The following is a 72,089-nucleotide window of genomic DNA, read 5'->3' as shown; positions in this document are numbered from 1 at the left end:
TATTATGGGTCTCTCCCCGTGTATTGTTATTACGGGTCTCTCCCCGTGTATTGTTATTACGGGTCTCGTCCCGTGTATTGTTATTACGGGTCTCTCCCCGTGTATTGTTATTATGGGTCTAGTCCCGTGTATTGTTATTACGGGTCTCTCCCCGTGTATTGTTATTACGGGTCTCGTCCCGTGTATTGTCATTACGGGTCTCGTCCCGTGTATTGTTATTACGGGTCTCTCCCCGTGTATTGTTATTATGGGTCTCGTCCCGTGTATTGTTATTATGGGTCTCTCCCCGTGTATTGTTATTATGGGTCTCTCCCCGTGTATTGTTATTACGGGTCTAGTCCCGTGTATTGTTATTACTGGTCTCTCCCCGTGTATTGTTATTACGGGTCTAGTCCCGTGTATTGTTATTACTGGTCTCTCCCCGTGTATTGTTATTACGGGTCTCTCCCCGTGTATTGTTATTACGGGTCTCATACCGTGTATTGTTATTATGGGTCTCGTCCCGTGTATTGTCATTACGGGTCTCGTCCCGTGTATTGTTATTATGGGTCTCTCCCCGTGTATTGTTATTATGGGTCTCGTCCCGTGTATTGTTATTATGGGTCTCTCCCCGTGTATTGTTATTATGGGTCTCTCCCCGTGTATTGTTATTACGGGTCTAGTCCCGTGTATTGTTATTACTGGTCTCTCCCCGTGTATTGTTATTACGGGTCTAGTCCCGTGTATTGTTATTATGGGTCTCGTCCCGTGTATTGTTATTATGGGTCTCTCCCCGTGTATTGTTATTATGGGTCTCGTCCCGTGTATTGTTATTATGGGTCTAGTCCCGTGTATTGTCATTACGGGTCTCGTCCCGTGTATTGTTATTATGGGTCTCTCCCCGTGTATTGTTATTATGGGTCTAGTCCCGTGTATTGTCATTACGGGTCTCGTCCCGTGTATTGTTATTATGGGTCTCTCCCCGTGTATTGTTATTATGGGTCTCTCCCCGTGTATTGTTATTACGGGTCTCTCCCCGTGTATTGTTATTATGGGTCTCGTCCCGTGTATTGTTATTACGGGTCTCGTCCCGTGTATTGTTATTACGGGTCTCGTCCCGTGTATTGTTATTATGGGTCTCTCCCCGTGTATTGTTATTACGGGTCTCGTCCCGTGTATTGTCATTACGGGTCTCGTCCCGTGTATTGTTATTATGGGTCTCTCCCCGTGTATTGTTATTACGGGTCTAGTCCCGTGTATTGTTACTACGGGTCTCGTCCCGTGTATTGTTATTATGGGTCTCGTCCCGTTTATTGTTATTACTGGTCTCGTCCCGTTTATTGTTATTACGGGTAAACACACACACAGAAACTAACACACACACACACAGAAACTAACACACACACACACAGAAACTAAACACACACACACATAAACTAAACACACACACACACACACACACAGAAACTAACACACACACACACACACACACACAGAAACTAAACACACAGAAACTAACACACACACAGAAACTAACACACACACACACACACACAGAAACTAAACACACACACACACAGAAACTAAACACACACACACACAGAAACTAAACACACACACACAGAAACTAAACACACACACACACACACAGAAACTAAACACACACACACAGAAGATAAAATCACACACACATAAACTAACACACACCCACACAGAAACTAACACACACACACACACGCAGAAACTAAACACACACACACACAGAAACTAAACACACACACACACACACACACATAAACTAACACACACACACACACACAGAGAGAAACTAACATACACACAGAGAGAAACTAAACACACACACACAGTAACTAAACACACACACACACACACACAGAAACGAAACACACACACACACACACACAGTAACTAAACACACACACACAAACTTACAACTATCTAACAACCGTCCTCACAACCGCAGACCACATGTAACCATGCCAGCCCAGGACCTCCACATCCGGCTTCTTCACCTCTGGGATCGTTTGAGACCAGCCACCAGGACAAAGAATACAACAATGGGTTTGCAAAAACAAAGAACCGACTTCAGTGTGCAATTGATCCCCTTCGATGGCCACTGGCACGCTGGAGAAGTGTGAATCCCAGTTTCAATTGTTCCGGGCAGATGGCAGACGCATGTATGGTGTTGTGTGAGTGAGCGGTTTGCACTAATATATAGAGTGCCCCGTGGTGGCGGTGGAGTTATGGTATGAGCAGGCATAAACTACAGACAATGAACACAATTGCATTTTATCGATGGCAATTTGAATGCACAGAGATACCGTGACAACATCCTGAGGCCCATTGTCGTGCCATTCATCAGCCTCCATCACCTCATGTTTCAGCATGATAACGCACGGACACATGTCGCAAGGATCTGTACACAATTCCTGGAAGCTGAAAATGTCCCAGTTCTTCCATGGCCTGCATACTCACCAGACATGTCATCCATTGAGCATGTTTGGGATGCTCTGGACCGATGTGTACGACAGCGTGTTTCAATTCCAGCCAATATCCAGAAACTTCACACAGCCATTGAAGAGGAGTGGGACAACATTCCACAGGCTACAACCAACAACCTGATCAACTCTATGTGAAGGAGATGTGTCACGCTGCATGAGGCAAATGGTGGTCACACCAGATACTGACTGGTTTTCTGATCCACACCCCTACCTGGTGCATCGGTACCACTTGCCGTGCGGTACCAGAGACAACAGTCTTTAACTTGTGTGGCTGGAGTCTTTGACCATTTTTAGGGCCTTCCACTGACACCGCCTGGTACAGAGGTCCTGGATGGCAGGGAGCTTGGCCCCAGTGATGTACTGGGCCGTACGCACTACCCTCTGTAGTGCTTTGCACTCAGATGATAAGCAGTTGCCATACCAAGCGGTGATGCAACCAATCAAAATGCTCTCAATGGTGCAGCTGTAGAACTTTGAGGATCTGAGGGCCCATGTCAAATATGTTCAGCCTCCTGAGGGGGGAGAGGTGGTGTCGTGCCCTCTTCATGACCGTGTTGGTGTGTGTGGACCATGACAGATCTTTAGTAATGTGTAGGCCAGGAACTTGAAGGTCTCCACTAAAGCCCTCTTATATGTGTGTGTGTGTGTGTGTGTGTGTGTGTGTGTGTGTGTGTGTGTGTGTGTGTGTGTGTGTGTGTGTGTGTGTGTGTGTGTGTGTGTGTGTGTGTGTGTGTGTGTGTGTGTGTGTGTGTGTATTCTACAGCCCTGCTGTGGGGATGGATCCTCAGTAGAGGAAATGTGATTTCCCACTAAAAGCTACAATAAACTATCAGTCAACTCATGAATTGTTAGGGCACTACTTCTGACCAGGATTCATAGGGCTGTGGTCAGAGATAGGGCACTACCTCTGACCAGGATTCATAGGGCTGTGGTCAGATATAGGGAACTACTTCTGACCAGGATTCATAGGGCTGTGGTCAGATATAGGGCACTACTTCTGACCAGGATTCATAGGGCTGTGGTCAGATATAGGGCACTACTTCTGACCAGTGTTCACAGGGCTGTGGTCAGATATAGGGCACTACTTCTGACCAGGATTCATAGGGCTGTGGTCAGATATAGGGCACTACTTCTGACCAGGATTCATAGGGCTGTGATCAGATATAGGGCACTACTTCTTACCAGGATTCATAGGGCTGTGGTCAGATATAGGGCACTACTTCTGACCAGGATTCATAGGGCTGTGGTCAGAGATAGGGCACTACCTCTGACCAGGATTCATAGGGCTGTGGTCAGATATAGGGCACTACTTCTGACCAGGGTTCACAGGGCTGTGGTCAGATATAGGGCAGTACTTCTGACCAGGGTTCACAGGGCTATGGTCAGATATAGGGCACTACTTCTGACCAGGATTCATAGGGCTGTGGTCAGGCCTTACTGAATTCTTGCAGCGGGGCAGGAATAGTCTGCTGACTAGGGAGGCACGACGGAAAAAACATTGTATCTTATTTTGTTTCATGTATCCTGTAGTTAGGCTATACACTGAGTGTACAAAACATTAAGAACGCATGCTCATTCCATGACTTAGATTGACCAGGTGAATCCAGGAGAAAGCTATGATCCCTTATTGATGCCACTTGTTAAATCCACTTCAATCAGTGTAGATGAAGGGGAGGAGACAGGTTAAAGAAGGATGTTTAAGCCTTGAGACAAATGAGACATGGATCGTGTATGTCATTCAGAGGGTGAATGGGCAAGACATGAAATGTAAGTGACATTGAACAGGGTATGGTAGTAGGTGCCAGGAGCACCGGTTTGTGTCAAGACCTGCAACTCTGCTGGGATTTTCATGCTCAACTGTTTCCCGTGTGTACCAGAATGGACCATGCGAAGGACATCCAGCCAACTTGACACAACTGTAGGAAGCATCGCAGTCAACATGGGCCAGCATCCGTGTGAAACGCTTTTGAGTCCATGCCTGGACAAATTGAGGCTGTTCTGATGCTAGCCTGGCCTACTGGTGTGACAAATGGATAATGTCTTTGTTTATTCGTTTGCCAACTTAAAAGAAATGCGTTTAGGACATGGAAATAGGCTAGCAGACCAGTAATTTCGTGTTTATTATATGACCCAGCCCGGAATTACTATTTTGTCGTCACACTGACAGAATACGTTTCACGGTATGTTAGGCTGTAAAATAATATGCACACTAGGCTACTTTTAGAGCCTAATATTCTAAACTGTTGTCTGTTGTCTGTCTCTCGCCTGGTCAGTTCGTGATTCATTCCGACCTTACTTACCGGTTACCGTTAACCCCTGTCTAATCCGGTGTCTTGCGCTCAGGGCGGGCCGTCCCAACTCCCAACCGTCTTTGACAACACGAAATTTCCATTTCCACCACAAACCAAAACAGGGTAAAGAAAAATAAACACTCACCTCCGACATGGGAAAGGGGCGTTCTTAGATCTCTAATCCATTCCGTTAATCCAGATATAGCGAGACGCGCAAGGTTTCCAGTTCAAACGCGAGGCAGCTCTGGTGGAGTCTAGTCCCAAGGCAGGTGCGTGCACGGGATGCTGACGGCAAAAGCGCACGACATTAATCTTCACTCACTCAACAAGGCTACCTCCCTCCCTTTTTCTCTCTTTCTTTCTTTCTCTCTCTCTCCCTCCCTCTCTCTCTCTCGCTCCTCTCTCTCTCTCTCTCTCTCTCTCTGTCTCTCTCTTTATCTGTCTCTCTGTCTTTCTCTCTCACACACAATAACAAACAAACAGAAAGAGAAAAGATAAGACATCAATTTAGTTATTTTGCCTCCAAATAGACTATGCTCTAGTCTTGTCCGTGTGTGTGGTGATTGATGGTGATAGGTGGGTTTTCTGTGAGTGTAAATGCAGAGCCAACTACTCCATGTCTGGTCAGGGTCCAGCAGTCACCCACCAACCCTGGAGAGATACAATCACCCACCAACCCTGGAGAGATACAGTCACCCACCAACCCTGGAGAGATACAGTCACCCACCAACCCTGGAGAGATACAGTCACCCACCAACCCTGGAGAGATACAGTCACCCACCAACCCTGGAGAGATACAGTCACCCACCAACCCTGGAGGGCTACAGTCACCCACCAACCCTGGAGAGATACAGTCACCCACCAACCCTGGAGAGATACAGTCACCCACCAACCCTGGAGAGATACAGTCACCCACCAACCCTGGAGAGATACAGTCACCCACCAACCCTGGAGAGATACAGGCCTTGCAGGATTTTGTTCCAGACCACCACTGAAATGCCTGAAGTAAAATTGGCTAATCATAAAGCATTTGATTATATATTGATTGATTGGTATTTGTTGAAGTGGTACTGGGCTGGGGAAACGTCTGCATACCTGGGCTGTGCCCCAATAATCTCTCCTTCCTCCCAAAGTGTGCACTTGTTCTCTTCCCTTCATGGACAGGATTTGACAGGAATTGATTAGTATGGAAACTCATGCTATAACCTACTCCTACACCAATCCAATGCTTTTACACTTTATGGGGAGTAGTGAACGAGTGCACACTTCAGGAAGCAGGAAAGACTTTTGGGACACACCCCTTGGCCCAGGCTGGAGGATCTCCAAATTGACCACCTGGCAAAGGGAGCCTATAAATTCTGTGGTGCTCTATTCTGGAATATTAACTGGCGTTTGTCGCCCCCTTGTGGAAATAACTTCTTATTGATCTGGCTCTCGATAGAGATCTCTGAAGTTTGTACCTCGCAGCACACTGTACAAATATTCTAGGTTAAATGCAATATTACCGTTCTGCTAGCAGCAGGATAATATGCAGGCAGCAAAAGTTCTGATTATTTTCTTCTAAATAAGAGTCCCCCTGCAAAGACGAGTTCAACTTTGAGAATATCACTTATTGTTGCACTGTAGTGCAGTACAACTGTTTTTCAAAGCATTGCAACCACTTTAGAAAAAAAATGTATAATTTGACATATTTTAATATTGTATTATTTATACCAGCATTTCTTTTGAAAGTTTCCAAACTAAATACTGGTATGTTGAAAGCTGTTGTGTCGGCCAGTGGTGTAGTGGTGCCTGGAGAAGTGGGTATACAGTACTCTAATTTAGCAAAACATTTTCCAAACGGCCCACCCAGTGAAGGAAAGGCCCCCTGTGTGAAAAATGATATGAGAAAAAGTGACATAAACTCTGAATGACCTAAAATGATGAATCCCATATTGGTCTTTCACAGTCAGACCAACCCAAGCTGTACTGTTCAGTAGGATAATAGTAGACCAACCCAAGCTGTACTGTTCAGTAGGATAATAGTAGACCTACCCAAGCTGTACTGTTCAGTAGGATAATAGTAGACCAACCCAAGCTGTACTGTTCAGTAGGATAATAGTAGACCAACCCAAGCTGTACTGTTCAGTAGGATAATAGTAGACCAACCCAAGCTGTACTGTTCAGTAGGATAATAGTGGACCAACCCAAGCTGTACTGTTCAGTAGGATAATAGTAGACCAACCCAAGCTGTACTGTTCAGTAGGATAATAGTAGACCAACCCAAGCTGTACTGGTCAGTAGGATAATAGTAGACCAACCCAAGCTGTACTGTTCAGTAGGATAATAGTAGACCAACCCAAGCTGTACTGTTCAGTAGGATAATAGTAGACCAACCCAAGCTGTACTGTTCAGTAGGATAATAGTAGACCAACCCAAGCTGTACTGTTCAGTAGGATAATAGTAGACCAACCCAAGCTGTACTGTTCAGTAGGATAATAGTAGAACCAACCAAGCTGTACTTTTCAGTAGGATAATAGTAGGATAATAGTAGGCCTTTTATTGAAACAGAGAAACTGAGTCAGAAATTCACAGGTTTCATGGGTGAATAGGGCCTCCGCGGTCTGTAGGGCCGTAGGAAGACCGGGCAACGGGAGCAGACGGCAGGACTTCGAGAACCGATCCACAACAACCAGGATCGTTGTGTTCCCCTGAGATGGCGGGAGATCCGTTAGGAAATCCACCGAGAGGTGAGACCAAGGCCGCTGTGGAACGGGGAGGGGCTGTAGTTTCCCTCGAGGCAGGTGCCTAGGAGCCTTGCACTGGGCGCACTCCGAACAGGAAGAGACATAGTGTCTTACATCCTCAGCCAAGGTGGGCCACCAGTACTTCCCCTTCAGGCCCCGCACTGTCCGTTCCACCCCAGGATGACCCGAGGAGGGTAACGTGTGGGCCCATCGGATCAGGCGATCGCGAACACCAAGCGGAACGAACCTCAGACCCGCGGGACATTGAGGCGGAATGGGTTCTGACTGAACCGCCCGCTCGATGTCCGCATCCACCTCCCATACTACCGGCGCCACTAGAAAGGACGCAGGGAGTATGGGAGTGGGATCGATGGTCCTCTCCTCGGTGTCATAGAGACGCGACAGTGCGTCGGCCTTCCGGTTCCGAGAACCCAGAATGTATGAAAGGGTGAACTGGAACCTAGTAAAGAACCTAGCCCACCTGGCTTGATGAGGATTCAGTCTCCTCGCTGCCCGGATGTACTCCAGGTTACGGTGGTTGGTCCAGATGAGAAAAGGGTGACGTGCCCCCTCAAGCCAATGTCTCCACACTGTCAAAGCCTTGACCATGGCTAACAACTCCCTGTCCCCCACATCGTAGTTGCGCTCCGCCGGGCTTAGCTTCCTAGAAAAGAAAGTGCAGGGGCGGAGCTTCAGAGGAGCGCCCGAACGTTGTGACAGAACTGCTCGTACCCCAGCTTCGGACGCGTCCACCTCCACTACGAATGGCAAAGAGGGATCCGGATGCGCCAGCACCGGAGCGTCAGTAAACAGAACCTTCAGATGACGGAAGGCCCTGTCTGCCTCCGCCGACCACCGCAGCCGCACCGGACCCCCCTTCAGCAGTGAGGTAATGGGAGCTGCCACCTGACCAAAACCCCAGATAAACCTCCGGTAATAATTGGCGAACGCCAAAAACCGTTGCACCTCCTTCACCGTGGTAGGGGTTGGCCAATTACACACAGCCGTAACGCGGTCACATTCCATCACCACCCCTGTGGTGGAAATGCGATATCCTAGGAAAGAGACGGCTCGTTTGGAGAACTCACATTTCTCAGCCTTGACGTATAGGTTATTCTCCAGCAGCCGCCCAAGCACTCTGCGCACCAAAGCCACATGCTCGGCGCGGGTGGCGGAGTAGATCAAGATGTCAAGATGTCTCGGAGAACCTTGTCCACAAAGGATTGGAAGACTGCGGGAGCATTTTTTAACCCATACGGCATGACGAGGTACTCATAATGGCCAGATGTGGTACTAAATGCGGTTTTCCACTCGTCTCCCATTCGCATACGCACCAGATTATACGCACTCCTGAGATCTAGTTTGGTGAAGAAGCGCCCCGTGGAATGACTCCACTGCCGTAGCAATGAGAGGTAGTGGGTAACTGAACCCCACTGTGATGGAATTTAGACCTCTATAGTCAATGCACGGGCTCAGGCCTCCCTCCTTCTTCTTCACAAAAAAGAAACTCGAGGAGACGGGTGATTTAGATGGCCGTATGCATCCCTGTCTCAAGGACTCCGCGACGTATGTCTCCATAGCCACCGTCTCCTCCTGAGACAGAGGATACACATGACTCCTAGGAAGGACCGCGTCAGCTTGGAGGTTTATCGCACAATCCCCCTGTCGATGGGGTGGTAATTGAGTCGCCTTCGTTTTACTGAAGGCGATAGCCAAATCGGCATATTCAGAAGGAATGTGCACGGTAGAGACTTGGTCTGGACTCTCCACCGTGGTTGCACCGATGGAAACTCCTACACACCTACCTTAGCACTCCCTCGACCACCCCTTAAGAGCCCTCTGTCTCCACGAAATCTGAGGGTTGTGAGTGGCTAGCTAGGGGAGTCCCAGTACCACCGAAAACGCAGGGGAGTCGATGAGGTATAGGCTGATACGTTCCACATGACCCCCCCATGTCGTCATAACCAGTGGCACAGTAACCTCCCCCACTTGGCCAGACCCTAGCGGTTGACTATCTAGGGCGTGCACAGGGAAGGGGTGGTCCAGCTGAACCAGGGGAATCCCTAACCTATTAGCGACCCCACAGTCCATAAAACTCCCAGCTGCACCTGAATCGACTAGTGCCTTATACTGGGAGTGAGGGGGAAAATCGGGAAAACAAACAGAAGTCTACATGTGGTCAACAGGGGGCTCTGGGTGTGTCTGGTGCTGACTCACCTGGGGGGTCGATGTAGTGCTCTGCCTGCCCTCCGGACTCCTGGGGGGACCCCTCCAGCACCGGTCCGCAGTGTGTCCTCTGCGTCCACAGTGGGTGCACGAGAGGCCCCCCCCTCCGGTCTTCCTCGGAGCAGCTCCTCCTATCTCCATGGGCAGTGGAGCAGGAGGGCTGGGAGGTGGAATGAACAGACCCCGACTAGAACGTCCCCGGGTAGCCAGTAGGTGGTCCAGCCTGATGGATAGATCCACCAGCTGGTCGAGGGTGATGGCGTGGTCCCTACAAGCCAGCTCCCGACGGACATCCTCATTTAGGCTGCAGCGATAGTGATCCATCAGGGCCCGCTCATTCCACCCCGATCCTGCGGCGAGAGTCCGGAACTCCAAGGCGAAGTCCTGAGCGCTCCTCGTCCCCTGTCTCAAATGAAACAGTCTCTCACCCGCCGCCTTGCCCTCCGGGGGATGATCAACTCCGGGTAGTCGCCCCGAGCCGAGTCTGGGCCCTCCCAAACCGCGTTGGCCCATTCCAGGGCTCTACCCGTAAGACAGGAGACGAGGACGCTCACTTTCTCCTCGTCGGAGGGAGAGGGGCGGACGGTCGCCAGGTACAGTTCGATCTGGAGTATGAACCCCTTACACCCAGCGGCCGTCCCATCAAATTCCCTCGGTAGCGTAATCCGAATCCCACTCGAGCCCACTTCAGGGGGGTGTCGGTAGGGGCGCCAGCTGAGCCACTGGAGCTGGTCTGGTGGAGGAGGTACCTCTCTCCCAGCTCTCCAGTCGGGTCAGTACTTGGTCCATCGCCGAGCCTAGGCGGTGGAGGAGGCTGGCGTGCTGCGACACCTGTTCAGCTACTGAAGTTGCTTCGGGTCCTGCTGACTCCATAATAATTTGTGGTGCGGGATTCTGTCACGGGCAGCCCGGCGAGAAAATAAATCCTCCAATATAAAAACGATAGAGAAGACACGGCCACAGCGTAAACCCGCTGACAAACAAACAATCCCGCACAACCCCAAAGGAACAAACTAAATACCCCCCCACTAATGACAGAAATGACAACAGGTGCGGACCTAGACAGACAAAACACAACGAACACAGAACATAGATCGGCGGCAGCTAGTAGACCGGCGACGACGACCGCCAAGCGCCGCCCGGCCGAGGAGGGGCACCATTTTCTGTGGATACTGTGACTTTCTCTGGCGTCCCGTTGGACATTGATGATCAATATCTGAGACATTAAATTCCAGGAGTAGTTAATGCACGTCTCTTGACCCGTATGGAGAATGGGGAAAAAGGAGCAAAGTGTATCTGTATTATTGACCCCTATGGAGAATGTAGCTGTTTATCTGTATTATTGACCCCTATGGAGAATGTAGCTGTTTATCTGTATTATTGACCCTTATGGAGAATATAGCTGTTTATCTGTAATATTGACCCCTATGGAGAATGGGGGAAAAGGAGCAGAGTTTGTCTGTATTATTGGTGTTTGATGAGTATTTACCACCCTATGTAAAGTTGGGATATATAAGATACGCTATAAGAACGTTTGTGTAAAAAGTGAAAGAAGATTGTCTGTGTCAAATGTTTTCAGACTGAAGGAATATGTTCTAGAAGAGTCTGTGAATATAAAATGTTGTAACTGTGGTAGGGATCATCTTTCTGAATTCCCAGAATGCCCTGTTAGGGTGAAAGAGGTTGAGGAGTCAAGGATCAGGGCTGCACAGCAAGTCTCCTATGTGGAGGTGGTGAAGAGAGTTGAAGGGAAAAGAGGCCACAGTTCTGAAGAAGATATGGAGGTGGATGTAACACAACCAGTTGTAAATGTTATACGTCAATCAAGTGATCTGGATACACTTATTGTGGAAAAGGTGGATTTTGTAGCATTTACAGCCACAGTTATTCATTGTACTGCACATTATTATAACTGCAGCTGAGAAGTTTTTGGGCCTCCAAGACTTACGGCAGAAGCACTTCAAGGACTACTGTCACCAGGAAATGTCCCTCCATCACAGGATCCCTCTGAGCCTGTGTAGGGACCTGATTAAAATAGAAAAGCAGGTTGATTTACTTTAATTAACATGATACTTTGCATTTTGTTATTTGTTATTTTATTTATATTATTAAATGTTGATCCTTTTTGGAGACTTGTTATCCACCTGAACAGTAGGTGGCGGAATGCACATATAATTGTTGCGAACGTAATTATACCATAGAAGAAGAAGCTCGCGTCCTTATTCCAGCAAACCCGGAAGTTACAGAGACGGAGAGGGACAGAAACAATCAAACAGCGCTACTCCACAACATTACTAAGTACAATATACATCACATGAATCAAACATGAATGCTTGTCTGCCTATTCCTTATACCATATTGTTACTGAAGGAAGGTAATAATAATGTGTGTATTGTATGAACTGAGATACTAAATGAACTGTGTCGACACATTGCTAACGGAGCTGAAAACGGAGCAGGGAGGAGGTGTGTTAGTTTACCAAATGCTGTCCGCGGCCAGTGACTGACTTCTCCGGCAGACGGTGACAGTCAGGTAAATAGCTTTTTTTGTCTTAAAGGGACAGTGTTGTATTTTGGGACACACTTGCGTAAGCTTGCATCAAACACAACAGCATTTTCAGTCACCTCCTTGCCTGAAGGAGAAGTGGATAAACAAGTTAATGTCAAGCCCTGCATGTTTCTTTCAGAAGTCTCATGGAATGTAGGCCTATATTAAACACCACACATTGGCTGCTACTGTAGGCTGAATGATAGAACAACTGTTTCCATGTTAAAATGTTATGGGAAGCATTTTCTCCATTGTTTTTGATGGTAGGTCACTCTGGTAGGCCTACATTATGATCAAATAGCCACAGTAGCCTACTTGTCCACTGTTAACTGTAACTTAAAGGGGGTACAGCCTCAGTGTTCACAGTAAACGCACACTGGAAGTTGCACAGAATTTTCACAATGTTCAAGTTTGCGCTCAGCACACCTGAAATCTGCTCAGTCCCGGAAAAAGTTAGAAGAACATTGGTGATGGTGTCATGCATCTGACGGTTGTATATTCAGTGTGTCAATGATTGATTGTATCTGTCTCTATGTAAATGAATGAGAGTATATTTGATGTATCTATTTAATATTGGTCTGATGTTAGAGCAGGAGAAGGGGGGAGTGTCGATGCCAGAGGTCTGTGACCTGAGTCCAGATCAACAGGCCTGATGCTACATGTCAGGAAGAGAGAGAGAACGAGAGAGAGAGGAAGGAGGGGGTGGGGAGGGTGAGAGATAAGGGGAGGAGATGGAGGGAGGTGTCAAAAAAGATGGACTGACATAGTAACAAACAGTCAACTGAATGTAGTCAACCAGTAACCTCTTCCACTATTGGCCCAGCTCAGCTTGACCCTGACCTATGGAACTGAATGATTGAGAAAACAAAAATAGATGAAAGCATCTAGCATCTAAATGTATTAAATTATATATAAACTCATGAGAGATGTTCACCTTTCCACATTGTGACTTTTGTGGTGAGGTCTTGTTGAGAAATGTCTCAGTGCTCAATGTGACTTTAGTTAAATACATTGATACACTGGATAAACATTATAACAGACTAATTAAATACATAGATACACTGGATAAACATTATTACAGACTAATTGCAGTAGGTTACAGTACAACATTACTAAATGATAACAACGTAGCCTTGTGACCAGCTAGTAGTTGGTTGATATGGTGCAGTAGGTTACAGTACAACATTACTAAATGATAACAACGTAGCCTTGTGACCAGATAGTAGTTGGTTGATATGGTGCAGTAGACTACAGTACAACATTACTAAATGATAACAACGTAGCCTTGTGACCAGATAGTAGTTGGTTGATATGGTGCAGTAGACTACAGTACAACATTACTAAATGATAACAACGTAGCTTTGTGACCAGATAGTAGTTGGTTGATATGGTGCAGTAGACTACAGTACAACATTACTAAATGATAACAACGTAGCCTTGTTACCAGCTAGTAGTTGGTGGATATGGGGTGCAGTTAACTAGCGTCGTTGTTATTCGTTGGGTCCCTTGACTAAATTATTATATACACTTGTGAATGTTACTGAGATATGTTTTGATATTGTAAGATATATTATAATTTGCAGGGTTAGTAAAATAACATGCAACTGGAAGCAGACAGTAAAAATGTGTCTCAAAGCAGGACAATGATGTGATGACCTGTAAATGTACTTTACTGTAGTCTAACTGTCCATCTGGGGACAGGCACTAATGTCAGTTAAGTTGTGATGGTGTCATGCATCTGACTGATATATATTCAGTGTGTCAATGATTGATTGTATCTGTCTCTATGTAAATGAATGAGAGTATATATTATGTATTATATTGGTGTTATGTTAGAGTAGGAGAAGGGAGGGCTGTAGAAGCTAGAGGTCTGTGATCTGAGTCAAGATCAACAGGTCCTCAACACTATATGTCAGGAAGAGAGAGAGAGAGAGAGAGAGGGAGATGGAAGAGAGAGAGATGAGCAGAGGGACAGGGAGGAGGGGTGGGGAGAGAGAGAGGAGGGGGTGGGGAGGGTGAGAGATAAAGGGAGGGAGGTGTCAAAAGAGATAGGGCTGACATAGTAACATACAGTCAACTGAATATAGTCAACCAGTAACGTCTTCCACTATTGGCCCAGCTCAGCTTGACCCTGACCTATGGAACTGAATGATTGAGAAAACAAAAATAGATGAAAGCAAATATATTAAATTATACACTGCTCAAAAAAATAAAGGGAACACTTAAACAACACATCCTAGATCTGAATGAAAGAAATAATCTTATTAAATACTTTTTTCTTTACATAGTTGAATGTGCTGACAACAAAATCACACAAAAATAATCAATGGAAATCCAATTTTTCAACCCATGGAGGTCTGGATTTGGAGTCACACTCAAAATTAAAGTGGAAAACCACACTACAGGCTGATCCAACTTTGATGTAATGTCCTTAAAACAAGTCAAAATGAGGCTCAGTAGTGTGTGTGGCCTCCACGTGCCTGTATGACCTCCCTACAACGCCTGGGCATGCTCCTGATGAGGTGGCGGATGGTCTCCTGAGGGATCTCCTGCCAGACCTGGACTAAAGCATCCGCCAACTCCTGGACAGTCTGTGGTGCAATGTGGCGTTGGTGGATGGAGCGAGAGATGATGTCCCAGATGTGCTCAATTGGATTCAGGTCTGGGGAACGGGCGGGCCAGTCCATAGCATCAATGCCTTCCTCTTGCAGGAACTGCTGACACACTCCAGCCACATGAGGTCTAGCATTGTCTTGCATTAGGAGGAACCCAGGGCCAACCGCACCAGCATATGGTCTCACAAGGGGTCTCTGAGGATCTCATCTCGGTACCTAATGGCAGTCAGGCTACCTCTGGCGAGCACATGGAGGGCTGTGCGGCCCCCCAAAGAAATGCCACCCCACACCATGACTGACCCACCGCCAAACCGGTCATGCTGGAGGATGTTGCAGGCAGCAGAATGTTCTCCACGGCGTCTCCAGACTCTGTCACATGTGCTCAGTGTGAACCTGCTTTCATCTGTGAAGAGTGGCGAATTTGCCAATCTTGGTGTTCTCTGGCAAATGCCAAACGTCCTGCACGGTGTTGGGCTGTAAGCACAACCCCCACCTGTGGACATCATACCACCCTCATGGAGTCTGTTTCTGACCGTTTGAGCAGACACATGCACATTTGTGGCCTGCTGGAGGTTATTTTGCAGGGCTCTGGCAGTGCTCCTCCTGCTCCTCCTTGCACAAAGGCAGAGGTAGCGGTCCTGCTGCTGGTTTGTTGCCCTCCTACAGCCTCCTCCACGTCTCCTGATGTACTGGCCTGTCTCCTGGTAGCGCCTCCATGCTCTGGACACTACGCTGACAGACACAGCAAACCTTCTTGCCACAGCTCGCATTGATGTGACATCCTGGATGAGCTGCACTACCTGAGCTACTTGTGTGGGTTGTAGACTCCGTCTCATGCTACCACTAGAGTGAAAGCACCGCCAGCATTCAAAAGTGACCAAAACATCAGCCAGGAAGCATAGGAACTGAGAAGTGGTCTTTGGTCCCCACCTGCAGAACCACTCCTTTATTGGGGGTGTCTTGCTAATTGCCTATAATTTCCACCTGTTGTCTATTCCATTTGTACAACAGCATGTGAAATTTATTGTCAATCAGTGTTGCTTCCTAAGTGGACAGTTTGATTTCACAGAAGTGTGATTGACTTGGAGTTACATTGTGTTGTTTAAGTGTTCCCTTTATTTTTTTGAGCAGTATATATAAACTCATCTGTAAAGAGATGTTCATCTTTCCACATTGTAACTTTTGTGGTGAGGTCTTGTTGAGAAATGTCACACCATTTCTCAGTGCTCAATGTCTCAACAGTGTTTTTCAAAGGAACCACAACCATTTGTCCTGTTCATCTCTCACAGCTTAGTTCAGTCTACTGCTAAATAACAGGATATGGAGAAACAGCATTTGGCTGTGAGTCCAGAACCATGAGTCAGTCATGTAGACAAAGGGGAAGTGTTCTAGCAGAGGGAGCAGGTCTCATCAGTACATCATGTGACTTTAGTTAAATATATAGATACACTGGATAAACATTATAACAGACTAGTTAAATACATAGATACACTGGATAAACATTATAACAGACTAATTAAATACATAGATACACTGGATAAACATTATAACAGACTTTAGTTAAATACATAGATACACTGGATAAACATTATAACAGACTTTAATTAAATACATAGATTCACTGGATAAACATTATAACAGACTAATTAAATACATAGTTACACTGGATAAACGTTGTTTCAGACTAATTAAATACATAGATACACTGGATAAACATTATAACAGACTAATTAAATACATAGATACACTGGATAAACATTATTACAGAATAATTAAATACATAGATACACTGGATAAACATTATAACTGTCACGTCCTGGCCAGTATAAGGATTAATTGTTATTGTAGTTTGGTCAGGACGTGGCAGAGGGTATTTGGTTTATGTGGTTCGGGGTGGTGGTTTTCTAAAAAGGGCATTTGATTTATGTATTCCGGGGTTTTTGGGCACTGTTCCTTGTTTATGTAATTCTATGTTTAGTCTAGGTAATCTGTTTCTACGTTGAGTTAATTGGGGTGGACTTCCAATTGAAGGCAGCTGTGTGGTGTTGCCTTTGATTGGAAGTCCTATATTAGTTGGGTGTGTTTGTCTGTGTATTTGTGGGAGATTGTTTCTTGTTTTGCCGAGTGAGCCTTTCAAGACTGTTTCGTTTTTCATAAGTTCGTTTCGTTTTGTTGTTTTGGTGTGTTCATTCTGAGTTAATAAATGTCAAGATGAGCGTACACATACCTGCTGCGTTTTGGTCCTCCATTTCCAACGACAACCGTGACAATAACAGACTAATTAAATACATAGATACACTGGATAAACATTATAACAGACTAATTAAATACATAGATACACTGGATAAACATTATTACAGACTAATTAAATACATAGATACACTGGATAAACATTATAACAGACTTTAATTAAATACATAGATACACTGGACAAACATTATTACAGACTAATTGCAGTAGGTTACAGTACAACATGACTAAATGATAACAACGTAGCCTTGTGACCAGCTAGTAGTTGGTTGATATGGTGCAGTAGACTACAGTACAACATTACTAAATGATAACAACGTAGCCTTGTGACCAGATAGTAGTTGGTTGATATGGTGCAGTAGACTACAGTACAACATTACTAAATGATAACAACGTAGCCTTGTGACCAGATAGTAGTTGGTTGATATGGTGCAGTAGGTTACAGTACAACATTACTAAATGATAACAACGTAGCCTTGTGACCAGATAGTAGTTGGTTGATATGGTGCAGTAGACTATAGTACAACATTACTAAATGATAACAACGTAGCCTTGTGACCAGATAGTAGTTGGTTGATATGGGGTGCAGTAGACTAGCGTCGTTGTTATTCGTTGGGTCCCTTGACTAAATCATGTTATTTTTGACTTGGTAAAATAAGCTAGTGGTTTTGTACACTCTCACTAGATAGAATTATGTGGTTTGGTGGCAGATTTTCAACAGAAAATAGACAGATACAGTATATCATCAGCAATTGTCAATCAGATGAGATGCACAGCGAACCCATATTGAATTCCATTCATTTATAAATGTGTAGACTAATTATTGTTAATATTCCAGGTTTCAGGCCGGCCAATCACAACCCTGAAGCCCCCTGTCCCCAGCAGGAAAGACCAGGAAAAAGTGTTAGCTGAAGGTACAACTTCCTATTGAGGAAATGTAAGACAACTCAATGTCATATTTAGAGTTACTGACATGAATAGAAGCATATACAAACAATCTATCACATGTATTTTATAAAGGCCCTTTTACATCAGCAGTTGTCACAAAGAGCTTATACAGATAACCAGCCTAAAACCCCAAAGAGCAAGCAATGCAGACGTAGAAGCACAGTGGCTAGGAAAGTCTCCCTAGAAAGGCAGGAACCTAGGAAGAAACCTAGAGAGGAACCAGGCTCTGAGGGGTGGCCAGTCCTCTTCTGGCTGTGCTGGTGGAGATGATAAAAGACTACAGCCATTTAGACAGATGACCAGCAGTGTCAAATAATAGAGGTTTATAGAGGGTGCAATAGTTCAGCACCTCAGGAGTAAATGCCAGTTGGCTCTTCATAGCTGAGCGTTTAGAGGTTGAGACAGTAGGTCAGGTAGCGAGAGACAGGATCAAACAGCGGGTCTGGGACAAGGTAGTACCTCTGGTGAGCCTTGAGCAGGTCAGGGTTCCATAGCTGCAGACAGAAACAGCAGAGACTGGATCAGCAGCACGACCAGGTGGACTGGAGACAGGGACAGCCAGGAGTCGTCAGGCCAGGTAGTCCTGAGGCAGGGTCCTAGATCTCATGCCATTCAGTAATACATGTCCTTTGATCTCCTTTTTACTGGACACTGTTGATAGCCAATTTTCCCAAGCTAATCACTGATTGGCCGACTACAAGGATGTGGTCAGGTTGAGACTTCTGAGTCATAATAACACAGAACACACACATCAGATTGCAAGGGCAAGTACAATACGTGAGTTACTTGATGTGGAATAGAGTTCCATGTAGTCATGGCTCTATGTAGTACTGTGCTCCTCCCATAGTCTGTTCTGTTTAGGTTGGTGTGTAGTCAAGGCTTTGTCATTAAAATGATATTGTGCCTATTTTTCAGATCTGCCCACCTGCTCAGTGGGTGACAGGTCTTTCCACCAAGCTGTTCCAGGCCTGGAGTGGCATGCTGGAACTTCCAGAGGCTTCTACACCTGAAGCATTGTGATGTGGTCCAGGTAATTATCAAACACACGTTTACACACTCACTCAATCACTCACTCTGTTTTGTTATATAATTATTTTAACTTTTGAAAATTGTTCCTCTCTCTCTTAGATCTGACAGCACTATTAGCTCAACCACAGTCTTCACAGCTGCAGTCGTCTGCCCCTGCACCTGCTACACCGGCCACGACAGCTGATACAGGTCATTATCACATCCATGTATACACACATGCACCCTCTCCCTCACTTGGGGCTCTATTCAATCACTTCCTCTTCAGCCGACATCCACATAGAGGTTGTTTTGGTGGTGTCTGAGGTGGAACTGTGTTAGAGATGTCAAATCCACAAGCTGCTCCTGACATTATACCTAAAGGGGACGTTGCCATTGGCTGCACGGATTCACATTAACAGAAATCTCATGCAGCCCAGTTTAGAAGTTTCAACACTGGAATGTGAGATGTAATCTGCACCTCCATTAGGCTGATAGAAATCCTCATGATTTAGTTTCATGATTTAGAATGTGAGCGTCATTATTTCTATATGACCTACACTTTCGCCTTCTGAACTTGTAACGTGAGTAGGACGGCTGTAGTTTTGTGACTTTGATCAAGAGCTGCTGCTCACTGATTGGACAGATCCAACACAGTTACACCTCTGACACGGCCAAAACATCAGCTATGTGGTGTCAGATATCACCGGTTAACACTTGATCTGATTGGATCTAGGCCTTACACTCATTCAGTCTGTTTAGTTTATGATTATTGTCAGTTCAGAAAATTGTGCCTCTCTCTTTTAGATCTGCCAGCCCCAGCAGTTCAGCTGCAGTCTCAGCAGTCCTCTGCTGTGGTCTTTCATTTACCGGCTGCACCAGTTCCTACTACACTGGCCGTGAAGGGAGGAACTGTTGAGGAGACCCAGATGGATACAGGTCATTCAGAATTCTATTGCATATGCTCAGTCACACCAACAGATGTACACACACATGTTGTTCACCTGTATACTTACTGTCACTTTGTGTGTCTCTCTTTCAGATCTGCCTGACAGCCTCACCCAGAAGACACTGGGCCTATCAAGACTGACAAAGCAGAGATGGGTGGCTGACAAGGAAAAATAAAACACACACACACATTATCCACAATGTAAACACATTGTAATTACTTGTTTATTTAATGTTTTGCTGCATTTTATTTGAGGATTGGAGAGATCTACTCCTTCATATCCATTCTCAATATCTACATAATTACTCTCCATATCTATCAAATCAAAGGGTGATTGATAATATTGTAAAAGACTATGGCTTAATGTTTACAGTTTGAGGAAATTCTGTGTGCTTTTTTCTGAGTTGAAAACATGTGTTGGTTCCACTTTTCTGGGCTCCGTTATTTACAAATAAGGAATACTTAAAATGTGAATATATAAAATGAAGATATTAGAATACAGCCGTAGACAGAAGTCAAAGATCAACATACAACTGATGTCTCTCCTGAGTTCTGCCCCGAACAAAAGAAAGACAGGATCTTATATAGATCACCCCTTATGGTGTCAAACCCTGTATGTGCAGCTAAAAGAACAAGTTATTCTTAACACAAGGTTTCTGAGAACCGGTCTCAGCAGTATGTAAATCTGCCCTTGTTTCAGAGAAAAACAGAAGCTGTCTCTCTGTGTCTCTCTGTGTCTCGCTGTCATCCACAGTCCCTTTTCTCACCTCTTCTCACAGACGCAGGGCTGCGGGTTTTGGCAGAGAGCTACACACAGAGAGGCCTCAATATTCAGCTATACAGTGAGTAAAAGTACAATGGCACGTCAGCAAATGAATAACAACATAATCAATGGTGGGGGTCTTTAGAAGACCTCCAAAATCAACTTTAACCCTTCACATGCCTCCCTCTCACACACACATTAGACCCAATGTAAATAAATTGTAATAACTTGTTTATTTTATTTGAGGAAAATATCTGTAGTAAAGTACAATCACAGTTAAAGCAATGTCTTTGGTTTATTGGATATTTCTCTGAATACAAAGTGTGACCAGAAGGAAGTCGGCAGACCTGCAACCCCTGGACTGTGTAGGTTTTGTCATCTGGAGCTGAAAAATAGAGAGATGGGAGGAAGAGTGGAGTTTAAAGGTTTATCATTAATAACAGACACAATTCTAGAATTAATTCATATTAGAATATATTACATAATGTTTCTGGAACATGCTTAATCCTGACATTGTCAAGGCCATACAAATATTGTATACCAAACAATTTAAAATTTTAAATTTTACATGACATATCCATTTATATGATATCCACATTTGTGGCTATTGATGATATCTGCGTTTTCTGTGAAAAAGAAGGTGAGAATCTGTCCCACTTGTTCTTTAATGTAAATTTGTGTCAGAATTCTGGGAAAACTTTGCAAAATACTTATTTACCATTATGAACACGACCCATGTTTTTGACATGAAAGATATATGTTCCTATTGCAATGATAACAAGACCATTGAAATGATTGTGAATTTTTGTATTCTTGTTGCCAAATAGTTTATACACAGACAAAAATTCTATACCAAAATTACAAATTTTTCTGATTGAATTTAACTATCTTATTAAAACATTAACCCCAGTGAATAACAACAAGAATAACATTTTCCTGAATCATTATAGATTTTTTCAGAGTGATTACAATTGCACTAGAATTGTTTATTTTTTTATTACTTCATTGATATTGTTTGTATGTTTTAGTATTTTCTCGTTAATACCTGCGTTCTGTTTTATATGATGTGTCGTGTCTTTGGGGTACGATTAAACTGAAGACAGGTTTATCAATTAACTCCCTGTAATTATTATCACGCAATTAAACTGATTAATCGTTTAATTGTAATTAACTAGGAGATCGGGGCACCAAGGACAATATTCAGATAACAAAGTTATAATTTTCCTAATATAACTTTCCTGTATTATAATATTATATTCTATTATAGTATAGGCCGATTATCTTCTGGTTTAAATGGTGTATTTTACCTCGAGTCCAGTCTCATTCCAAACGTCGTAAATTGTTGTATCTGCACGAACCCAGTCTTTACTAAAATCATCCATACATCAATTGTCTTAAAATCATTTATTTACTACACTAAGTAATTAACAGAAAACATACAAACAGTAATTATTGTCACAAAGGATTGGTATAGTAATGTGCCCAAATGGCTAACAGGCATGGCAGGTCTGTTAGACAATGGGTCATAAACGGTCAGCTGAGAAGGTACACAGAGTTCATTAATATTAACAATTGACAATTGAAGGCTCGCTCATTCGGGAACAATTGCAATCAATATATATTTACGCTCATGTGTCGTCGTTCTTTGTTGGAACGTCGTTCTGTGGAGAGTTTTGTCTCTCTCTCTCTCTCTCTCTCTCTCGGTTAGAATGGATCTTTCAGAGCGACATTCATTAATGTGGTCATAGAATGGATGTTTCGTTGGTCTTCGCGTTCGATGATATAATTTACTTAGCTGCAGACTAATAATTAATATCAAAGACTTGTTCTTATTCTGTCGGTCTCGATAGTCTAAAAGTTAACCATGTGGTGTAGTTCACTTTCAGTAGAGGAATTGGATGGTAAAACCTATTGGCCATGGAGTGGAGGCCTGGTCTAAAGAAATGTAAATCAGGGAGTGTTTTATAGTGCCCATAGAATAGCTTGTCAAATGACGCCTGGTCCTGTATGTGTCCCTGGGGGCGTGCCTATGACTGAGTTAGACTTGGTTACAGAAATACAATTCTATCACATTAACATCAGTACATAGCATCTCAATGTATTACAAAAGCTTTATCCTTATTAATACATTCTATACAACCATTATGATGCAAGTCTCAAGCTGAGGCTATTATATAAACAGTTTTATGGTAATATGGCTATATTGTCTCTTCTGAGTATCACAAAATTGTACCAAGCGGACCAGTTCATAGCTGGATTCTTCACCAATCTTCCACACCTTCTCCAGAACACAAATGTCGCTTGGCTCCCCAATTCTGTGCGTTGGAAGAATTTCCTGTGTCTCTCTATGGGCCATGTGGCCAGAGACTCTCCTGGAATTTTACCACTCCTTCACACAGGGACTGGGTGGGGGAAGGTAGGTTGGGAGATGGTGCAAAAGGGGAGGGGGTCAACTGTCCTCCCTGTACCAAAAGAGGCCAACGTCATGACATACCACCCCTGGTGGTTTGGATCTTGTTTATCCTGCAAGTTACAAATCAACATAAAATCATGACCACGTGATGTCCCATTGGTAGATCATCGTTGCAGTCCTCTCTGGTAGTTGAACTTGGTAGGCTCTCTGAAAGCGGAGCCGTCCACCACAAGGATGGGCAGTTGATGTCCGGTTGGTGATCGCCGTTGCTGTCTCCTCTAGTGGTGTACCTTGGTAGGTTCCCTGGAAGCTGTAAAGTACCCCAGGAAGGGCCAGGGGATGTCCTGGTTGGTGATCGCCGTTACGGTCCCCCCCTCTGGTGGTTTACCTTGGTAGTCTCTCTGACAGCGGGCATGCCGCCACAAGGATAGGCCGTGGGTGGCCGGATTTGGGGTCACCGTTGCGGACCCGTCGTCCAGACTGGAAGATCTGGGCAGTAACTTAGGTAGATGTTAACAACGCACACACACTCATGAACTATATATAATTACATTCATTCCCCAATGAGCGGCGTTGTGGCACTAAGTGATGGTTGTATGGGGACTTTGTTTAACCTCTATGGGCTAGGTGGGACGCAAGCGTCCCACCCGTGGTGCACTCCATCAACAGCAGGTGCATTTCAAGAGCGGCAAATTTGAATCCAAATAAATGTCAAAATTCAAATTTTTCAAACATACAACTATTTTACACCCTTTGAAAGATAAACATCTCCTTAATCTAACCACGTTTTACGATTTCAAAAAGGTTTTACGGCGAAAGCATAAATTTAGAGTATGTTAGGACAGTACATTTACAAGAGTTGTGTGTAATGTTTTGTCAATTCAAAGACAGGGTCACCAAAACCATAAAACCAGCTAAAATGATGCACTAACCTTTTACAATCTCCATCAGATGACACTCCTAGGACATTATGTTAGACAATGCATGAATTTTTAGTTCTATCAAGTTCATATTTATATCCAAAAAGAGCGTTTTACTATGGCATTGATGTTGAGGAAATCGTTTCCCTCCAATAACCGGCAGTCAAGTCAGCACCACAAATTAAATAATTAAAATTAGAAAACATTGGTAAAATATTATATTGTCATTTAAAGAATTATAGATTTACATCTCTTGAACGCAATCAACTTGCCAGATTTAAAAATAACCTTACTGGGAAATCACACTTTGCAATAATCTGAGCACTGCGCCCAGAAAAATACGCGTTGCGATACAGACTAGCCGTCATGTTGGGGAGATCTAAAATCGAAAATACTATGTAAATAATCCATTACCTTTGATTCTCTTCATCAGATGTCACTTCCAGGTATCACAGGTCCATAACGAATGTAGTTTTGTTCAAAAAAGCTCATCATTTATGTCCAAAAATCTCCGTCTTGTTAGCACATGATCTAAGCCAGCCGGACTTCTCGTCATGAACGAGGGGAAAAAATATATTTACGTTCGTTCAAACATGTCAAACGTTGTATAGCATAAATCATTAGGGCCTTTTTTAACCAGAACATGAATAATATTCAAGGTGGACGAATGCATTCTCTTTTATAACGTATTGGAACGAGGGTACCCAACATGAACTCGCGCGCCAGGTGTCTAATGGGCCATCATCGTTCCATGGCTCTTGTTCGGTCAGATCTCCCTCCAGAAGACTCAAAACACTTTGTAAAGGCTGGTGACATCTAGTGGAAGCAATAGGAAGTGCCAAAATATTCCTCAGCCCCTGTGTTTTTCAATGGCATAGGTTTAAAGGTAATACAACACATCAGGTATCCACTTCCTGTCAGAAAATGTCTCAGGGTTTTGCCTGCCATATGAGTTCTGTTATACTCACAGACACCATTCAAACAGTTTTAGAAACTTTAGGGTGTTTTCTATCCATATATAATACGTATATGCATATTCTAGTTACTGGGTAGGATTAGTAACCAGATTAAATCGGGTACATTTTTTTATCCAGCCGTGCAAATACTGCCCCCTAGCCCCAACAGGTTAAGGCTCTATCACTTCCTAAGTGTCAAAGGAACTGAACCGAAAAGGAATGAAAGCATAAACAAAAATTATACAAAATATAGTTCTCACACAAGAAAAATCATCTAATTGGACTGTATTCTATATACGTCCAATGTTCTGGCAAAATGATTATCATGGCATTGTCTCTAATGCCATATCTAGGGTTTTTCCTACTTAGTGTGTTGCTTAGGCGCTATCCTAAGTTTAACTATATGATAAGTCTACAGCTGTAATGCATTAGTTTTGGGCAGTCTACAGGGATGACCTATGGACTTCTGGGAAGAAAACTGGTGAGTGCTGTAGAGTCAAAGGCCTAGAAGTAAATGTTCAACTTTACTAAGGCTGGTATATTGCTTGGGCCCTTAAGTGGTCCTAGCATAAATCCTAATTGGATGTTCCGTTGTGCATGTGCGCTTATGCTTACACAAGCGCGCATGTCAAGGGAAGAAAACCAAGTATCCGGGCAGATTACAACTTGTTCAGAATGAGTCTGACGTAGTCAGGTAATTTTCAGGTCAATGCCTGGAGGTCAGTCAGAATTGGTGTCAAGGGAGTCTGTAGTAGTTTTTCTACAAGTCACTGTCTTCCACTATTGTAGTGGCGATAGGTATGAAGCCTATTTCATAGCTATGTTATCCACGGAGGAGCTAACCTCACGACGGAAGTACTCTTTAAGTATTGGACCAGTCATACGTGGTGTGATCATGGTTCATGACTTCTAATAATTTTCCTCCTGAATGGAGGATCCTATTTATTAGTGACATGTGTCTTAACCATTGGAAGAGTGCACTGGAGATTCCCCTCCACGTGTTGCACTCTGAGTGACTCCTATGTCGCTGTTGTCAATGGTAATTTGATTGGTTAAGTCTCTAACCTTCTTACTGATTGTAGCTGGACTGACTGTTGCTAGTATTGGTACTGGTACTCAAGGGGACCAGTTATCCTACCGATTTATTCGGAAATATTATCTACCGGAACACATGATTGGAGCATTTTACTAGTTGTATTGTAGTTGAACCTACGCATGGCAAAGAATGATTATTGATGCCATTAGTTTTGGAGGTGGACAAGTCCACTGGACTTCCTTTACGACCAGTGTGGTACACCTCAGTACTATCTTAGATGTCTTCTAAGATAATCCCCATCTAGGGGCCTGTCTGCTCCTCACTGTTCTCATAGGAGAGTTTACAACTAGATTTGATTTATGCTCTGGCGGCCTCGTACGGTGTTGTCCGTAGTCTTGACCCCCCCCACCGGCCTCGATGAAGCTCATCATGGGTCTGGGCTACTATTCCCCCCCTTTGTGCCTCGGGACCCCCCCACCAGCGGGTGGTGTTGGTGTCCGATGCGCAAATGAAAAGGTCGGACCCTATGTACGAGTTGTCAGCGGCCGCGTTGTTATGAGAATGGCTGTAACCTTTCAACCAAATCTCCTGGTGTTTGTGCTTCAAAACGTTCAGTGGCTGTCGAGGCATGTCAGTCACCACCGCGTCCGCGTGTGGCAACCTCTTCAGTACCTGCGAACTGAGACGAGGATATCGGTCTGTGATATCGCAAAGTGTTTCACCAGTGGGAGTCATCGGGTCAGTTGCTGGACTGACGCCATTAGTGTCATTGTAAGGGGTGACAGTCCCCAACAAAGCGGAAGGTGTATCATCGGAAGCAGAGTATACTCTGCGCATCAATGTTTTTCTTGCTGGGACGGCCGCAGTGCTTGCGGAAGTGTCCAAAGGGAAAGAGAAGTTCATCTCAACTACCGTATTGCATGACTGCAAGGAGGAGGGAAGTTGCTCATTCACAGAGACAGCTGGCTCGAAATCATGAAAAGAATGGTCAATCAGGTTGGCTGATGGAATGTGTCGAGATATCGTACTCTCTCCGTGGATCGGATTTTGTACCAAGAGGTTTCTAAACGTCTTTTTCCCAAGGGGTGCTTTCGACAGATACCCCTCGTGAATGACTGCGTTGCAGCTAGCATTAGGGGGAGACAGTGTGTTCAGTGGAGAAGGCACTGTGGCCTGTGACCATACCTGGTTGGTTTTCCAATCCATCAATGGGAGTAACCGATCCATCAAGTCTGCTCCAAGTAGCAGGGTTACAGTTTCGAGGCTGGTAACATACACAGGGTGAACGAGCGATACGTCCTGGAAATTGTAGTTTCAGCATGACTCTCAATGTGAAAGGCGAGGTAGTCTGAGTGACCCCTCGAAGTTTATTGTCGCATCGTTCCACTTTTAACCAACGTTTAGTTGGCTTCAAAGCCCTTTTGAGATCATCAAACAATGTTTGAGAGATGAGTGATATTGTCGCACCCAAATCAATTAGCGCATGACAAGCTAAGCAGTCCTCCAGGACTGTTTCCAGGTATGGCCGTTTAGATTCGTGGTTAGTGGACATATTCCCCACAAAGTGGAGTGGTCGTTCGCAACGACGTGATGTGCCATGTCTGTTCAAGATGGAAGCAGATTGACTTTTCCGATTTTGAGTGGGCTTGGCTTTAACGAAGCGCTTGACCTTTTTCTTCGCAACTTTTGTATCAGAGTCTATAGACAAAGCCCGGGGGCTTGTTTCTTAATCAAGCGGGCCCTGGATAGGGTCTTGAATGAGAGCGGGAGAAATTTGAACTTTAACCTCTATGGGCTAGGTGGGACGCGTCCCACCTGCTCAACAGCCAGTTGAATCCTGTGGCGCGTTATTCAAATCCTTAGATATGCTATTACTTCAATTTTTCAAAAATATGACTATTTTACACCATTTTAAAGATAAGACTCTCGTTAATCTAACCACACTGTCCGATTTGAAAAAAGGCTTTACAACGAAAGCAAAACATTAGATTATGTCAGCAGACTACCCAGCCAGAAATAATCAGACACCCATTTTTCAAGCTAGCATATAATGTCACATAAACCCAAACCACAGCTAAATGTAGAACTAACCTTTGATGATCTTCATCAGATGACAACCCTAGGACATTATGTTATACAATACATGCATGTTTTGTTCAATCAAGTTCATATTTATATCAAAAACCAGCTTTTTACATTAGCATGTGACTAGCATGTGACTAGCATTCCCACCGAACACTGCCTGTGAATTTACTAAATTACTCACGATAAACGTTCACAAAAAGCATAACAATTATTTTAAGAATTATAGATAGAGAACTCCTCTATGCACTCGATATGTCCGATTTTAAAATAGCTTTTCGGTGAATGCACATTTTGCAATATTCTCAGTAGATAGCCCGGCATCACAGGGCTAGCTATTTAGACACCCAGCAGGTTTAGCACTCATCAAAGTCAGATTTACTATAAGAAAAATGTTCTTACCTTTGTTGTCTTCGTCAGAATGCACTCCCAGGACTTCTACTTCAATAACAAATGTTGGTTTGGTCCAAAATAATCCATCGTTATATCCAAACAGCGCCGTTTTGTTTGTGCGTTCTAGACACTATCCTAAAGGCTAAATAAGGGTGACGAGCATGGTGCAATTCGTGACAAAAGAATTCTAAATATTCCATTACCGTACTTCGAAGCATGTCAACCGCTGTTTAAAATCAATTTTTATGCCATTTTTCTCATAAAAAAGTGATAATATTCCGACCGGGAATCTGCGTTTAGATAAACAGACAAAGGAAAAGAAACCATTCGGTCGAAGTGGGCACGCGCCTAAGCCCATAGTACTCTGAGTGGCCACTTGCCAAAAGCGATAAAGTGTTTCAGCCAGAGCCTGCCTCGATATCGTTCAACGTTTTCCCAGGCTCTGAGACCCTATGGACGACGTAGGAAGTGTCACGTTATTGCACAGATCCTGAGTCTTCAATAAAAAGAGCCAAGATGAAACACTACTTCTCAGACAGGCCACTTCCTGCTTGAAATCTTCTCAGGTTTTGGCCTGCCATAGGAATTCTGTTATACTCACAGACACCATTCAAACAGTTTTAGAAACTTTAGGGTGTTTTGTATCCAAAGCCAATAATTATATGCATATTCTAGTTACTGGGCAGGTGTAGTAACCAGATTAAATCGGGTACATTTTTTATCCAGCCGTGCAAATACTGCCCCCTATCCCCAACAGGTTAATGTCCTTGCTATGGGTGTTAATTCCTGCGGACCTGGTGTCCGGTAATTCCCCGTCTAGTCCTTGTGACTTATCTTTTACCCTTTTCTCAAATTGTTCTCGCTTAAGTTCTTCCCGTAGTGGGACTTCTGGAGAACATCGGTCTATGTTTTGATCGTCCTTGAACCCTTTGTTACTCTTGTGCTCTGACACTTTTTGTGGGTTGGGTGCAGGAACGTAGCGAACGAGTCGATTGTAGCGGTAGTCATGTTGATGGCTACGTACTTTACAGTTATTTCGACCGCGGAGGTTATTGGAATCATGGTTTCGTGGTAGAAACTGTTGTTGTGCGTCATCTCTCGACGCTCCAATACCTGATAATGCACCCTTTAACTGGAGTGAGTGCTCCTGGTCAAACTTCAAAACTGAGTGGTCAGGGATCTTAGCATTGTGAACTTTTGATGCCTCAAAAGCTGTGCTTGCAAGCTCTCTGAGTTGTAAGATAGGCAAGCCAACGTGGGCGGCAGGGCCCAAGTAGGTAATGAAGGTGGGATACATGTTCGACAGAAACATTTGTTTGAATGGTAACAGCTCTTCCATTCCTGTTTCAGTGAGTAGGCCAAAGTAAGCTGAACGAAGCCTATGATCGTAAGCTTGTGGGTGTTCGTTCCGAGCTTGTTTGACGGTGTTAGCCAGTGAGCAATCGTGTTTGCGAGTCGCCGAACCACTGAATTCTAATTTCAAAGCTGTGGCAAGTTTAGCGTAGTCATTTAGCACGTGTTCCTGTTGTAGGCGAATGAACCTTGTCACGTGTCTATTCGACGTTCGCTTCAACAGGTAAACCCTGTCAGAACCCGTAGCGTTCGAGTAGCCATCCAACGCGTCCTCTATGTCAGCTAGGAACGTCTCCGTATCGTTTGGCTGACCTGGAACGGGGTCAAAGGTGGGGAAATTCTTGACGAGTTTGTCAAGGTATTCCGCGCCAAGCGGGCGGAGAGGGTTGGCTTCATCCTGTGGAGAAATTGGGGCCGAAAGGCCAAGAGAGGAAGCCAAGCCTTGTTGTTGTTGGCCAAGAGGCGCCATATTACTCAGTGCCGAAGGGCAAAGAGGAGAAGACTGAGGGGACACATGAGGGAGGCAAGGTCTGAAACCTATTGTCTTCACTCCTGTGAGTACAGGGCTCCGGTTGCTTGGATGGGTAGTCGCGCTGTAGAGCGTGACCATTCTGGATTTCCTCCAGATGGTACCTAATGGTGGAATTCTGCTGCATTGCAGAGTCCACTTGAGCGCTTAGAGTACCGATTTTGGACACGTGAGTGTCACACCTGCTCCTTTCGATCTCAAAATTATCTGTCATGTTTTGCAGATAGAGGTCCTGAGTACGGAGCGAGAGATTCAGTGATGAGATTTCCTCTGCTTGCTTAGAAATCAATATTTCCAACCTCATCACCTGAGTTCTCTCATCATTCATTTGGTCAGCGACTTCAATAAGTTCTGCTGATTTATCATCCAACTTTGTCACTGTGTTCATTAACTGATCGTCTTTGGTCTGCAGCGTTTTGAGGAGAACCGTGTTATTTTGAGTAACATTCAACAAAACAGCATGCATGTTGTCAAGTTGAGCGCTCCTGTTTGTAGATAACTCTTCAGATTTATCTAGTTTGGCGTGGACATCATCGTATTTAGTTTTGGCTAAATCGAGTTGTTCCTGTAGCATATGATTTTGTTCCTGTAGAAAACAATTTTGTTGAAGAGCTTGTGCTTGTTCATCGTCGTACGTTTTTGCAATTACATTTAATTGTTCAGTTTTCGAACGCAGTTCCATAGCTAGCAGAATTTTTCCCTTGTCTGCATTGGTCATTGGTTTCCCGGTTCTCTCCACCTGTCCCTTTATGTCTACCGTTACCTGCTCGTGCTTCAGCTGTGCACTGCGATATTGGACAGATGGCAATCTCGGATGGCAAGACATCAGAGCTAGACTGGAGAGAACCTTTACGAGGCCTGCGCCCGATGGTTGATTTTGGAAAACATTGTTGTCTGCTTTTCCACTAATGGCATAATTAGGGTTGTTATCGCTGCTGAGGTCAGAGATCAATCCATTTACAGGTGGAGGTTCACTAATTACCGGGCGAGTGGGGACCACCCCCTCTGATAGCTTGCACATTATTAGAACATTTGAAAGGAAAAAATATTTTTCCTAATTTTCCAAAATTTGGTTTTGGAATGTGGAAAACTGCAAAGACGATTTTAATCTATTTATAGACGTTAATGAACCATCAGTACTGTACAGTACTGTGGAAGTTGGACGTGAATGAATTTGCCAAAGCAAATTGAATTAATCAATGCCAATGATTAGTCCTACCTGGGTAGGCTATCTGGGTATTGAACTTGAATTACCTGAGAGGTTGCTTCATCCAGGTTAATATGCAAAGTTTAAGTTGTCTCATTTAATTGGAAGAACCTAGAAAGGTATGTTCAACAATTTAACTTATTAAATTGAATGAGACGATAATCCATACAATCACCATTGATTGGATATCATAAGTGTAAACCGTAGGTCAAATGTTGGGACCCTTCACCACTAGGGTACGCTCCTCCCTGGGGCTGAAGCCACATGGGATTCACTCCCGTCAGTAATGGGTTTGGTGAATGTGCTTTGCTAAAGCAGATTTTACTGATTAATCTATTTATGATATATCAAACCTGTATAGGCTATCTGGGAATTAACTTTGAATTACCTGAGAGGTTGCTTCATCAAGGTTAATATGCAAAGTTTAAGTTGTCTCATTTAGTTGGAAGAACCTAGAAAGGTATGTTCGACAATTTAACTAAATAAATTGAATGAGGCAATGATACCCAAGCAATTCAGATTGTGGGGTTATCATAACAGTAATGTAGTTTAAATGTTTAGGGTACATTCACCACTATACTTTCCCTTAAGGCCGAAGCCACATGGGGTTCACTCCCGTGAGTAATGGGTTTTACTGATTAATCTATTTATGATATATCAAACCTGTATAGGCTATCTGGGAATTAACTTTCAATTAACCTGAGAGCATTGCTTCTTCTAAGTTAAGTTTGGAAAAAGTTAATCATGTATCATTATGGACGCCCAATCAATTTTAGATATTTTTTTAAAAGATCCACTTGAAAAGGTAAATCTGCCAATTTCACTTGTTAGTTAAATTGAATGAGACGTCATATCCAGTCAATTGCGATTGTCTGGATATGTTACCGTGCTCCACATTTGAATTTCCCCTAGAGATGTACTGGCAATTCTTCACCACCAGGGTGCAGAATGCTGAAATTAAATGGAAGTACAAAGGTCGGACTTCCGTCGCGCTAGCGGAGGAATTTTAAACGTGTTACGGGGAGGGTAAAATGTTCCCTCTCTGTTAGCTTGCCCGTAATGCTAAGCTATTACTACTTGGTTCAGGAGTATCACTTCCAAGCACCAAAATAGGATCCTTTCACTATGGAAAGGGTGGGTTTTCTAGTGACGTCTCACCTTAACCCCATTCAGCATATTCTGCTAGCGTTTATGCTGACCGGAGCGACACGGTACTTAAATACAGATACGCATACGGTCTGCCCACACTGTCTTAGTGCAGTAGGCAAATTATTCGGCTCAGTTACCGGACAGTTAACTTCTAATTTCTAACCTTACTCTAGAAGTTAATATTGACCGACAGAAATAGTACCGTTTGGCCTAACGGACTAAAACTGGAATTTATCCCTCACTGCTATCGACATAAGACCGGAACTACTCTAAATAGCTTCTCTCAATGGGAAATGCACAATCACTTTGTTTAGATAGCAGGCTGTTTGTACAATTCTGTTTGCACAATTGATATATAGAATTTCACAGCAAAGTCCAATTCTATCTTAGATTCCTCACACGGGGCACCATATATGCCTTGTCTTTGGGGTACCATTAAACTGAAGACAGGTTTATCAATTAACTCCCTGTAATTATTATCACGCGATTAAACTGATTAATCGTTTAATTGTAATTAACTAGGAGATCGGGGCACCAAGGAGAATATTTAGATTACAAAGTTATAATTTTCCTAATATAACTTTCCTGTATTATAATATTATATTCTATTATAGTATAGGCCGATTATCTTCTGGTTTAAATGGTGTATTTTACCTCGAGTCCAGTCTCATTCCAAACGTCGTAAATTGTTGTATCTGCACGAACCCAGTCTTTACTAAAATCATCCATACATCAATTGTCTTAAAATCATTTATTTACTACACTAAGTAATTAACAGAAAACATACAAACAGTAATTATCGTCACAAAGGATTGGTATAGTAATGTGCCCTAATGGCTAACAGGCATGGCTGGTCTGTTAGACAATGGGTCATAAACGGTCAGCTGAGAAGGTACACAGAGTTCAATAATACTAACAATTGACAATTGAAGGCTCGCTCATTCGGGAACAATTGCAATCAATATATATTTACGCTCATGTGTCGTCGTGATCCTTGTTCGAGCGTCGTTCTGATGGAGAGTTCTCTCTCTCTCTCTCTCTCTCTCTCGGTTAGAATGAATCTTTCAAAGCGACATTCATTAATGTCGTTATAGAATGGATGTTTCGTTGGTCTTCGCGTTCGATGATATAATTTACTTAGCTGCAGACTAATAATTAATATCAAAGACTTGTTCTTATTCTGTCGGTCTCGATAGTCTAAAAGTTAACCACGTGGTGTAGTTCACTTTCAGTAGAGGAATTGGATGGTAAAACCTATTGGCCATGGAGTGGAGGCCTGGTCTAAAGAAATGTAAATCAGGGTGGGTTTTATAGTGACCCTTGAACAGGCTTGTCAAATGACGCCTGGTCCTGTATGTGACCCTGGGGGCGTGCCTATTACTGAGTTAGACTTGGTTACAGAAATACAATTCTATCACATTAACATCAGTACATAGCATCTCAATGTATTACAAAAGCTTTATCCTTATTAATACATTCTATACAACCATTATGATGCAAGTCTCAAGCTGAGGCTATTATATAAACAGTTTTATGGTAATATGGCTATATTGTCTCTTCTGAGTATCACAAAATTGTACCAAGCGGACCAGTTCGTAGCTGGATTTTTCACCAATCCTCCATACCTTCTCCAGAACACAAATGTCGCTTGGCTCCCCAATTCTGTGCGTTGGAAGAATTTCCTGTGTCTCTCTATGGGCCATGTGGCCAGAGACTCTCCTGGAATTTTACCACTCCTTCACACAGGGAATGGGTGGGGGAAGGTAGGTTGGGAGATGGTGCAAAAGGGGAGGGGGTCAACTGTCCTCCCTGTACCAAAAGAGGCCAACGTCATGACAGATGTAACAATGTAAATTGTTGATCTGTATTTTGAATAAAAACAATTATATTAACTAAATTAAATAAAAAATAAAAAGACGCACATCGCCTTCTGCTGACTGGAGTGGGCAACGCAGTTATTACAGAATGAAAACACCTTCTCTTTCGTCGGCATGGCAACCTGTAAACATGTCAGTGGTGTCACAATGTTGCACAACAGCAGCAGAACATTCCATGGAGGGTCATTGTATCATTACACAGTGTCACTGTCAATTCTACTGTATTGGTACATGTGGTATTACAATACATTAGAAGATCTGTAGACGGCAGCATTGAAACAATTTACAACACATAGTCAACTAGCAACCTGCTCTGTTTCTGTGCTGTTTAAATATCCCACTTATTTTATTCTGTTGTTTTATCCAGCCGGCATAGGCTTAAAGGTAATTCAACACATCAGGTATCCACTTCCTGTCAGAAAATGTCTCAGGGTTTTGCCTGCCAAATGAGTTCTGTTATACTCACAGACACCATTCAAACAGTTTTAGAAACTTTAGGGTGTTTTCTATCCATATATAATAAGTATATGCATATTCTAGTTACTGGGTAGGATTAGTAACCAGATTAAATCGGGTACGTTTTTTTATCCAGCCGTGAAAATATTGCCCCCTAGCCCCAACAGGTTAATGTCTCCACCATGGATGTTTAAGTTATATAGTCTACCAAGTGTTAATGTCTCCACCATGGATGTTTAAGTTATATAGTCTACCAAGTGTTAACCTGTTTAGGATCTCCATTCACTGAAATGACTAGTATACTAAATATACTAAATATGGTGGAAACGCCCACTTGATAACAGAAGGTAGAGTTCTCTGAGTGGAACGGTGGGAGACAAACAGTACCTCCTCTCCCCTTCTCCCATCCTCTCCTTTCCCCTCTCCTCTTCTCCCCCCTCTCCTCTCCCCTTCTCCCCCCTCTCCTCTTCTCCCCCTCTTCTCCTCCCTCTCCTCTCCCCTTCTCCCCCTCTCCTCTTCTCCCCCTCTTCTCCCCCCTCTCCTCTTCGCGCCCCTCTCCTCTTCTCCCATCCTGTCCTCTCCACTCTCCTCTTCTCTCTCCTCTCCTCTCCTCTCCTCTCCTCTCCTCTCCTCTTCTCTTCTCTTCTCTTCTCTTCCCTCTCCTCTTCTCCCCATCTCCTATTCTCTCCCCTTCTCCTCTCCTCTTCTCCCCCTCAACTCTTCTCCCCCTCACGTCTTCCCTCCCCTCTCCTCTTCTCCCATCCTCTCCCGTCTCCTCTTCTCCCCCTCCTCTTCTCTGCCCTCTCCTCTCCCCTCTCCTATCCTATTCTCCCCCTCTCCTCTTCTCCCCCTCTTCTCCCCCCTCTACTCTACTCTTCGCTCCCCTCTCCTCTTCTCCCATCCTCTCCCCTCTCCTCTCCTCCCCCTCTCCTCTCCTCCCCCCTCTCCTCTTCTCTCCCCCTCTCCTCTCCTCTCCCCTTCTCCCCCTCTTCTCCCCCTCTCCTCTTCGCTCCCCTCTTCTCCCATCCTCTCCCCTCTCCTCTTCTCCCCCTCTCCCCTCTCCTCTCTCCTCTCCTCTCCCCTCTCCTCTTCTCTCCCCCTCTCCTCTCCCCTCTCCTCTTTTCCCATCCTCTCCCCTCTCCTCTTCTCCCCCTCTCCTCTCCCCTCTCCTCTTCTCTCCCCCTCTCCCCTCTCCTCTTCTCCCCCTCTCCTTTCCCCTCTCCTCTTCATCTTTTTATCACTGACTTCTCACCAGTGATGTCATCATTATGTAAAACGTTGCTGCTCTGTCAGCAGTTTCCTGTGGAGTTTTTTTAACAGATCAGTTTGCTGTAGTGTGTTCAACCACTGATCCAAGATAAGTTGCTAAGAAGTTTATCTCACATCAAAGACGTAATGAACTAATGACATAGAGGTCATATAGCCGAGCAGTATTTCCAACTCTTCAGTCCGCTCTTTATGACAGTAGACTGTATTGCTCAGTGGAGCCCCAGTTAGAGACAGATATGATACCTGCAGTGATGATCCTGTTCTGGACCACAGGTAGGATGCTGTTATACACTTGTGACAGTTACTGAGATATGTTTTAATATTGTAAGATATGTTACCATTTACAGGGTTAGTAAAAGAACATGCAACTGGAAGCAGACAGTAAACATGTGTCTCAAAGCAGGACAATGATGTGATCACCTGTAAATGTACTTTACTGTAGTCTAACTGTCCATCTGGGGACAGGCACTAATGTCAGTTAAGTTGTGATGGTGTCATGCATCTGACTGTTGTATATTCAGTGTGTCAATGATTGATTGTATCTGTGTCTATGTAAATGAATGAGAGTATATATTATATTGGTGTTATGTTAGAGTAAGAGAAGGGAGGGCTGTAGATGCTAGAGGTCTATGAGCTGAGTCAAAATCAACAAGTCCAACACTATATGTCAGGAAGAGTGAGAGAGCGAAAGAGAGCAAGAGAGAGAGATAAATGAGCTGAGCACGATGGAAGAGAGAGGAGGGGAGAGAGATTTGAGGAGGAGGAGAGAGAGAGAAGGGGAGGGGAGAAAGGAGGGGAGGAGAGAGAGAAGGGGAGGGGAGAGAGAAGGGGAGGGGAGACGGGAGACAGGAGGGTAGGGCATAGAGAAGTATAGGTGAGAGAGAAAGGGAGGGGAGAGAGAATGTTTGAGGAGAGAGGAGAGGAGGGGAGACGGGAGGGTAGGGCATAGAGCAGGATAGGTGAGAGATGAGGGTAGGGCTGAGAGAGATTTGTGGAGGAGAGAGGGCGGTAAAGGAGAGAGGAAAGTAGGGGAGAGAGGATGGTAAGGGACAGAGGGTAGGGGGGAGAGAAGGGTAGAGGAGAGATGAGGGGAGGGGAGAGAGGAGGGTAGGGGTGAGAGAAGGAGGGAAGAGGAGAGGAGGGGCAGGGAGAGAGGATGGGAGGGGATAGAGGATGGGAGGGGATAGAGGAGGGTAGGGGAGAGAGAAGGGGAGAGGAGAGATGAGGGGAGGGGGAGAGAAGAGAGGAGGGTAGTAGAGAGAGAAGGGTAGAGGGGAGAGGAGGGTAGGGGTGAGAGAAGGGTAGAGGAGAGGGTAGGGTAGGGTATGGGATAGAGGGTAGGGTAGAGAGAAGGGGAGGGGAGAAAGGAGGGTAAGAGAGAGGAGGGTAGGAGAGAATGAAGGGTAGAGGAGAGAGGCATGTAGGTGAGAAAGAAGGGTAGAGTAGAGAGGAGGGTAGGGTATAGAGGATGGTAGTGGAGAGAGAAGGGTAGAGGAGAGGGGAGGGTAGAGGAGAGAGGAGGGTGGAGGAGAGAGGAGGGTAGAGGAGAGAGGAGGGTAGGGGAGAGAGGAGGGTGGAGTAGAGAGAATGGTAGAGGAGAAGGGAGGGTAGGGTATAGAGGATGGTAGGGGAGAGAGAATGGTAGAGGAGAGAGGAGGGGAGGGGAGAGAGGATGGTAGGGGAGAGAGAAGGGTAGAGGAGAGAGGAGGCGAGGGGAGAGAGGAGGGGAGTGAGGAGGCTATGGGAGAGATGTGAAGAGGAGAGAGGAGGGTAGAGGAGAGAGGAGGGTAGGGGAGAGAGATTTGTGGAGGAGAGAGGAGTGTATTTATTTAATGAACTGACTTGTTGGAAAGGTGGCATACTATGATGGTCACAATTTGAAATTCACTGAGTTCTTCAGTAAGCCCATTCTACAGCCATTATTTGTCTATGGAGATTGCATGGCTGTGTGCTCGATTTTATTCACAGGTCAGGAACAGGTGTGGCTGAAATAGCCAAATCCACTAATTAGAAGTGCTGTCCACATACTTTTGTACATACTGTAAGGTGTAGCTGGGTCGGCCTGTCCTCCACCAACCCAACACATCCCACTCAGCTTTAGGATCTTAGTGAAACATTCATTATTGGTTTCAGGTGTGTTAGGTCAAGGCCAGAGTGACAACCCATAGGACAGCAGACCACCAGGACAGGACTGAGCAACCCAGCAGCTATTGAAGACATGAAGTGGTCATGTTTTTTATACAGACTCCTTTTGTCGTACAGTATTCTCCGGTATCAAAATTTCAAAGCCAACAAACACAGGGAGAAGGAGAATCTGTAGACATTCTGAGATAAAAGAGCATCCTCTTTACCAGAATTCAGCCAGGATTCACATGACCATAGCATCTGCAAATATGTATGGGGGGGGGGGGGTCTTTTAATCAACCACAAGGCTACCTTGGTCCTAACTGTCACAGGTTACATTGGTCCTAACTGTCTCATATGTCCTCCTCCACACTCTCCTCTTCTCCCCTCTCCCCTTCTCCCCATCTCCGCTTCTCCCCCATCTCCTGATCTCATTCTCCCTGCCCTTTACATAATATGTATTAGAAGCGGGGAGGGAGGGAGGGAGGGAGGGAGGGATGGAGGGGAGAGTAATGGTCAGAACCAGAGAGAGGGGAGGGAAGGGGGAGGACAAGATGGAGGAGGGGTGGAGAGAGATGGGAGAGAGAGAATATAATTTTATCACTGACTTCTCACCTGTGATTTCATCATAACCAGTAACATATTCCACTCTTGGCCCAGCCCAACTGACCCTGACATATGGCATCAGGCCTGTTGAGTTTACCTGGGTAACAGACCTCTAGCTTCTACACCACATCCCCCCTTCTCCTGCTCTAAAATCAGACCTCATCAGCACACATTTTGGGTGCTGGTACTGTTTATATTTAGGTTCTGGAACATTAATCCAATATTCTATAAGAGGTGAACTCAAGCAGTAGAAAGTTAGAGGTGATATTATAGGACACTATGTGAACTTCGCTGCTCGGTCAGCAGTTTCCTGTGGAGTTTTTATTTTTCTGTAGTGTGTACAACCACTGATCCAAGATTAGTTGCTAAGAAGTTTATCTCACATCATTGACCCAATGAACTAATGACACAGAAGTCATATAGCCTAGCAGTATGTTCCACTCTTCAGTCCACTCTTCATGACAGTAGACCTGTATAGCTCAGTGGAGCCCCAGTTAGAGACAGATATGATACCTGCTGTGATATTGATGATCCTGTTCTGGAGCACAGGTAGGATGCTCTTATACTGATATACACTTGCGACATATGTTTTAATATTGTTATATATATTATAATTTGCAGGGCTAATAAAATAAAAATCTGTCTCAAAGCAGGACAATAACGACAACACCTGTAAATATAATTCTCCATCTGGGGACCTTTTTTCTGTTTGGTCCTCTCCTGTGTGAGTGATGAGGTCACAGAATCGGGTCTGTTCAAAAGCTAGAGGTCTGTGACCTGAGTCAAGCTCAACAGGCCTGATGCTATATTTTAAGAAGAGAGAGAGAGATGAGCAGAGAGAGAGGGAGGAGAGAGGGGGTGGGGATGGCAGAGGAGAGAGTAGTGGAGAAAGAGAGGAGAGGAAGAGACGGAGCATAGCCAGGGGAAGTAAAGGTGTTAATGGTACAGAGGATACTGGGGGTACTGGGGGTGCTGAGGGTGCGGAGGGTGCGGAGAGTACAGAGGGGGCTGACGGTGCTGAGGGGGCTGAGGGGGCTAAGGGTACTGAGGTTGATGAGGGTACTGCTTGGTGGTGGGGTGGGTGGTGGTGGGTGCTGGGTGCTCCCCCCCTCCTTAGGTATGTGGATCTCAGTTATGTCCTGTATGACGAGGTCCGTGATAAAGTCACTCTCACTACACTGGAAATGTACTGGAATAGAACAACAAAAAAGCAAAAACATTTATTATACATGTTGTGTCTTTGGCTATTTTGGATTAAGTGATATGACATGCTATTCTATAAAATAATTTCTCTGTAATTAACCTGTCTGGGCTAGGGGGCAGTATTTTCACGGCTGGATAAAAAACTTACCCGATTTAAACTGGTTACTACTCTTGCCAAGAAACGAGAATATGCATATTATTAGTAGATTTGGATAGAAAACTCTGAAGTTTCTAAAACTGTTATTTTAAGAATGATATATAGAGAACTCCTTTATGCAATCGCTATGTCAGATTTTAAAATAGCTTTCGGCGAAAGCACATTTTGCAATATTCTGAGTACATAGCTCAGCCATCACGGCTAGCTATTTTGACACCCGCCAACTTCGGGACACACTAAACTCAGAATTAGTATTAGAAAAATGGTATTACCTTTGCTGATCTTCGTCAGAAGGCACTCCCAGGACTGCTACTTCCACAAAAAAAATGTTGTTTTTGTTCCAAATAATCCATAGTTATGTCTAAATACCTCAGTTTTGTTCGTGCATTCAGGTCACTATCCAAAGGGTAACGCGCGAGCGCATTTTTGAGACAAAAAAAATCTTAGAAGCATGTCAAACGCTGTTTAAAATCAATTTTTATGGTATTTTTCTCGTAAAATAGCGATAATATTCCAATCAGACAATAGTGTATTCATTCAAAGAGGAAAAAAAAAACAGCATGGTCTCGTGAACGCGCATATCCAATCTCTTTGCCACCAGGCAGACCACTGAGAAACTGAGCTACTGTAATCTGCCCAGAGACAGGAGACGCCTCAATCCACTTTCTGAAGGCTTTAGAGAGCCAATGGAAGCCTTAGAAAGTGCTACATAACCCTAGAGACACTGTAGTTTTGATAGAGAACCAAAAGAAGAACAACAAATTCTCAGACAGGCCACTTCCTGCTTGGAATTGTCTCAGGTTTTTGCCTGCCACATGAGTTCTGTTATACTCACAGACACCATTCAAACAGTTTTAGAAACTTCAGAGTATTTTCTATCCAAATCTACTAATAATATGCATATTCTCGTTTCTGGGCAAGAGTAGTAACCAGTTTAAATTGGGTACGTTTTTTATCCAGCCGTGAAAATACTGCCCCCTAGCCCAGACAGGTTAACCTTTGATGATCTTCATCAGATGGCACTCACAGGACTTCATGTTACACAATAAATGTATGTTTGTTAGATAAAGTTAATCTTTATGTCCAAAAACCTCTTTTGAAATTGGCGTGTTATGTACAGTAATCATTGTCTCAAACAAACATCGGTGAAATTTAAGAGAGCCACATCAAATTTACAGAAATACTCATCATAAACATTGATGAAAAATACAAGTTTTATATATAGGATTAAAGATAAACATCTTGTAAATCAAGCCGCTGTGTCAGATTTCAAAAAGGCTTTACGGCGAAAGCACACCACGTGATTATGTTAGGTCAGCGCCCAGCAACAGAAAACCATACAGCCATTTTCCAACCAAGGAGAGGTGTCACAAAAGTCAGAAATAGCATTAAAATTAATTACTTACCATTGATGATCTTCATCTGGTGGCACTCCCAGGTCTCCATGTTAGACAATAAATGTTTGTTATGTTCGATAATGTCCCTCTTTATGTCCAAAAACCTCAGTTCTGTTGGTGCGTTTAGTTCAGTAATCGAAAGGCACAATGCACGCTCTCAACATCCAGACGAAAAGTTAAAAAAGTACAATAGAAGTTTGTAGAAACATGTCAAACGATGTTTAAAATCAATCCTCGGGTTGTTTTTGTCATAAATAATCAATAATATTTCAACCGGACAAAAGCTTTGTCAATAGAAAAGGAGAAACAAGAAAGGCGCGCTCCCGATCACGCGCTGGACTCATGTCTGGAAATGTCCACTGTCCTCTCATTGAAAGTGCTGTATCTCCCTCATTTTTCAGAGTAAAAGCCTGAAACAATGCTTAAAGACTGGCCACATGTAGAAGAAGCCATAGAGATCGTGAACTGGGTCCTAAGTCTTTGTATGGTGGATAGGCTTTCAATGGAAAAACAGCTTTTCAAAATAATAGTACTTCCAGAATGGATTTTCCTCAGTTTAATGCCTTCCATATCAGTTCTGTTATACTCACAGACATTATTTTAACAGTTTTGGAAACGTTAGAGTGTTTTCTATCCAAATATATTAATTATATGCATATCCTAGCTTCTGGGCCTGAGTAGCAGGCAGTTTAATTTGGGCACGCTTTTCATCCAAAATTCAGAATGCTGCCCCCTACCCTAGTGAAGTTAACGGAGAGTCTAGCACCTTTCTCCTATTTGTTTTCCTCTTTAGTCCAGGGTGTTTTGCATGGTGCCTTTGCCAGAGAAATTATAGAAAGGAATCCAATGAATAATGGAATGTTTAACCTCTTGGGGCTATGTGGGACGCTAGCGTGCCACCCGTGGTGCACCCTATCAACAGCAGGTGCATTTCAAGAGCGGCAAATTTGAAACCAAATAAATGTCAAAATTCAAATTTTTCAAACATACAACTATCTTACACCCTTTGAAAGATAAACATCTCCTTAATCTAACCGCGTTGTCCGATTTCAAAAAGGTTTTACAGCGAAAGCATAAAGTTAGATTATGTTAGGAGAGTACATTGACAATAGCTGTGTGTAATGTTTTGTCAATTCAAAGACAGGCGTCACCAAAACCATAAAACCAGCTAAAATGATGCACTAACCTTTGACAATCTCCATCAGATGACACTCCTAGGACATTATGTTAGACAATGCATGCATTTTTAGTTCTATCAAGTTCATATTTATATCCAAAAACAGCGTTTTACTATGGCGTTGATGTTCAGGAAATCGTTTCCCTTCAATAACCGGCAGTCAAGTCAGCACCACAAATTAAATAATTAAAATTAGAAAACATTGGTAAAATATTATATTGTCATTTAAAGAATTATAGATTTACATCTCTTGAACGCAATCGACTTGCAGATTTAAAAATAACCTTACTGGGAAATCACACTTTGCAATAATCTGAGCACTGCGCCCAGAAAAATACGCTTTGCGATACAGACAAACGGCCATGTTGGAGAGATCTAAAATCGAAAATACTATGTAAATAATCCATTACCTTTGATTCTCTTCATCAGATGTCACTTCCAGGAATCCCAGGTCCATAACGAATGTAGTTTTGTTCAAAAAAGCTCATCATTTATGTCCAAAAAGCTCCGTGTTGTTAGCACAAGATCTAAGCCCGCCTGACTTCACTTCATGAACGAGGGGAAAAATATATTTACGTTCGTTCAAACATGTCAAACGCTGTATAGCATAAATCATTAGTGCCTTTTTTAACCAGAACATGAATAATATTCAAGGTGGACGAATGCATTATCTTTTAAAACGTATTGGAACGAGGGTACCCAACATGACCTCGCGCGCCAGAGTCTAATCGGCCATCACCGTTCCAAGGCTCTTGTTCGGTCAGATCTCATAGTAGAAGACTCAAAACACTTTGTAAAGGCTGGTGACATCTAGTGGAAGCAATAGGAAGTGCCAAAACATTAATCAGCCCCTGTGTGTTTCAATGGCATAGGCTTAACCTCTATGGGCTAGGTGGGACGCAAGCGTCCCACCCGTGGTGCACTCCATCAACAGCAGGTGCATTTCAAGAGCGGCAAATTTGAATCCAAATAAATGTCAAAATTCAATGTTTTCAAACATACAACTATTTTACACCCTTTGAAAGATAAACATCTCCTTAATCTAACCACGTTTTACGATTTCAAAAAGGTTTTACTGCGAAAGCATAAATTTAGAGTATGTTAGGACAGTACATTTACAAGAGTTGTGTGTAATGTTGTGCCAATTCAAAGACAGGCGTCACCAAAACCATAAAATCAGCTAAAATTATGCACTAACCTTTTACAATCTCCAACAGATGACACTCCTAGGACATTGTGTTAGACAATGCATGCATTTTTAGTTCTATCAAGTTCATATTTATATCCAAAAACAGCGTTTTACTGTGGCGTTGATGTTCAGGAAATCGTTTCCCTCCAATAACCGGCATTCATGTCAGCACCACAAATTAAATAATTAAAATTAGAAAACATTGGTAAAATATTATATTGTCATTTAAAGAATTATATATTTACATCTCTTGAACGCAATCAACTTGCCAGATTTAAAAATAACCTTACTGGGAAATCACACTTTGCAATAATCTGAGCACTGCGCCCAGAAAAATACGCGTTGCGATACAGACTAGCCGCCATGTTGGGGAGATCTAAAATCGAAAATACTATGTAAATAATCCATTACCTTTGATTCTCTTCATCAGATGTCACTTCCAGGTATCACAGGTCCATAACGAATGTAGTTTTGTTCAAAAAAGCTCATCATTTATGTCCAAAAATCTCCGTCTTGTTAGCACATGATCTAAGCCCGCCGGACTTCACTTCATGAACGAGGGGAAAAAATATATTTACGTTCGTTCAAACATGTCAAACGTTGTATAGCATAAATCATTAGGGCCTTTTTTAACCAGAACATGAATAATATTCAAGGTGGACGAATGCATTCTCTTTTATAACGTATTGGAACGAGGGTACCCAACATGAACTCGCGCGCCAGGTGTCTAATGGGCCATCATCGTTCCATGGCTCTTGTTCGGTCAGATCTCCCTCCAGAAGACTCAAAACACTTTGTAAAGGCTGGTGACATCTAGTGGAAGCAATAGGAAGTGCCAAAATATTCCTCAGCCCCTGTGTTTTTCAATGGCATAGGTTTAAAGGTAATACAACACATCAGGTATCCACTTCCTGTCAGAATCTGTCTCAGGGTTTTGCCTGCCAAATGAGTTCTGTTATACTCACAGACACCATTCAAACAGTTTTAGAAACTTTAGGGTGTTTTCTATCCATATATAATACGTATATGCATATTCTAGTTACTGGGTAGGATTAGTAACCAGATTAAATCGGGTAAAAAATTTTATCCAGCCGTGCAAATACTGCACCCTAGCCCTAACAGGTTAAAGGTAATTCAACACATCAGGTATCCACTTCCTGTCAGAAAATGTCTCAGGGTTTTGCCTGCCAAATGAGTTCTGTTATACTCACAGACACCATTCAAACAGTTTTAGAAACTTTAGGGTCTTTTCTATCCATATATAACAAGTATATGCATATTCTAGTTACTGGGTAGGATTAGTAACCAGATTAAATCGGGTACGTTTTTTTTATCCAGCCGTGAAAATACTGCCCCCTAGCCCCAACAGGTTAACGCCCCATCGCGTTCACGTTGTCATTGTGCATCACGCGGTTGCTAAGCTAATCATCACGCAATCCCTTCTCAAATTCAGTTTATATGTCGAGAAACGTGCCAATTTTCTATTTTTCATTGTGAAATCTGTTGATTTCTGTTAATTTCACAAGAGATTTCACAACAATTTTCCATGTTGCTACCAACCTCATAACGTTAAAATTAAACATTTGTTTAAAAAAAATGTTTTTCTCAAATATCGACTACAAAATCCACAATGCAATGTTTTCTCTATGGGCAGATTTTACAACGATTTTCCATCTTGCTACCAACCTTATTATAATGCCAAAATGAAACATTTGTTTACAAAAATCATTGTTCTGACATACTAGTGTTATTTAACACTGTAAAGTAAAGGAATGAGTAGTTTTGGGTGGATTTTTACTTTAATGTGCAGATTTTCCTTTTGTATTTCATGATTTTCTTCATTCTTTGGTCGAGTCTATTTGTCGTTACGCGTCCTTGTCGATTGTAGTTCTAAGTAATTCCTTTGATATGTTCCTTTTATTTCAATACATGTGTAGGATTTATCTGGCATAGTTTACATTCACAGTCAGCTGTGTTATGCTCCGGTTTCTTTCACATTGATGAGGGTATTTGAAGTCGGCCTTTGAAGCGTGTATTATACCTCTATTTCATTGTACTGATCCACCAGTAGACTAAATGAGTCGATGTAGTCTATGTATGATGAGGTTGAGTAGTACATTGTACACTCCATTCCACAGACCGTTAAACCTAGAATCGGCTTCCTATATTGCAAAAAAGCGTCCTTCACTCATCCTGCCAAACATACCCTCGTAAAACTGACCATCCTACCGATCCTCGACTTCGGCCATGTCATTTACAAAATAGCCTCCAATACCCTACTCAACAAGCTGGATGCAGTCTATCACAGTGCCATCCGGTTTGTCACCAAAGCCCCATATACTACCAACCACTGCGACCTGTACGCTCTCGTTGGCTGGCCTTCGCTTCATAATCGTCGCCAAACCCACTGGCTCCAGGTCATCTACAAGACCCTGCTAGGTAAAGTCCCCCCTTATCTCCGCTCACTGGTCACCATAGCAGCACCCACCTGTAGCACGCGCTCCAGCAGATATATCTCTCTGGTCACCCCCAAAGCCCATTCCCAATTCCTTTGGCCGTCTCTCCTTCCAGTACTCTGCTGCCAATGACTGGAAAGAACTACAAAAATCTCTGAAACTGGAAACACTTATCTCCCTCACCAGCTGTCAGAGCAGCTCACAGATCACTGCAGCTGTACATAGCCCATCTATAATTTAGTCCAAACAACTACCTCTTTCCCTACTGTATTTATTTATTTTATTTATTTTGCTCCTTTCCACCCCATTATTTCTGTTTCTACATTGCACTTTCTTCTACTACAAATCTACCATTCCAGTGTTTTACTTGCTCTATTGTATTTACTTCGCCACCATGGTCTTTTTTCCCTTTACCTCCCTTATCTCACCTCATTTGCTCACATTGTATATAGACTTGTTTTTCTACTGTATTATTGATTTTGTGTTTGTTTTACTCCATGTGTAACTCTGTGTTGTTGTATGTTGTCAAACTGCTTTGCTTTATCTTGGCCAGGTCGCAATTGTAAATGAGAACTTGTTCTCAACTTGCCTACCTGGTTAAATAAAGGTGAACTAAATATATAAAATAAAATATAGACTTTTTCTTTTCTTTTTTCTACAGTATTATTGACTGTATGTTTTGTTTATTCCATGTGTAACTCTGTGTTGTTGTATGTGTCGAATTTCTGTGCTTTATCTTGGCCAGGTCGCAGATGCAAATGAGAACTTGTTCTCAACTAGCCTACCTGGTTAAATAAAGGTGAAATAAAATAAAAATAAAATAATATTAACCTAATATAAACCTACTATTGTAGTGATAATTAATGCCTGGGGGCATTTTTGTTAGTTTTTGCTGTTCTCCAAATTGTATTTTAGAGTTTTAAAGTACAGGTAATTATCTGGTGGGGGATTTCTACACACCCCATTTAGCCATAGCCTAGGTTTAGCTGTATTTCTACACACTCCATTTAGCCATACCCTAGGTTTAGCTGTATTTCTACACACCCCATTTAACCATACCCTAGGTTTAGCTGTATTTCTACACACCCCATTTAGCCATACCCTAGGTTTAGCTGTATTTCTACACACCCCATTTAGCCATACCCTAGGTTTAGCTGTATTTATACACACCCCATTTAGCCATACCCTAGGTTTAGCTGTATTTCTACACACCCAAACTACTTTGTGTGGCTATTGGACATAGGAGGATGGGAGGGGAGATGGAGAGCAAGAGAGAAGGGAGGAGAGAGAGGGAGATGTCATCAGAGATAGGGCTGACAGACTAACATGCAGTCAACTGAATATCTTTTCATTACTGACTTCTCACCAGTGATGTCATCATAACCAGTAACCTTTTCCTCTCTTGGCCCAGTCCAGCCTGACCCTGACATATAGCATCAGGCCTGTTGAGTTGACTTGGGTAAAAGACCTCTAGCTTCTACACCACATCCCCCCCCTTCTCCTGCTGTAACATGAGACCTCATCAGTACTCATTTTGGGTGCTGGTACTGTTTATATTTAGGTGCTGGAACATTAAGCCAATATTCTATAACAGGTGAACTCAAGCAGTAGAAAGTTAGAGGTGATATTATAGAACACTTTGTGAAACGTTGCTGCTCTGTCAGCAGTTTCCTGTGGAGTTTTTTTAACAGATCAGTTTGCTGTAGTGTGTTCAACCACTGATCCAAGATAAGTTGCTAAGAAGTTTAAGGGGAAGTGAGAAGGAGGGTAGAGGAGAGTAGAGGAGAGACATTTGTGGAGGAGAGAGAAAGAGTAAAGGAAGGGAGATATATTTTTATAACTGACTTCTCACCAGTGATGTCATCCTAACCAGTAATCGTTTCCGCTATTGTCCCAGCTCACCTTGACCTCTGACCTCTGGAACTGAACTATAGAGAAAAAAAAACTGAAATCTAGATGTATTAAACTAGATAGACTGTAAACTCATCTGCAAAGAGAGGTTCACATGGAAGTGGAATGTGTGTTCACATGGGTGTTGTTGCACCATACCAACGATAAGCCTGTCTTCCCCATCACATCATAAAAGGTCATGTTGATGTTCATTTCTTGTCCCCCCCCCCAACAATCACAAACAGCTAACATTAAACACACAACATTTTCAAAAGAGAAATTATATTTAAAAAAAATATATGTATTAACTACATAAAACAATTAAACACTCCACTAGGGCCCTCTCAGTCAGCTGGCTCCACTAGGGCCCTCTCAGTCAGCTGCTCCACTTGGGCCCTCTCAGCCAGCTGTTCCAGTTGTGCCCTCTCAGCCAGCCGGCTCCACTAGGGCCCTCTCAGCCAGCTGTTCCAGTTGTGTCCTCTCAGCCAGCCGGCTCCACTAGGGCCCTCTCAGCCATCTGGCTCCACTAGGGCCCTCCCATCCAACCAGCTCCACTAGGGCCCTCCCAGCCAGCTGCTCCACTTGGGCCCTCTCAGCCAGCCGGCTCCACTAGGGCCCTCCCAGCCAGCTGCTCCACTTGTGCCCTCTCAGCCAGCTGGCTCCAGTAGGGCCCTCCCATCCAGCCGGCTCCACTAGGGCCCTCTCAGCCAGCTGGCTCCATTAGGGCCCTCTCAGCTCTCACTAGGGCCCTCTCTTTATATGCTACAATCACAACTGCAGCTGGCTGAGTGGTCCCTAGTGGAACCAGCTGGCTGAGAGGGCCCTGATGGAGCCATAATGGGGTTTTTTCAGCCCAGGTGCAATTTAGATATTGGCCAATAGATGTCAGCGGTGTATGTGCAAAGTTTTAGTCTGATCCAATGAACAGTTGTATTTCTGTTCATAATTTTGTATCAATGCTGCCCAAATGTGTCTAATTTGTTTATTAATAACTTTTCATGTTCAAAAGTGTGCACTCTCCTCAAACAATAGCATGGTATTCTTTCACTGTAATAGCTCCTGAATATTGGACAGTGCAGTTAGATTAACAAGAATTTAAGCTTTCTGCAAATATCAGATACGTTTATGTCCTGGGAAATGTTCTTTTTACTTACAACCTCATGCTATTCGCATTAGCTTACGTTAGCTCAAATGTCCAGCAGGGGTCCCTCCAATCCTGAGAAGTTAAATAAAAAAAGAAGCATAAATGTTTGGTGTTCACCAAAAGGCATGTGGGAGACTCCCCAAACATATGGAAGAAGGAATTCTGGTCAGATGAGACTAAAATTGAGCTTTTTAGCCATCAAGGAAAACGCTATTTCTGGCGCAATGCAAAATCCCAACACCTCTCATCACCCTGAGAACACCATCCCCACAGTGAAGCATGGTGGTGGCAGCATCATGCTGTGGGGATGTTTGTCATCGGCAGGGACTGGGAAACTGGTCAGAATTGAAGGAATGATGGATAGCGCTAAATACATGGAAATTCTTGAGGGAAACCTGTTTCAGTCTTCCAGAGATTTGAGACTTGGACGGAGGTTCACCTTCCAGCAGGACAATGACTGTAAGCATACTGCTAAATCAACACTCAAGTGATTTAAGGGGAAACATTTAAATGTCCTTGAATGGCCTAGTCAAAGCCCAGACCTCAATCCAATTGAGAATTTGTGGTATGACTTAAAGATCGCTGTACACCAGCGGAACCCATCCAACTTGAAAGAGCTGGAGCAGTTTTGCCTTGGAGAATGGGCAAACATCCCAGTGGCTAGATGTGCCAAGCTTATAGAGACATACCCCAAAAGACTTGCAGCTGTAATTGCTGCAAAAGGTGGCTCTACAAAGTATTGACTTTGGGGGGGGCTGAAAAGTCATGAATGCTCAAGTTCTGTTTTTTTGTTTATTTCTTGTTTGTTTCACAATAACACATATTTTGCATCTTCAAAGTGGTAGGCATTTTGTGTAAATCAAATGATACGAACCCCCCAAAAATCAATTTTAATTCCAGGTTCTAAGGCAACAAAATAGAAAAAATGCCAAGGGGGGTGAATACTTTCGCAAACCACTATACATATTTCCCTGCCATATTACATAATTTATGCAGCAGCATACAATACATTTTTTGATTCACCTTGTTGTGCTGTGCTCACTTGAACAGGAAGGGGGCACAGCGGTCCTTCGTGGGTGTCACGGATCCCTCCGGTACTGTTGTTCATTCTGTGCACCAGTTTCGGAGGTCTACGTCACCGGCCTCTAGGCACTGAACTGTCTAATTTCGCACACCTGGTTCCTATTTCCCACTGATTGTATTGGTTTAAATGTGCCCTTTGTTTCACCATTGGGCTGTTGATTATTGTTCCATCATCTGTATATCGTGTGAGTTCCTGTGCCTTGTTGTTTTGGCTTTCGTTGTTTTGGCTTTCGTGCTGCTTGTATTGTGCAGATGATTATGGGTCTTGTCCCATGTTGTGTCATTATGCGCTTGTGTTTTCGGGTCTTGTCCCGTGTATTTATTCGAAGGACTCCTCGTTCTTTTGTTTGGGTCTTGTTAAAGTTGCGACAGTTCGTTTCTGGTAAAAGAACAAAATAGTCAGCACATAGTAACTTCTGATTTAGCTGTACTTTAATTAATGCAAACACGTGTATGGTAAATGTGTCGTTCGTATACGGTCTCTCTGTGACACCTCGCAGGGCAAAACAGAAGAAGAGGGCGTCACATTCTATTGTTCTCTCTTTTATACTGAGAGATATTTCCTGCTCAATGCTGGCCTGTCCGAGGGAGGAGGAGCGTGGTTTAAACTTGCTCCTCCTGTCGTCGGCGTGTAGGCTGATCCCAGCGTCGTGACGCACTTCCTGTTGCCGGTTGTAGTTCTTCTTGTCTTCAACAGTTGATTTACCCGTTGTTTATGTACTTAGCATAGCTTCCCCAGTATATTATAAAGGTTATGCATACAAATAGCCAGTTCAACCCTAACAGTCTCAACCCTGTGTTTTGTGTACGTGTTTGTTTGGTCTTCGTCCCATGCCTTTATATGGCATGCTGTAATTTGGGTATAATAATAATCCATATTACACATTCATGCGCCTGTCTCCCGACCCCTTCTACCAACGTGACAGTGAGCAAATGTTGTCATCAAAGTCTGGCATTCTCTGTATTTATGGTTCAAGACAACTGAGAAGTCTGAAACTAAACAAGGTTGAATCATGATGACGTCAGGTCGTTGCTCTAAAAAGAGGCCCGAATTCCCATCTTACAATGCTGAGTTGGATGACCATTCCAAAACGTGTTATTCCAGTCGGAGCTCATTATTTCCAGAGTTCCCAGTTGTCTGGAACTCACTGAAGTCAGATTTCTCTGTTCTGAGTTTTTTTGAGCGCAGCAGAAATCATGCTGGATTGACAGCATAGCCAATGTTGAATGTTTATCATTTAAAATTGGAAAGAGACCCTTAAACCCAGACCTGGACCACACCACCTAGCCACTGATTCCTTCCAAACAACTCATTGTTGAATTTAAGATTTCCAACTTTTTGTGTAATGTTAATATCCAATGGCCGATGAGCACCAACATGGCGTTGTATCTTTCCTTTCTCCTAAAGTGTGCACTTGTTCACTTCCCTTCATTGAAATGACTGGTATAAGAAATATGGTAGTCCCAGGGTCCTTAGGTTATTGATGAGATTTGAGGGCACTATGGTGTTGAACGCTGAGCTGTTGTCAAAGAATAGCATTCTGACAGGTGTTCCTTTTGTCCAGGTGGGAAAGGGCAGTGTGGAGTGCAGTAGAGACTGCATCATCTGTGGATCGGTTAGGGCAGTACACATATTGGAGTGGGTCTAGGGTTTCTGGGATAATGGTGTTGATGTGAGCCATGACCAGCACTTCATGGCTACAGATGTGAGTGCTACTGGTCACAGATCTGCTTAAAACATGTTGGTATTACAGACTCAAACAGGGAGAGATTGAAAATGTAAGAGAATACACTTTCCAGTTTGCTTCGAAGCGGGCATAGAAGCAGTTTAGCTTGTCTGGTAGGCTCGTGTCACTGGGCAGCTCTCGAGTGTGCTTCCCTTTGTAGTCTGTAATGGTTTGCAAGCCCTCCCACAACTGCCGAGCATAAGAGTCGGTGCAGTAGGATTCAATCTTAATCCTGTATTGACGCTTTGCTTCTTTGATGGTTCGTCTGAGGGCATAGTGGGATATTTTATAGGCGCCCGGATTAGTGTCCCTCTCTTTGAAAGCGATAGCTCTAGCGTTTAGCTCAATGCGGATGTTGTCTGTAATCCCTGGCTTCTGGTTGGGATATGTACGTACGGTCACTGTGGGGACAACGTCATCGATGAACTTATTGATGACTGAGGTGGTAAACTCCTCAATGCCATTGGATGAATCCCGGAACATATTCCAGTCTGTGCTAGCAAAACAGTCCTGTAGCGTATCATCCGTGTCATCTGACCACTTCCGTATTGAGCAAGTCAGTGGTACTTCGTGCTTTAGTTTTTGCTTGTAAGCAGGAATCAGGAGGATATTATTAGATTATGTCAGCAGAGTACCCAGCCAGAAATAATCAGACACCCATTTTTCAAGCTAGCATATAATGTCACAAAAAACTAAACCACAGCTAAATGCAGCACTAACCTTTGATGATCTTCATCAGATGACAACCCTAGGACATTATGTTATACAATACATGCATGTTTTGTTCAATCAAGTTCATATTTATATCAAAAACCAGCTTTTTACATTAGCATGTGACGTTCAGAACTAGCATTCCCACCAAACACTTCCGGTGAATTTACTAAATTACTCACGATAAATGTTCACAAAAAACATAACAATTATTTTAAGAATTATAGATACAGAACTCCTTTGTGCAATCGAGGTGTCCGATTTTAAAATAGCTTTTCGGTGAAAGCACATTTTGCAATATTCTGAGTACATAGCCCGGCATCACAGGGCTAGCTATTTAGACACCCAGCAAGTTTAGCCTTCATCAAACTCCGATTTACTATTACAAAAGTTTGATTACCTTTGGTGTTCTTCGTCAGAATGCACTCCCAGGACTGCTACTTCAATAACAAATGTTGGTTTGGTTCAAAATAATCCATAGTTATATCCAAATAGCGGCGTTTTGTTCGTGCGTTCAAGACACTATCCGAAGTGTAAATAAGGGTCACGCGCATGACGCATTTCGTGACAAAAAAATTCTAAATATTCTATTACCGTACTTCGAACCATGTCAACCGCTGTTTAAAATCAATTTTTATGCCATTTTTCTCGTAAAAAAGCGCTAATATTCCGACCGGGAGTGGTGGTTTTCGTTCAAAGATAAAACATGGAGTCGACTCGTGCACGAGCCTGAGTCTCACAGTACTGTGACCAGCCACAATCCAAACGCGCTAATGTTTTTCAGCCAGAGCCTGCAAAGTCACGATTCAGCTTTTTGCCACCTTCTGAGAGCCCATGGGAGCCGTAGGAAGTGTCACGTAACAGCAGAGATCCCCTGTATTGGATAGAGATAATCAAGAAGGCCAAGAAATTGTCAGACAGGGCACTTCCTGCATGGAATCTTCTCAGGTTTTGGCCTGCCAAATGAGTTCTGTTATACTCACAGACACCATTTAAACAGTTTTAGAAACGTTGGAGTGTTTTCTATCCAAAGCTAATAATTATATGCATATTCTAGTTTCTGGGCAGGAGTAATAATCAGATTAAATCGGGTACGTTTTTTTATCCGGCCGTGAAAATACTGCCCCCTAGCCATAACAGGTTAAATTCTAAATAAATCACAGACAGTGTCACCAGCAAAGCACCCCCACACGATCACACCTCCTCCTCCATGCTTCACAGTGGGAACCACTCTGCGTCTCACAAAGACATGGCGGTTGGAAGCAAAAATCTCATCAGATCAAAGGACAGATTTCCACTGGTCTAATGTCCATTGCTCATGTTTCTTGGCCCAAGCAAGTCTCTTCTTCTTATTGGTGTCCTTTAGTAGTGGTTTACTTGCAACAATTAGACCATGAAGGCCTGATTCACGCAGTCTCCTCTGAACAGTTGATGTTGAAATGTGTTTGTTACTTGAACACTGTGAAGCATTTATTTGGGCTGCAATCTGTGGCTGGTAACTCATCCTCTGCAGCAGAGATAACCCTGGGTCTTCCTTTCCTGTGGCGGTCCTCGTGAGAGCCAGTTTCATCATAGCATTTTTTTTTAATTTAACTAGGAATGTCAGTTAAGAAGAAATTCTTATTTACAATGACAGCCTACACCGGCCAAACTCGGACATTGTGCACTGCCCTATGGGACACCCAATCACAGCCGGTTGTGATACAGTCTGGGTTTGAACCAGGTTGTCGGTAGCGATGCCTTAGACCACTGCACCACTTGTAAGCCCCAGTTTTTGCGACTGCACTAGATTCCCTATGTGTTATTTCATAGTTTTGATGTCTTCACTATTATTCTACAATGTAGAAAATAGTAAAATATAGAAATATCCTTTGCACAGAAATATCCTTTGCACATGAACGCTCACTCATTCGGAAACAATTTCAATGAATATATATATTTACGCTCAGTGTGTCGTCGATCTTCGTTGGAAAGGTTGTTCTGTTGGAGAGTTCTCTCTCTCTCTCTCTCTTCATTAGAAAGGGTCTTTCAAAGCGACATTCATTAATGTTGTTATAGAATGGATGTTTCGTCGGTCTTCGCGTTCGATGATATTGAGTACTTAGCTGCAGACTAATAATTAATATCAAAGACTTGTTCTTATTCTGTCGGTATCGATAGTCTGAAAGTTAACCACGTGGTGTAGTTAACTTTCAGTCGAGGAATTGGATGGTCAAGCCTATTGGCCAACTCGTAATGGAGTGGAGGCCTGGTCTAAAGAAATAACTTCTAGGTGGGGGTTTTATACGTGAACATAGAACAGGCTTGTCACATGACGCCTTGTCCTGTCCGTGTCCCTGGAGGGCGTGCCGATGACTGATTTAAGCTTTGAACAGAAATACATTCTATCGCATTAACATCAGTACATAGCATCTCAACGTATTCCAAATAGCTTTATCCTGGGGGTAGGGGGCAGTATTGACACGGCCGGATAAAAAACGTACCCGATTTAATCTGGTTACTACTCCTGCCCAGTAACTAGAATATGCATATAATTATTGGCTATGCATAGAAAACACCCTAAAGTTTCTAAAACTGTTTGAATGGTGTCTGTGAGTATAACAGAACTCATATGGCAGGCAAAAACCTGAGAAGATTCCTTACAGGAAGTGCCCTCTCTGACAAGATCTTGTTCTTCTTGTCTCTGTTTATTGAAGACTGAGGATCTTTGCTGTAACGTGACACTTCCTACGGCTCCCATAGGCTCTCAGAGCCCGGGAAAAAGCTGAATGATATCGAGGCAGCCTCTGGCTGAAACACATTATCGCGTTTGGCAAGTGGCCGATCAGAGGACAATGGGCTTAGGCGCGTGCACAAGTCGACCCCGTGCTTTATTTTATTTCCTCTTTTTACCTAAACGCAGATTCCCGGTCGGAATATTATCGCTTTTTTACGAGAAAAATGGCATAAAAATTGATTTTAAACAGCGGTTGACATGCTTCGAAGTACGGTAATGGAATATTTAGAATTTTTTTGTCACGAAATGCGCCGTGCTCGTCACCCTTCTTTACCCTTTCGGATAGTGTCTTGAACACACGAACAAAACACCGCTGTTTGGATAGAACTATAGATTATTTGGGACCAAACCAACATTTGTTATTGAAGTAGAAGTCCTGGGAGTGCATTCTGACGAAGAACACCAAAGGTAATAACATTTTTCTTATAGTAAATCTGACTTTGGTGAGTGCTAAACTTGCTGGGTGTCTAAATAGCTAGCCCTGTGATGCCGGGCTATCTACTGAGAATATTGCAAAATGTGCTTTCACCGAAAAGCTATTTTAAAATCGGACATATCGAGTGCATAGAGGAGTTCTGTATCTATAATTCTTAAAATAATTGTTATGCTTTTTGTGAACGTTTATTGTGAGTAATTTAGTACATTTTTTGTAAATTCACCGGAAGTTTGCGGGGGGTATGCTAGTTCTGAACGTCACATGCTAATGTAAAAAGCTGTTTTTTGATATAAATATGAACTTGATTGAACAAAACATGCATGTATTGTATAACATAATGTCCTAGGTGTGTCATCTGATGAAGATCATCAAAGGTTAGTGCTGCATTTAGCTGTCTTCTGGGTTTTTGTGACATTATATGCTAGCTTGAAAAATGGGTGTCTGATTATTTCTGGCTGGGTACTCTGCTGACATAATCTAATGTTTTGCTTTCGTTGTAAAGCCTTTTTGAAATCGGACAGTGTGGTTAGATTAACGAGAGTCTTGTCTTTAAAATGGTGTAAAATAGTAATATGTTTGAGAAATTGAAGTAATAGCATTTCTAAGGTATTTGAATAACGCGCCACAGGATTCCACTGGCTGTTACGTAGGTGGGACGATTTCGTCCCGCCGACCCTAGAGAGGTTAATACATTTTATACAACCATTTAGATGCAAGTCCCATAGCTGAGGCTATTATATAAACAGTATTATTGTAATATGGCTATATTATCTCTTCTGAGTATCACAAAATTCTACCAAGCGGACCAGTTCGTAGCTGAATTCTTCACCGATCTTTTATATCTTCTCCAGAACATAAATGTCGTTCGGTTCCCCAATTCTGTGAGTTGGAAGAATTTCTTTTGTCTCTCTATGAAACCCCTCTCTGTCTCAACTGGGCCATGCGGCAGGACATTCTCCTTTAGAATTTTACGACCGCCTTCACACAGGGCCTGGGTGAGGGGAGGTAGGTAGGGGGATGGTGCAAGGGGGAGGGGGTCAACTGTCCTTCCTGAACTCAAAGAGGGCAGTGTCATGACAGTGTTCTACTTGTCTTATATTACAAATAAATAATCAAATCACATTTTATTGGTCACATACACGTGTTTCGCAGATGTTTTTTGCGGGTGTAGCGAAATGCTTGTGTTTCTAGCTCCGACAGTGCAGTAATATCTAACAAGTAAGAGGCCTCCAATTTTTAAATGGACTGGATCTTTATATTAACCACTTGGATCCTTTTTCAGTAATAATGAAATCAGACCTTCTTGTTGAGTATCTGAAAAAGTAAAATTTTTACAGGAGTGGTTAAAACATGCTGATAATGGTCCTCTGAGTATATCTTAAAGGTTTGGTATACCTCCACTGGTATGCCCTCCAGCCCTGGAGATGTCCTCGACTTAAAGCCTTTAATTGCATCAAGAAGTTACTCCTCTGTAATTTGGTCTTCACAAGAGTCTTTCTGTACAGATGTCAGTTTTACATTATGAATAGAAAGAAAATGCAAACACTTAGCTTCGGTTAGTGGAGATATTGGAGACTGAAACGAAAACATCAAGTGCTTTACTTCCTCTTTCAAAATATTGTTTGGTGAATCATGGGTGACTCTGTCATGTGTAAAAAGTTTAATAAAATTATTTTTGGTAGCATGTTGAAGAGAAAAAAATAATTTGGTGCATTTTTCCCCATATTCATCCAGTTTGCTTTATTTTAAGTAATATATTACACTTGATCTGTCTAGAAAAAGTGATTTCCTTAAGTGTGTGAGGGTGACAGTTTGTAGTGTGATTACCTTTAAGTTCCATAGAGGTATTTAAAACCGTATTATAATCTCCCACCATAAAAATAGAGTCTTGTATTGCTTGTAGGGTTGATAAATTATTAGATATATTTTCAAAGAAGCGTGGATCATTATTATTTGGACTGTATAGGTTAATGAGCCATATCTGTTCATGGTCTAATAACATTTTTAAATTCAGCCATCAACCTTGAGGATCTGTTTGGACAATTTGCGCATTTGGATCAAAATTACTGCTAATTAATATCATAACCCCTTCTGAATTTTTTGCCCATGGGAGAAATATATTTCTAGCCCCAGTCCTTTTTCTTCATCTAAAATTGTTGAATGAGTTTCCTGTCAAATTGTGCCATCTGGTTTGCTTAATATAAGGAATTTAAAATGGTTTATAGTTTTACTTTTACTTTTGATACTTTTGAACATTTTAACAATTCCATTTACTTTTGATACTTAAGTATGTTTAAAACCAAATACTTTTAGACTTTTATTCAAGTAATATTTTACTGAATATTTTTTTATTAAGGTATCTTTACTTTTACTCAAGTATGACAATTGAGTACTTTTTCCACCACTGCACCAGTCTATCACATAACTCAACTCTCTCCCTGACCCCCACCAGTCTAGTACATAACTCAACTCTCTCCCTGACCCCCACCAGTCTAGTACATAACTCAACTCTCTCTCTGACCCCCACCTGTCTAGTATATAACTCAACTCTCTCCCTGACCCCCACCTGTCTAGTACATAACTCAACTCTCTACCTGACCCCCACCAGTCTAGTATATAACTTAACTCTCTCGCTGACCCCCACCAGTCTAGTACATAACTCAACTCTTTCCCTGACCCCCACCAGTCTAGTACATAACTCACCTCTCTCTCTGACCCCCACCAGTCTAGTATATAACTAATATATCAACTCGTCTGCAAAGAGAGGTTCACATGGAAGGGGAATGTGTGTACACATGGGTGTTGTTGCACCATACCAACGATAAGCCTGTCTTCCCCATCACATCATGAAAGGTCATGTTGATGTTCATTTAACCTCTGTCTCTCTCTTCCTCTGACTCCTCCCTTTCTCCTTTGTTTCTCTCTATCTCTCTGTCTCTTTCTCTCTCTTTCTCCTCTGTCTCTCTCTTTCTCCTCAGATCTCCAGGCTCAAAGCGTCAGTCCACCAGGTAGGTAGAGTATAAATCTACAGTGATTATAGCAGTTCAATATTAGTCAACTTTATTATCCCACATGGAGAAATTCATGTGTCCATACAAACCATTGTAAACCCCAATAACAAGTAGTGTTTTATGGAACTACTAATACTTGTCAACCACAAAGCACTACTGCTGTTAGAATAACAGAATCACTGTCATCATCTGTCCTCACCACTGTGTTTTCCTCTCTGCTGTTTACAGCTGAACTCTCAGTCAGACTGGTGGATGGGACCACTTCCTGTTCTGGGACAGTGGAAGTCTTCTACAGAGGAGAGTGGTCAGGTCTATGTCCTGGGTGGTGGTGGGACATGATGAGAGAGGTTAAGGTTGTGTGTAGGGAGCTGCACTGTGGCAATCCTGTAGCTGAATCTAGAGGACCTCTGATTCAATATGGAAGAAGAGGAGTCATACTATTTAGTTGTAGTGGGGATGAGTCTTCTATTAGACAGTGTAACATCATAGGAGGAGACCCTGGTTTCTGTTATGGTGAATATTATCATCATGTGACCTGTTCAGGTAAGAGACTGGTCATATTGAGAGATTTATTTATACATTATACAATATTACCATGTATCATGTTTATGTGTTTTTATTTCATTTAAATAGAGGGAGAGATGTCAGATGTATTTAAACATTATATTTGTGTTTGTCATATTGGTTTATGGGAGATGTTCATGGGCAGATCATTGTAGTTCAGATGGTACTGAAGTGAAGCTGCCTGATGGATGTCCAGCTGTTTATTTTCTATAAAGTGAAGTGAACTCATTCCTGTCTCCTGCCTGCATTATTCCCAACCCTATTCTGAGTGACTAAGAACCCATTTCTACCTCTTACAGTATCAAACATAGCAAACTACAATCTTTTATCCAACATATTTGTGTTTAGTCCTTGACAGTGTCATCAACAAAACTGATTGAATGTTCAACCAAGTCTTTTTCTCCAGAGTCTGTGCGGCTTGTGGATGGAGCTGGTCTCTGCTCTGGGAGAGTGGAGGTGAAGTCCAATCAGTCCTGGGCCTCAGTGTGTGAAGCTGACTTTGACCGGCAGGATGCAGAGGTAGTCTGTGGGGAGCTTGGCTGTGGGGCTCCTGCAGCTCTACAGGGGGGGCTCTATGGAGAAGGTGAGGGTCAGACCTGGGATAAAGAGTTCCAGTGTAAAGGCAAAGAGTCCCTTCTCCTGGACTGTGACACCTCAGACAGAGAAAACAACACCTGTCTACCTGGTAATGTTGTTGGACTCACCTGCTCAGGTAAGAAACAGTTTGTCACTCAATCAACATTGTTTCTCACCTAGAGTGGAGAATATGAGAGACAATATAGATGTGTTTTAGTGAGAAAATAGTAAGATTACTGTCTCTCTCTTTTCTTTTCTTAGAGCCTGATGATGTGAGGCTGGTGGGAGGAGGCAGTCGCTGTGCTGGTGGAGTGGAGCGGTACGACCAGGGAGAGTGGAGGACTGTGGGAGCTGGAGACTGGAACCTGAGGGATGTAGCTGTAGTAGTGTGTAGACAGCTGGGTTGTGGCTCCATTGTTTCAATTCTACCTGGAGACACCACTAGAGGGAATAACATTATCTGTTCTGGGTCTGAGTCTGTACTGAGGGAGTGTTGGAGAATTTATTATCTCTCTCCTGGACTCACTGTGATCTGCTCAGGTAATAACAAGATATTATAATTATAGTCAACTGATTTCCTTCGTTCATACAACTTCCTCTGCACCTCTCATGATGACTGTTTAGCTTGTCAGTCTGCTATACTAAATAGATCACTCAGTCAAGTAGGAATCAAATACAACTTAAATATCCCAGAATGCTTTTGTATTTGAGTGTTATCTCAGTGAACGTCTCTACTCACTACCACTGTCACATGTCATGTTATTGTCATTTCTAAATGAGGAAAGTAGTTGAGGAGCTACGTTTTCTTTATCTCTCCTCTTGTTCCAGATGTCCTGCTGAAGCCTGATATCAACATATGTTGTCTCAGTGACTGTAGGCCCACTACTCATGTTGCCCTGTGAGGGAGGGTGGCTAGCACTGTTACATGCTGATGTTATTGTCATATCTATAGGAAACTAGTTGAAGAGGTTTTTCTTGTTCTCTTTTATTGATACAGTCCAGCCTGAAATCTCCCTGACTGACTCAATGGGAGGGGTCTCCAGGGGCCACCAGGGGCCCGAGGTGTTCAGGGGCTACAGTTTCACCATCACCTGCTCCACTCAGCCACAGTACCCAGGAGGCTCCTTCCTCCTCACGTTCACCGGCTCCAACAGAACCCAGACCCAGCCAGCTGTCAATCACTCTGCTGCCTTCCTCTTCCCTGCTGCAGATGACTCCCACCAAGGGAACTACAGATGTGTTTATGACAATTATGTTTTCTCTCATAACTTCTCCTCTGAGAGTGAGCTCCTCTCCCTCACCATCACAGGTAACTGAACATGAACCAGACTTATAACTTTGTCATTGACAGATTTCCCACAGATCTATGTGATGATGATCAGTCCCCTCATCAAAGGTGTTTCTGTTTGCAGCCTCTCCTCTGCCAGCCTTCATCATCATCATTGTTGTAGTGGTGCTGATCCTACTGACAGCCATCACCACCTCCTACCTGTACTACAAGGTAAAGACATTTACTCAGACGTTACAAGTCATTTAAACTAGAGGGAGAGGGTGAGGGGGAGAGGGAGGGAGAGAGAATGGAGATACTAGAGAGTAAATGTCTGACTGTTGGTGCTGTGTCTCCCTAGCCCACCAGGAGGCAGAAGAGAGTGAACAGGGTGAGCAGCATGGATCTTTATGTCAATGCCATGGAGATGGTCTCTCTGAGCTCCAGAGCTGAAGCTGGACCGGGAGAGGAGAGAGCAGCCCAGGGGACGGAGTAGGAGTAGAATGAAGCTGACCCTACATGCTGATCTTAGGTCAGTTTTGTGTTTTAAATGGATGGTCAGCAGTGGACTGGTGTTTAAAATGTGGTGACAAACCTGAAGTGGTTCTAATTTTAATAACAAGTTCAGAATTAGTTTATCTTTCTAGAACCTTGGAAGAAATCTAAAAGGAGTGACTGCAACCACCATTATTCCTTTTAGTTTGGTTTTTACCACCAGAGAAACATGGGGTTCTGGGTAACATGGGGTTCTGGGTAACATGGGATTTTGGGTACATTTATTTTCTCTTTAATTAGTGTCTCTTAGATTCTTTATCTTATTTAGTGTCTCTTAGATTCTTTATCTTATTTAGTGTCTCTTATATTCTTTATCTTATATAGTGTCTCTTAGATTCTTTATCTTATTTAGTGTCTCTTAGATTCTTTATCTTATTTAGTGTCTCTTAGATTCTTTATCTTATTTAGTGTCTCTTAGATTCTTTATCTTATTTAGTGTCTCTTAGATTCTTTATCTTATTTAGTGTCTCTTAGATTCTTTATCTTATTTAGTGTCTCTTAGATTCTTTGTCTTATTTAGTGTCTCTTAGATTCTTTGTCTTATTTAGTCTCTTAGATTCTTTATCTTATTTAGTGTCTCTTAGATTCTTTATCTTATTTAGTGTCTCTTAGATTCTTTATCTTATTTAGTGTCTCTTAGATTCTTTATCTTATTTAGTGTCTTAGATTCTTTATCTTATTTAGTCTCTTAGATTCTTTATCTTATTTAGTGTCTTAGATTCTTTATCTTATTTAGTGTCTTAGATTCTTTATCTTATTTAGTGGCTCTTAGATTCTTTATCTTATTTAGTCTCTTAGATTCTTTATCTTATTTAGTGTCTCTTAGATTCTTTATCTTATTTAGTGTCTCTTAGATTCTTTATCTTATTTAGTGTCTCTTAGATTCTTTATCTTATTTAGTGTCTCTTAGATTCTTTATCTTATTTAGTCTCTTAGATTCTTTATCTTATTTAGTGTCTCTTAGATTCTTTATCTTATTTAGTGTCTCTTAGATTCTTTATCTTATTTAGTGTCTCTTAGATTCTTTATCTTGAAGTGTTTCCATTATTAGTCCATGTATTATTATAATCATCTGGTCATTCTTTGTATTTTGAAACATTTCTCAACTCTCATGATGTTATTGATTATAAATGTTATAATATTGATTATTGATTATGATGTAGATTATTGTTATGATGTTGCTCTCTAAACTGCCATGTAATCAACTGAATGCTTTTAATAAAATTACAGGCTGTCAGTCTTGTGTGATTCCCCTCTTGGACAGACTACAACATACAGTATGAATTAACTGAGATCAGTATTGTGTGATTCCCCTCTTGGACAGACTACAACATATAGTATGAATTACAGTTTTTTACAATCGCTAGGACCCATTTCTCAATACTTAGGTCACTTTTTCAAAACTCTTCACAGTTCTCCTAACCAACTTTCAGCTTGGCACAGCAGTTCATTTCACATCCAAAATGCACTAAAACTACCAAATCACTTCATACATGTCTCAAATCAACTCGTTCTTCCATAACAGTAGCAAAGGTTGTCACCCAACAAGCACACTGTCACTCATAAAACAACGACCTAAACATCACTAACAACAGGCAGCATTACACAATGTTTTCTATACATAACAATAATGACACCTCTCTACTGTTTATAATTCACTGTAGTATATGTTACAATAATGACACCTCTCTACTGTTTACAATTCACTGTAGTATATGTTACAGGAATGACACCTCTCTACTGTTTATAATTCACTGCAGTATATGTTACAGGAATGACACCTCTCTACTGTTTATAATTCACTGTAGTATATGTTACAGGAATGACACCTCTCTACTGTTTACAATTCACTGTAGTATATGTTACAGGAATGACACCTCTCTACTGTTTACAATTCACTGCAGTATATGTTACAGGAATGACACCTCTCTACTGTTTATAATTCACTGTAGTATATGTTACAGGAATGATACCTCTCTACTGTTTATAATTCACTGCAGTATATGTTACAGGAATGACACCTCTCTACTGTTTAGAATTCACTGCAGTATATGTTACAGGAATGACACCTCTCTACTGTTTATAATTCACTGTAGTATATGTTACAGGAATGATACCTCTCTACTGTTTATAATTCACTGCAGTATATGTTACAGGAATGACACCTCTCTACTGTTTATAATTCACTGCAGTATATGTTACAGGAATGACACCTCTCTACTGTTTAGAATTCACTGCAGTATATGTTACAGGAATGACACCTCTCTACTGTTTACAATTCACTGCAGTATATGTTACAGGAATGACACCTCTCTACTGTTTACAATTCACTGCAGTATATGTTACAGGAATGAATCAGACATTGAGATTGAGGAGTGGAGAGTCAGGTGGGAGGAACATAATTCCTCTGTGGGGTTGAGGAGTGGAGAGTCAGGTGGGAGGAACATAATTCCTCTGTGGGGTTGAGGAGTGGAGAGTAAGCTGGGAGGAACATAATTCCTCTGTGGGGTTGAGGAGTGGAGAGTCAGGTGAGAGGAACATAATTCCTCTGTGGGGTTGAGGAGTGGAGAGTCAGGTGGGAGGAACATAATTCCTCTGTGGGGTTGAGGAGTGGAGAGTAAGGTGGGAGGAACATAATTCCTCTGTGGGGTTGAGGAGTGGAGAGTCAGGTGAGAGGAACATAATTCCTCTGTGAGGTTGAGGAGTGGAGAGTCAGGTGAGAGGAACATAATTCCTCTGTGAGGTTGAGGAGTGGAGAGTCAGGTGGGAGGAACATAATTCCTCAGTGGGGTTGAGGAGTGGAGAGTCAGGTGGGAGGAACATAATTCCTCTGTGGGGTTGAGGAGTGGAGAGTAAGGTGGGAGGAACATAATTCCTCTGTGGGGTTGAGGAGTGGAGAGTCAGGTGGGAGGAACATAATTCCTCTGTGGGGTTGAGGAGTGGAGAGTCAGGTGAGAGGAACATAATTCCTCTGTGGGGTTGAGGAGTGGAGAGTAAGGTGGGAGGAACATAATTCCTCTGTGGGGTTGAGGAGTGGAGAGTAAGGTGGGAGGAACATAATTCCTCTGTGGGGTTGAGGAGTGGAGAGTCAGGTGGGAGGAACATAATTCCTCTGTGGGGTTGAGGAGTGGAGAGTAAGCTGGGAGGAACATAATTCCTCTGTGGGGTTGAGGAGTGGAGAGTCAGGTGAGAGGAACATAATTCCTCTGTGGGGTTGAGGAGTGGAGAGTAAGGTGGGAGGAACATAATTCCTCAGTGGGGTTGAGGAGTGGAGAGTCAGGTGGGAGGAACATAATTCCTCTGTGAGGTTGAGGAGTGGAGAGTCAGGTGGGAGGAACATAATTCCTCTGTGGGGTTGAGGAGTGGAGAGTAAGGTGGGAGGAACATAATTCCTCTGTGGGGTTGAGGAGTGGAGAGTAAGGTGGGAGGAACATAATTCCTCTGTGGGGTTGAGGAGTGGAGAGTCAGGTGGGAGGAACATAATTCCTCTGTGGGGTTGAGGAGTGGAGAGTAAGCTGGGAGGAACATAATTCCTCTGTGGGGTTGAGGAGTGGAGAGTCAGGTGAGAGGAACATAATTCCTCTGTGGGGTTGAGGAGTGCAGAGTAAGGTGGGAGGAACATAATTCCTCAGTGGGGTTGAGGAGTGGAGAGTCAGGTGGGAGGAACATAATTCCTCTGTGGGGTTGAGGAGTGGAGAGTAAGGTGAGAGGAACATAACCAGTAACCTTTTCCACTCTTGGTCCGGCTCAGCTTGACCCTGACCTCTGAAATGAATGATTTAAAAAACTGACAAAAGCAAATTAATTAAATTAGATTTAATCTCATCTGCAAAGAGAGTTACACATTTGCATGGAAGGGGAATGTACACTACATGACCAATAAGTATGTGGACACCTGCTCATCTAACATCTCATTCCAAAATCATGGGTCTTAATATGGAGTTGGTCCCCCCTTTGCTGCTATAACAGCCTCCACTCTTCTGGGAAGGCTTTCCACTAGATGTTGGAACATTGTTGTGGGGACTTGCTTCCATTCAGCCACAACAGCATTAGTGAGGTTGGGCGATTCGGCCTGGCTCGCAGTCGGCGTTTGAATTCATCCCTAAAGGTATTCAATGGGTTTTAGGTCAGGGCTCTGTGCAGGCCAGTAAAGTTCTACCACATCGATCTCAACAAACTATTTCTGTATGGACCTCGCTTTGTGTACAGGGGGCATTGTCATGCTGAAACAGGACAGGGCCTTCCCCAAACTGTTACCACAATGTTGGAAGCACAGAATAGTCTAGAATGTCATTGTATGGTGTAGCGATTAGATTTCCCTTCAATGGAACTAAGGGGCCTAACCGGAACCATGAAAAACAACCCCAGACCATTATTCCTCCTCCACCAAACTTTACAGTCAGCACTATGCTTTGGGGCAGGTAGCGTTCTCCTGGCATCTGCCAACCCTAGGTTTGTGGTTCGGACTGCCAGATGGTGAAACGTGATTCATCACTCCAGAGAACGCGTTTCCACTCCAGCCTACGCGTGGCATTGCGCATGGTGATCTTAGGCTTGTGTGCTGCTGCTCTGCTATAGAAACCCATTTCATGAAGCTCCAGACAAACAGTTCTTGTGCTGAAGTTTCTTCCAGAGGAAGTGTGGAACTCGGTAGTGAGTGTTGCAACCGAGGACAGTTGATTTTTACCCGCGATGCACTTCAGCACTCGCGGTCCCATTCTGTGAGCTTGTGTGAGCTACCACTTCCTGGCTAAGCCACTGCTGCTCCTAGACATATCCACTTCACAATAACAGCCCTTACAGTTGACCGGGGCAGCTAAAGCAGGGTACAAATGATGAACTGACTTGTTGGAAAGGTAACATACTATGATGGTGCCATGTTGATTGTCACTGAGTTCTTCAGTAAGGCCATTCTACAGTCAATGTTTGTCTATGGAGATTGCATGGCGGTGTGCTTGATTTTATTCACAGGTCAGGAACGGGTGTTGCTGAAATAGCCAAATCCACTAATTTGAAGGGTGTCCACATACTTTTGTACATACTGTAAGGTGTAGCTGGGTCGGCCCGTCCTCCACCACCCCAACCCAACACATCCCAATCAGCTTTAGGATCTTAGTGAAACATTCATTATTGGTTTCAGGTGTGTTAGGTCAAGGCCAGAGTGATAACCCACAGGATAGCAGACCACCAGGGCAGGACTGAACAACCCAGCAGTTATTGTAAACATGAAGTGGTCATCTTTTAATACAGACTCCTTTTGTCGTACAGTATTCCATATAAGGCATCCTGACCTCATGAAAGTTGACCAGTAAATCAAATACAGTGATACATAACGAGACATTTCTGCCATCCATTGTGACATTGTTGGAGGATAACCAACCTTCTAATTCATTATAATGCATTTCTGAGCTGCTATAAATGGTTGGTTACACAGTTTCTTCTGATAACAGTCTCCGGTATCAACATTTCCAAGCCAACAAATACAGGGAGAATCTGTAGACATGCTGAGATAAGACCATAACATACGCAACTATGCAAATATGTGGGGGGGGGGGGGGTCTCTTTTAATCAACCACAAGGCTACCTTGGGAGGGAGGGAGGGAGGGAGTAATGGTAAGAACCAGAGAGAGGGGAGGGAAGGGGGAGGACAAGATGGAGGAGGGGGGAGAGAGAAAATTTCATTGTACCACTGACTTCTCACCAGTGATGTCATCATAACCAGTAACCTTTTCCTCTCTTGTCCCAGTCCAGCCTGACCCTGACATATAGCATCAGACCTGTTGAGTTGACTTGGTTAACAGACCTCTAGATTCTACACCACATCCCCTCTTCTCCTGCTCTAACATGAGAACTCATCAGTACTCATTTTGGGTGCTGGTACTGTTTATATTTAGGTGCTGGAACATTAAGCCAATATTCTATAAGAGGTGAACTCAAGCAGTAGAAAGTTAGAGGTGATATTATAGGACACTATGTGAAACGTTGCTGCTCTGTCAGCAGTTTCCTGTGGAGTTTTTTTTAACAGATCAGTTTGCTGTAGTGTGTTCAACCACTGATCCTAGTTAAGTTGCTAAGAGAGATAAGGGGAGGGAGAGAGGAGTGTAGAGGAGAGAGGAGGACAGAGGAGTGAGGAGTGTTGGGGAGAGAGGAGTGTAGAGGAGAGAGGAGTGTTGGGGAGAGAGGAGTGTTGGGGAGAGAGGAGTGTAGAGGAGAGAGGAGTGTAGAGGAGAGAGGAGGGTGGAGGAGAGAGGAGGGCAGTGGAGAGGGGAGGGTAGTGGAGAGAGGAGGGTAGTGGAGAGAGGAGGGTAAAGGAGGCTCCACTAGGGCCCTCTCAGCCAGCTGTCTCCTCTAGGGCCCTCTTAGCCAGCTGGCTCCTCTAGGGCCCTCTCAGCCAGCTGGCTCCAATTGGAGCTTTTTCACTTTACTGTGGTGTTTGTTCTCCACTGGTTAACCTGTTCTCATCACAACAGGTCACACATTCTGCTGCCATGATTGCACACGGCGGTATTTTACCTGTCAGATACAGGAGCTTGTCAATATTATATTTGTTTTCAAATGATTTTTAGGTCTTTGTATTCTGAGGGAAATATCTGTCTCTTATATTGTTGTACATTTGTCAGGAGGTTAGAAGGTACAGCTCAGTTTCCACCTCATTTTATGGGCCGTAGCCTGTCTTCTCTCTGCCTGTTCCAATCCTTTCTCAATAGCAAGGCTATGCTCTCTTCATTTGTACATTGTACATTTTTTCCTCAGTTTTCTAGCAGATTGTCTGTCACGATGTAATGTCTGTTTATGGCCAAATTGTCTTGGGATTTTTATATTTTGTGGTATTTTTGGGGGGGCATCTGAGAGATATAAGAAAGTCCAGGAAACTCATAATATAATTTTATTTACCTATATTTAACCCTTTATTTTGGGAACTAAACTATCTCCATATATACTTCCATAAATGTGTTAAACTGGTACCAGGAGACCTTCAGACGAGTCTTGTAAAGCTTGTGGACGTCCTAGATCATAACAACCTGTACGTGTTCCTGAGAGACTCACCTTTCCATAGTGGGGTCATGTTAGTGTGTCCTAGATCATAACAACCTGTACGTGTTCCTGTGAGACTCATCTTTCCATAGTGGGGTCATGTTAGTGTGTTGTCCAAACGGTTCTGACACTACAGACAGAAGTTGGCAGATGGACTGTATGACTTCAGACGATGCTTATGGGGTCGTAGAGCAAAACAGAGAACATCATCGTGTTCCTGAGTCTCATCTTTCCATAGTTTACAGGCCAAACTGATCGGACGTTACAGGCATTTTTGTGAGGACACCCATTTTCTGAATGTTTTAAGGTCTGACAAACACAGCTCTGTGACCTTTCACCTCAGATGAGGAATGGAGATATTGGTGGATGTGTTGGATTGAGATGCAAAACATATCTCTAGTTTAAACAGTTGGATTTTAATGGGGATTGTTTTTTAATGTTAATTACATTTCCGCAGGACCATAGAAATTGCATTCTAAGGGTTAAATTGTAAATGAAAAGAGCATCAAACATGGATTGTGTGTTGAGGGGTACAGAGATGTGGTAGTCATATAATAATCATGCTGTGGTCTACATTTTGTTCATCATCAAGCAGACCAGATCATTAGAGATGGTGGGAGAGCCTGTTAGGCTGTTTAAAATGGAACAATATCATTTATATACCGTAGCATGAGACTAATACCTCTATATACATTTTAACAGGATTTGAGTGACGTTTTCTAAATTGTTTTCATAATTAAAATATAAATATATAATACATTTTTCACTGAGACATCATGGAGTGTACATCAATTTAAATCCCAACTTGTAAGGAAAGTATAAATAATAAAAAATCAACAATGTATTGGACAGGCCTATGAGGTGTAAAGGTCTGTCTTTCCAAGACATTCTGTTCATCTGCAAGCAGACCTGGTGATTCTAGATGGTGGGAGAGCCTGTTATTTAAAATGGAAGAATATAACTTACTGTAGCCTATATAATGTAACAATGACAATAATCCCTTCATATATACTGTAGTTGAAGGTTATTTTAGTGTCATAAAAAGTGTTCATTAAAACAAATCAGGATGTTTGGTGGATGGATTCAATGTAGATGTTCTGCTGTGTATCCAGGTGTTTATATGAAAGTGGTAGTTTTGTAATTGTTTACCAGAGAAAGTTCTGGATTACTTTTCTTTGGGTGACCCCAGGCTTCGGTCTTGGACAATTCAGCTACTTTGTTAACAGTTCTACAACTGTCACCTTATGTAACAGCTGATTTACTTAACAAAATATGTGGTCCAGGTGCCTTAGTGTTCCTATAAAAACCTGTGTCCAAACTCAGCATTAAATAGTATCTAATCAGAATAGTGTACAGAGATAAGTTATTGCACCTATTGAAATGTAAAGTTTTTTACTGTTTATTCTGTTGCATTAAAAAAGTCACTGTTGCCTATTAGATCAATATCAGTGTGAACACGTCTGATTGGACTAGATCCATGTTGAGGTGAGACACGTCTGATTGGACTAGATCCATGTTGAGGTGAGACACGTCTGATTGGACTAGATCCATGTTGAGGTGAGACACGTCTGATTGGACTAGATCCATGTTGAGGTGAGACCTGTCTGATTGGACTAGATCCATGTTGAGGTGAGGCCATTCCATAGGCCTATATTGCAGTAGTGGGTCTGTGGTTTTCTGTAAAACAAAATGGATCTTTGGTTCTGGTCAGTTAAAATAATCAGAAATACTATGTAACATCCCCACTTTTAGAACCGACTAAAAAGACATGCTCACATGCAAACAAAAGACAATAATTAAATTGACCAAACTATTTTAAAAAATGACAAAATCATAAATGTTATGAGATAAAACAACTTGTTGATCAAGTTTAGCAATTTGAATTATAATGACCATAAATCAACATTGTAGATGATAAAAGATTTGTGTAAAGTTTAAGATTTACTGGTTGTGATACAGTGCATTCAGAAAGTATTCAGACCACTTGACTTTTAACACATTTTGATATGTTACAGGCTTATTCCAAAATTGAATAAATAGTTTTTTCCCCCCACAATCTACACACTATACAACATAATGACAAAACAAAAACAGGGTTTTAGAAATGTTTGCAAATTTATGAAAAATAAACACCTGAAATAAACTCAGCAAAAAAAGAAACGTCCCTTTTTCAGGACCCTGTCTTTCAAAAATAATTAGTAAAAATCCAAGTAACTTCATTGTAAAGGGTTTAAACACTGTTTCCCATGCTTGTTCAATGAACCATAAACAATTAATGAACATGCACCTGTGGAACGGTCGTTAAGACATTAACAGCTTACAGATGGTAGGCAGTTAAGGTCACAGTTATGAAAACGTAGGACACTAAAGAGGCCTTTCTACTGACTCTAAAAACACCAAATGAAAGATGCCCAGGGTCCCTGCTCATCTTCGTGAACGTGCCTTAGCATGCTGCAAGGAGGCATGAGGACTGCAGATGTGGCCAGGGCAATACATTGCAATGTCCGTACTGTGAGACTCCTAAGACAGCGCTACAGGGAGACA

The 72,089-nt window shown here is 42.9% G+C and overlaps 2 long non-coding RNA genes across 9 annotated transcripts; both read left to right on the top strand.

Annotated features, from left to right (window-relative positions):
* The first annotated feature begins 11,958 nt into the window (after positions 1–11,958).
* Positions 11,959–61,993, top strand: LOC123723778 (uncharacterized). 8 transcript variants are annotated; one of them, XR_014392061.1, is made up of 11 exons: positions 11,959–12,276; positions 17,995–18,070; positions 19,020–19,134; positions 19,233–19,322; positions 19,917–20,048; positions 20,152–20,259; positions 20,838–20,900; positions 59,516–59,545; positions 59,777–60,091; positions 60,519–61,228; positions 61,686–61,989. It is a non-coding gene; the product is annotated as an uncharacterized LOC123723778 (long non-coding RNA). The 8 variants fall into 8 exon arrangements; XR_014392059.1 differs by having other exon boundaries at positions 20,152–20,900; positions 61,686–61,993; XR_014392062.1 differs by lacking the exons at positions 59,516–59,545; positions 59,777–60,091; positions 60,519–61,228; positions 61,686–61,989 and adding an exon at positions 21,144–21,937 and having other exon boundaries at positions 11,964–12,276.
* Positions 61,994–62,103: 110 nt separating this feature from the next.
* Positions 62,104–63,747, top strand: LOC145878591 (uncharacterized). The gene is made up of 2 exons (XR_014392065.1): positions 62,104–62,189; positions 62,317–63,747. It is a non-coding gene; the product is annotated as an uncharacterized LOC145878591 (long non-coding RNA).
* The last annotated feature ends 8,342 nt before the right edge of the window (positions 63,748–72,089 follow it).

The sequence above is a fragment of the Salmo salar genome, chromosome 04 (genome assembly GCF_965601325.2).
Source record: "Salmo salar chromosome 04, fSalSal1, whole genome shotgun sequence".
Taxonomy (NCBI): domain Eukaryota; kingdom Metazoa; phylum Chordata; class Actinopteri; order Salmoniformes; family Salmonidae; genus Salmo; species Salmo salar.
Note: the sequence above shows the minus strand (reverse complement) of the source record. Positions and strands in the feature narration are given on the sequence as shown.